General features: G+C 32.2%; 1 long non-coding RNA gene across 1 annotated transcript; it reads left to right on the top strand.

Moving 5' to 3' along the window:
• The first annotated feature begins 24,418 nt into the window (after positions 1-24,418).
• On the top strand, positions 24,419-29,152 carry LOC142318058 (uncharacterized). The gene is made up of 3 exons (XR_012754800.1): positions 24,419-24,503; positions 28,391-28,570; positions 29,067-29,152. It is a non-coding gene; the product is annotated as an uncharacterized LOC142318058 (long non-coding RNA).
• The last annotated feature ends 31,796 nt before the right edge of the window (positions 29,153-60,948 follow it).

Raw genomic sequence — 60,948 nt, 5'->3', positions numbered from 1 at the left:
TTCCAGTTTTCTACAAAAACTATTAACTTTATCAATTGCGTCCAACATACGTGTATTTGCTCCTTGGAATTGAACATTCAAGGTATTTAATTTCTCGAATATAATCGACCGAGTAGCTCAATTATTAGGTTTCATGATGACTGCTGCCAAAACTTTAGAGCAAATAACACACACGGCTTTTCTTTTTCATTTAATTCAGTACGGTAAATCCAAAATTTAACATTTCTTCAGAATATTTTCTTGATTTTATTTTCGGAACCGCCCTTCTCTGTGCACTTGACGCTTCACTATCGTCTAATGCTTGCTTACACCCGCTCGAAAGATTATCCATGATTTTGTATAAATCTACTGCCGTGAATATTTAATACCGTGAATCGCAATTAATACGCAAATTACAACAATCGCGTTAGATTAGAAAAGAGATAGAAGGGATCGACTCGACTGAGATTCGCTAGAATCGAACGAGGTACAGCATTTATACACGTTTGCGCAGACATTCCACAATGTTCGATACAAATCGGAACTTCTCGCAAAGCCGCGAGAATGTCCGATATAGTGGCCGTAATGATCTGGTTTTGTCAATGCAGCGGCGGATCGACCGTATTGCCAAATATGAATAAATTTACTTATTATTGGTAATTTGTAAGGTTTTTAATTAAGGTCGTGTGTACCTTTAGCGTCAAAATATTCAAAATACATTATTAGTGTATACATTGTTATTGTATGAGGGGCGCGATGAAAATTATGACTGAAAATTGGGTCGCAAATACTGAAAGGTTAAGAAACGCTGTTTTAATGAAGCCAATATTTTAATAATAAACCGATAACGCAAAGAGAATATTATTGCTTATATTAGATCATCTCATAGTCCTAACAAAATAATACAGTAATTGTGTATCACGTACAAACTACTGACGCAATCGTTATTTGTAATATACTGTGTTTACGCTTGAAATGCCGACACCATCAAACAAGTCTATACAACAAAAACATTAATAAAAAAAAATATTTTTCGTTCAAGATTTATTATAAATTATATAATAATTAATAAGCGAACTACTTTAAGATCTGTAAATAATTCAACTCGACTACATATAACAATTTAATTTATGCGTACAATCGTTTCGTTGAAAATTATTTTTAAAAACAAAAATTAAGTATTCCTTTACAATTGATCTTTGTCTATTATTGTCAGGCATCGAGCAAATCTTTACCTATTTCGATTTTGATTTATATATTTGCTAAAATAACTTATTACTCTAATTAAGTAAATTTTGATTTTAATACTTTTAAACTGAAGCAGAATATTTCCTGAAGATGGTCGAATGACCGACAGCACTTCAAAAATTGTTAGTAAGGTTGAATTTTGACTTATTTTATTTATACATAAATAATCTTATATACCAACGGTGCCACGATTGAAAAATTAAACTTGCATATTCGCGTCTCTGTCCCTCTTAACAATACTTTTATTTTTGTTACTGAATTGTAAAAATGACCGTGGAAAAAACCATTAAAATATTAACCAACCTTAAACAAAAGGCTTTTTTTCTGTTTTTAAAAATCAGTTCCACGACCCTTACAGAAATACAATAAAAAACAATAAAGTTGTTTTCATTAAAAATTATTTACTAGAATACTTTCGAAAATAATACACGCGAAAGAGAACCTCGTCGTAATCCATGCACCAGGAGGCGATGCTTGGGCGCGCGGATGTGCGTTAACGGAGCAGTGGGAGTACGAGTTTTGGTAATAATAATAATCGTATATAATTACATACGTAATGTAATTATATACATTTGGATGTTTTTTGCGATGATCATTTACAATTTGTAGTATATATTGCAATTGACTTTCATCTCTAGTGAATTTACATCTAAATTCTTTCAACAACTTAACCATTCTTTCTGAGCAGTCATTGACGACCTTTAGATTTTTAACACAATTCAAAGCAGCCAAATAATCTTCGTTTTCGCTCCACTTACATAGATCAATTTCTAGAAAGCTAGTCGCAAGTTCGAATCGTTTAAAAAAATTCAAGGACTCCGTGTTGACAAAAAAGTCGATTTCTTTGTTTAACAATTCGTTAACATTTTTAGTTTCGTAGCGTTTCGTGTGAGCAGGTTCGTTATCATAATCACAATCATCATCTGTCGCAGATAATAAATTTTCGTAAGTTTCACCCGAAATTGCTAGTTTTTCAACCATTTTTAGTTTTAATTCAGTTGAGATGTCTTCATCAAAAAGAGCTAGCGTAGCTAGCCAAAATGAGATTTTTACTTCAAATTCGTGTTCTCCAACCCCAAAAACCCTAATTAACGTTGTTTGTAATGTCTAACATTGATTTTCCTTCATAAGAACGCTAGTTGTCAATTAATTGACAGCGATTTTGACAGTTACAATGTGTCAAAATAAGTTTCAAATTCGTGTTCTCCGACCCCAAAAACCCTTATATACGTTATTTTTGAAGTTTTGTGATGTAACATGCTAGCGCTATATCGTCACGACTTGAAAATAACCTAAAACCCATGTTGAATCCCCTTTAAAATTAAAGTGGAATGGGGGATGACTTTTTTCGAACGGAAAGGGTTCATCAACGCGTCAAAAATTTTGTTTTTGAGAGTACTTTTAAATCAGGGGGTGCACGTTTTTCGACAAAAATTTTGCCCTATTTGTGCCACTCTAACATGCACACTAGTCAGACTGCGTGCAAATACCGTACCAAATTTAATAAAATAAACTATATAAAGCCTAGAAATACTGAAGGTGGACAATGTCTGTTTTTAAAAACATAGAAAGCCTACAATCACTAAATCGGAACAATAGCTATTTATCTTACGGTTACGATCCCACAACACCCATGAGATAGCAACCATGACTCGTTGAGATTTTTTTATTAACGAGTAAAATCTCTCCCCAGTAGGCATACTATAAAAGACTCGATGTAAATAATTTTATTATTGCAGGTATTTTGCACTCTCCTCAGAAATTTCACAAAATTCCTGATAAATTTCGTTTCCACAAATAACTCTGCAGGAGTATGGACTGTCCCATAGCAATTCATATTTGTTTTCGGGTACCATCCCTTTCAGTTTTATCTCTTTTCCAATAATCAATTCGTAAGATCGCAAGTATTTCGGGTAACCCGCAACAGCAATAGTCGAATTTTTCAAAATCAATTGACATTCATCAGAGCGAACAGAATGGGCGACAAGCATCAGTGTTTGCACACACGCTTAGCGATCGATCTCAATTCGTTAATAAATTCGGTAAAGTTTTTTCAGATCACCATTTCAATTTTAATAATTTTTTGCACATAAATAACACGTCCTTGTAATCGTTCAACATGAATTTAATCTTGATTTTATCGTTTAATTTTTCAATTTTTTCTTTAAAAATATACAAATATCGTACTCAACAACAATCCAACTGATTATTCCCGATAACTCGTCTTCGATATCTTGTATGTTTGTCTGTTGCGGTATATTCAACAGCAGTATATCGGGTAAAGTGTCAGTTTATCGATTATTGAAGTCGGAAACACTGTGGTTAGAATATTCTTCAGGTGACTAAACGTGTGATTGTTCCAGTCGGTCCTCTACCGCTTCACCTAGAATGATGGTCTACTAGCTTACCATCTTTATTATACCTTACTTCCATCACTATAATAATACAACGCTAATTTTCAAACACCTATCTTATGCGATAGACTTTCCTTACCTTAGCTGATGATTATAAGGCTGTTTGAATTCGATCCCTTCTGCTACTTTAAAATGATTTACACGTCGTAGGCATCTGCGTTTAGTTTGCTGTATTGAATAGATCAGCACATGCACACTGAATCTCCTCTGAATCGAAATTATTATTACGTAGAATACTCAGACGAAAAATAACCATATCCTCGACTGCAGCCATAAACACTTGGACGTCATGTGATGCTCCCTCCATGACTTGGGTAACTAATGAATTTTAAAAGTGTCCCGCACCACCATTAAAACTAATAAAACGTCTACACAAATTATTTACAATATCGATCTTTAAACTATCTAGTTATTCTTGCAATCGACTGTGAATTTCAGTGTAGGTGGCATCATAATTGAAAATTATTCTAACCGTATTAAAACGATTAATATCCACATGTTTTTATACTTATAGCGTGTTGAAATGCTGTGGTTACAAGTTTCATCATATGTTGCAGTGTCCTTACACGATGACGGAGAAAAATCTAACCAACAACACCGATACGCTACATCCATCTTCAAACTGTGACTACAATTAAAAATCAGGTCCTTTTTATATTTGATCGGTTACGTTTTCACAACACATAGGAGGTAGCAATCATGACGCATTGAGATTTTCTTTAAACGAGTGAAATCTCTTCCAAAGAGGCATAATATAAAACGCTCAAATTATTTTTTTTACTTTTTTAATTTTTCTATTTTTTTTTTTTTTTTAATGCTTTACTTTTCCATCTACCGCTATAGCATTAGAAGGGAAATTATTGTAAACGATCCAAATTAGGCATACGTGATTTTCACAGAATCGTGTTGACACCTAAAACCCCAAAAAACCGGATGTTTGTGCGCGCGCGTTCAGTCTTTCATTCCTTATGTCTCTATAACTACTGGAGCAATTTTGACCAAACTTTGTCAGATTACTTCTATATATGGGGCATTGATTCCATTAAATTTTCAATTTAAAAGGTCACGAGGATGAGACTGTTCAGCAAGGTAATCCTTAGTATATAAAGATGTCGCTTAATTAAGGTCTTATTTTTCTTAAGTGCATTTGTTAACGATTAAAAAATAATAATACTTTAAAAAAACATTTTTTCAAAATCGCACCCCTACTCCAAAAAATAATTTAAATTAGCTAGGTGGGTATTATGCCTCAATAGTACCTTCTCTCACCACAAGGAGCGCTAGTGTGGCACTGATGTACAGCGTTGTAGTCGTCTGTGTGTTGTGATGTCACAGGTGAGCCGTAGAATTAAATAAATGAATATTTAAAACGTAGAAACTATTTAAAGTGGCCGTTAGTACCGTCACATCGGCGCGTATGAAATACAGTAAGCGCGCGCTTTAGTTAGAACAATTGAATTAAATAAACAAAAAATACTGTATTCAAATAAAATTATAACTATTTTAAATTGTGTTTTGTGTATACGTGTAAGCCGTGCATCAGAAAAAAGCCGCGCGACGGAAAAGTCCTGCAACTTTTTTAATTAAAAGGAAATGTTTTAGGTTTTTTATTTTCTTTTGTTTTTTAAATTTTTTTCTTTAAAATATTTTTCGAGGAACAATGCACTCAAATGAAAGATAACATTTGATTACGATTTTATTTTGTAAATTTCTTTGGCCTAATCTACCGTTTTAAATATATGTGTGATTAATTGTAAACTATTATGAAAGACAACATTCATAATTCTGGTTTGTAAGTTGACTCTAAGATTTAGTGTTGAGGTTTTAAATTTATAATCTAATTAAAGCTAGGAAGATTGAGAACTGCAGCTGTTATTAGGTTGTTGACTTATGTTTCTTTGCATTGTTACATTTTTTCTTATCGTTCATGTTTATTAAATAAATAAATGTTAGAACATACATAGTTTCTCTCAGTGCACTGTAACATGAGAACACAACTGTATTCTATATATGGTTATAAAGCTAAAAAATAAAATTCGAATTTTGTAGGTACTTCGTTACTGTTTTAGTTGTAGACTACAGAGTTGATTACAGACAAATAAGCATTCATACCAGACAATTAAGCATTCATAAGTGCAGTAAATTATGGTATCTATCCCGTTAAATGAATTTTCCAATGAAAATTGAATTTGTGATCGATTACTTAAGTTTCTCTATATACTTCGTATATACGTAAGAAAGATACATATATCGGTATATATCATATATTTCAGCTGAATGATCTGGTAGAAGAAAGTATCATGGAAACGATAAGAAAGTTATATCTGTGTAAAAAAAAAGTATATCATTTAACTCTTTAATTTTTTCTCAAGTTCCGTGCAACATTTTTCTACTATATTTCGATAACGGGTTCTCGTAACTACCTATTCAGGAAATTAGAATCAGATATTAGTTAAATTATCAAAATATCTTTCTTTATAAGATAGACGAAAATTATAAAACAATTCTTAGAGAAATTTTGTCAATTATTTAGGATTTTACATCCATTTTCTAGTGTATTTTCAATTACTGGAATCATTATTTCCCGTCCGTGAAATTTTCATGGAATTTAAAAATCTTAAAGAAAGTGATTTTTATTACTGCTATCTCATCGGTAAATTAACCAAAATAGCGAAATAAGTATAAAAAGTATACAATTTTTTTTTTAATTTCTAAAATTTTACTTCGGGTTCTTATCGATTATCAAAACTAGAATTTGTTACTACTGAGAAACAACCCCTTATTAAGTCAGAAAGTTGGTCAAATTATACGTTAGCATGCGTATATGTAAGTATAAATTTATATATACGTATCATGTATATATAAACAATAATGTAAGTTTCTATTAACCTCTACACATCTATTTGCGTAGATATTTATTAAAATCTAATTATTATTGACTTATTGTTTGTTATTAATTATTTGATTAACATTTAATGTTATTAATGTACTCTCTCTCTCTCTCTCTTTTCCTGTTTAGCCTCCGGTAACTACCGTTTAGATAATTCTTCAGAGGGTGAATGAGGATATGTATGAGTGTGTAGTCTTGTACATTCTCAGTTCGACCATTCCTGAGATGTGTGGTTAATTGAAAACCCAACCCCACCAAAGAACACCGGTATTCACGATCTAGTATTCAAATCCGTGTAAAAATAACTGGCTTTACTAGGACTTGAACGCTGTAACTCTCGACTTTCCAAATCAGCTGATTTGGGAAGACGCGTTAACCGCTAGACCAACCCACGGGTTGTTATTAATGTACTCAGAAAAAGTAAATATACTCGTCAAAAGTACAGTACATTAACAATTTAGGTTGTTACACCTATTTAATAATTACATTATTTATATTATCATTATCTAATTAATTGCAAAATATCTTTAAAAAAAAAGTGACAACGAAGTTGTACTTACCTGGTATTGGTTATTTATTCTTATGTAGTGTAAAAATAATGATACGCGAAAAAAAAAATTAAATATAAAAAATCGATATCCTTTACTTTTTTCTGCTCTCCTACCCTCTGCAGAAGTATCTAGATGTTGCCCTTGATGAAAATCGTCGATTCAAGGAGCATCTTCAATTTGTTGCCAAAAAGGTTTGTAATCCTTTCTTCAGTGTTCGGAGAGCAGTTCACCCCAAACGGGGTCTTAATTTCAGAGCTAGGCGTGTTCTATATAAGGCTTTAAGGTTCTATATGCGAAGCTTTAATGCTGAATGCTCTACCTGTCTCGGCTGATCTAATGAGACGTAAATGTTATAAGAATATTTTTTTGAGAGCATTCAGTTTGCAGGTTGTTAGGTGGATTTCCCTCAATCGGCATATTATACAATTTCTTTCCGCACATGTGCTTTATTTTTTGAGATAGGTTGGCCAGATTTGGTTTCATCTTCTCGAGCATGAGGTGGGTCGCTTTGGTGCGGTGAGGCCGTGTACACTCCGCTTCCGGTGCCTGAGGGCGTTGCTCACGTTTTTAGTGATTATGACTGACGGTCGTGTAGATAAGTATTAAGTTGGTAAGTAGTTGAGTTGTGTGTGTGTTAGTGTACTCTGGGTGAGATTGTGGAAATTTAATTAACTGTTGCGTGTGCTTTGGTGGATAAGTTATGTCTTGTGGCCATGTGTCTTCATGATTGTTGTGCGCTTGTCTTGTGATGGCTTGATTGTATGAATGTATAAATGTGTGTGGTACGTCCTAGTATCTGTTAGTTGTGCTACGTTCCTGGATGTTTTCCTCCTTTAGGTATTTGTCGTGTGTGCATTGTGTGCGTGTAGTGGTTTGGTATCGATGATGCTTGCTTGTGGAAACCGAATATGTGTGTGGGCGCTTACCCCCTTCCTGAAATAATGCTTTGTTAGCGGTTTCCCAGGAGGTTGCGGGAAACGTTTTTAAGATATTTCCCAACAGCTTGCGGAACCTGTTAGTGAATTTGACACTGCTTCGGCGCCCGTAAATGGGGTTCCTCCACCTCTAAAAAAAACACAAGCATGAATTTTCATGCTTGTGTCTGGAGAATAGGTGGGAGGGGGGTGATTGATGACTTATATGTCTGCCCCAAGTACTAAGCTGAACGTATCAAAGTATTTAGAGAACTTGCAAGGGTCAATTCTAGTTCTGATTTACAAGTTAATTGGAAAACCAAAAGGGGATGGAACATAGTTGCTAGCTTCCTGAGATTCTTAGTTCTGCGGAGGATGGCCGAGGAAATCTGAGGCTGTTATTTATATATAGATAAGAGAGCAATGCGGGTGACAAGGGGCTCGCCTAGGTGCTTATTTCGCCAAGATAGGCGTTTTGTTATCGAGCGCCGAATAACTGAGATAATCGCTGTTAAGATAAGAATGGATGTGTGGAGAATTCTGTGATGGAGCTGGGAGGGTGTAGACATTGACCTTGCTCCTAAAAGAGGACCAGAGGAAAGAGAGATAGTGTACTTTTTCATTAGAAGCTTATTAAATTTGTGAATGTGTTTCATGATTTTTAGATAAATGAGGAGGACTTTGAGTAAATTGAATTGTAGGACAAACTTGGCGTTGTTACTCATCAACACTTGTTTGGTCGGTATGAGAATATAATTTTGATATTTAAAACACTCAATCTACAGATTTGAGTACACAGTACTTATAATGAAAATTAGATATCGGAATAATTTTTTTTTTTGTGAAATCTTCGGTTTTAGAGGAAGGCGCGAGGATCGCGCTTCCGCGACTCGATTAATTTGATAGTTGAGGGTTGTAAATTACGGTAGATGGTTGTGGTTGGAAGAAGCCATATGAAAGCGATAATAAGTTGTATAAATACTCTGATAGAAAAGTCTCCGAGGCATTTGCATCGGTGGCATCCAACAGAGACCCAAGTCTAGTAAAATAAGAAGCATTGAAAATATAATAAACTGCATGTTCATATTTCTATAGTCAAATTTTAAATCGTACGATTAAAACTACTACTTTTACTATAAAACGCTATTTTATAGAATGTAGCTTTTTTACAGCTACATTCTTTGTACAGCCGACTGTACTATCTTAATCGCATAAAGCGGGAATTATATGAACTCGATATCTATTAGTTTCTTCTAAACGTTCATCAAAGTGATACTTCCTTTCTGTTTTATGTAACCTAATTATTACGCATAAGAGTGGTTTTAGCATCGATGAAGTAAACGGAATGCGGTTCTTTTTAGCCTGTCAATCATGTCACTTTTTTGAGTTACAATTCGGAACTTTATCGGCTAATGAGTAATAATGTGAAGGATTAATTCCCAAATAATATATCAGTAAAAATTAAAATAATAATTTTTCAGATCTCCGTTTCATATAATTGTTTCTTGATTAAATCGTAAATATTATTAACGATTTCACGTGTCTGTTTGTGAATTTTTTTATTTTTAAATACGAATTTAAATTTTGCCATAACAAGCCAAAAACAAAAGAAATATTGCTAATAATAACAAAATACAAAACCAAGAATTTTTGAATACAGTTAGCGTTTAAACCAGAAAAAGATTTGAACCTTACAACCCACCAATTCGAAATCAGCTGATTTGCGATAACGAGTTCACCACTAGACCAACCCGATGGGTGACGCCCGATGAGTTAATAAATAAAAGAAGCCAATAAAACCGGGATCACAAAACTCGTAAAAGTTCATCGAATGTCCAAGAATGTATACAAGTGTCCCACGAAGGAACGAAAAGATTTTCAGGACATGTTTTACTGATAAAACTACAGTTCCAGTTCTAGGACCTGTTTTATCCTATTTCCCAGTTCAAATTACTTCAGAAACCACCAAATTTACTCTTTAATTTGGGTCCCAAAAATTACAGTAGGACTTCTTTTTATTATTAGAGCTGAAATCCGGGCGAAATCTTTCGCTAGTCATAACTCGAAAGCAAAGCGTTTCCGAGCTATGGTTATATGAACTAATTATATGATATTTAATATTAATAACATCTACAATTACAATCATCATAATTATAAGAAACGTATTTTTTATAACAGATATAAAAACTATTTTTTTAATTTAATAATTTTGTTTTAAAATAAAGTAAATGAACGTTTTTAATTATTTTCACCAGTAAAACATGTCCTGAAATTTTCTCCATTTTTCGTGGGACACCTGTTTATTATATATATATATAACACATATACCAAGTATATAAAACAAGTGTATGCAAAACAAGAAACGAATCTCAAAAATGGTGAAACTGAAGCATTACAAACTGGTAAGACCCGAGTTACTTGCGATCGAATGCATGAAAAAAGGAGAAATAAACAACCTTGAAAAACTATAGAAAGGAAAACAACGGGGTAAATACTAGGACCCAGAGAAGCAGAAGATGTTTGGAAAATACGAAAAAACTATGAACATTATCGGAAGGTATACAAACTATCAGACGCGATTAGGAAATGTAGACTTGTCTTCTACGAACATTTAAATGAGAGTGAACAAAAATAGACCGACAAAAGAAATCTTTGACCAAGAAAGCAACAGAAAGACGATTACCAAGTTGTTCGAACAGATCAAAAAAGATGTAAAGACGTAAAGATGGAAACACGTAAAATCGGAGACAGAGATATGTTTGGAAAAAAATTCAAAAGATGCGAAGGAACCTAGAAGAAAAAACAAGAACAAAGTGGACTCAGCAAAGACAAAAATGTTCGCACAAAATGAAAATGTACTGGGAACAAAAGAAAAGAAATGCCAGAAGTGATACTATTTACCGTGGTCCTACAGAGACGATTAAAAAATATTATTACTTTCCACCTTTATTTTATCACATAAGATAACTTATTAAATAAAAACATACATTAATTTTCTTAACAATTTAAAAAAAAAATCAAATTTAGCATTTACGATAAAATTCCGTTTTATAAAAAAAAAAAAAAAAAAATTAAAATTGCATAATATTGCAAAAGCGTGCCTAAAGAAACGAATGGAAGTACGGAAATGAGAAAGTAAATTTTCATTTAAATGAAAAAAGGTTCGTGCGAACAAAAGGACAGAGTTTTAGATTAAAAATTAACCCGTAAATGACAAGACTGGGGAGTCTCATGAAACCAGTTACACGATGATGACAAAGAAAAAAAATTTTGTTAAGGTTATGAATGTGTAAGTATCACTCATAAATAACAATTCACGAGTACATTCTGTAGTTTTTATATTTCACAACCAAATAAATAAATAAATAAATAAATTGACGATGATGAAATAAATACATAAAATATGACTTAATAAAAAAATTAGGTAGAAGATAAAATTAGTTAGACTCCTTTAACCTAATTCCCGATGGATGAAAATTTAACCCGTTAAAAAAAATCAATCTGGACACAACATAACTTCCTTGTACGCCAGTTATATTACATATACACATTTTTGAAAGTACATAAAATTCTATTACGCTGATAACTTCTGTTTTTTTTCATATATTTTTTTTTATTGCTACTATTGAATTAATATTTATTGTAAAAATCTTTTACAATCAGATGTTAATAATTATTAATAAATAAATATATTTAAATTAAAAAAAAGTTAAAAAAAAGAAATGAAGTCGGATTCGAATCGATGTGCCTTCCCCTTGTAAGATCCAAATATTTCATTAATTAAACTTTTATTTGACTATAGCTCTGAAACCAATAAAAATAAGTACCATTTATGATATATCGTTGATAAGGTCTCGACGAGAGCTTATTACTGCTATTAAGAAAAAGTCAAAAATGCAATTTTTTGGATTTTGGGCTTTTCTGGACACTTTTGGTTCAGCTGATTGCAATCCAAAGGAAAGATGCACAACTAGATGTTACAGCAGTCCTAAATCCAAAATTTGAACAATCTAGGTACGTACGTACAGACGTCACGCCGAAATTAGTCAAAATGGATTTAGGGATGGTCAAAATGGATATTTCCGTGAAATTTGAGAACCGATATTTTTCTCGATTACAATACTTAGTAAAAGGAAGTGAAAGATAAAAAACTAAATGTACATAATTTTCCAATGGGTACAACTTGAACGTTTTATAATTCCTTATATCTATAACTCCTATTATCGGATAAATTTCCTTGCACGTAAATAAAAAACTAAAAATCTAAACTGTTAAACGAAAAATAATTCTTTTCTGTACCTTAAAAATAAATAATGTGTAAAGCCAAATTAGTAGTTGAAAAAAAGGATTAGTTAAAAGGATGTACTTTTAGAAATTGTTTTGATGCGTTATGTTCACGACAGACGCACGTTAAGTTAGATGTTCAAGAAAAAAAAAATCAGTTTTTTAAGACGAATGTTTAATAATAAAATGAAATTATGAATGACATATCAAGGTGGATTTAGACCTTGAAAATGTTGTGCAGAGCAAATCTTTAATCTAAAAAAAATTTTACTGTACCAAAAAATCCAAAAGTAGTTACAATTTTTATTAATTTTCAGAAAGCCTACGACTCATCCATAGGTAATCTTTCCTTAAATTCCTTGAAGAATTTAGAGTAGATCCCAAGAAAATAAAAATGATAAAAGAAACATTAATAAACGGAAAATGAAAAGTGAAATTATTTGGGGAACTTTCAGAACCATTCGAAATTAAAACTGGAATAAGGCAAAGAGATAGACTGTCTCCAATCCTCTTTAATTGTAACCTGGAAAAACATATAAGAGAAGGAGAGAAAGAACTTAGAAAGTTAAACGTAGACGAAAACATAAAAATATGGAAACTAAAACTAAATTCATAATATACAAACATTCTGGCCTTCGCAGATGATATTGCAATTTTCGTAAGAGATATAAAAGAGGCTAAAATCAAAAGTAAAAAACTAAGCGATTGTGCAAAAATAAATTGTCTTCAAATTTCTTATGAAAAAACTAATTGGTTTTCCAATGACAAAGAGAACAGAACTCTAACCCTTAAAATTTTCGATAACAAAGAAATAAGTAGAATTAAAAAAATTTAATATTTGGGAGAAATTATAACAGCGAATATAATTAAAAAAAAAATCCCTTTCGGCACGCAGGAAGGCGGATGTAAATTTCACCGGTGCTAAGTATGGGATAAAAAAAGTTTCTACCTTAAAATTAAGAAAAACTTCAAATTTACTCATTACTACTATGGTTTCCAAAAACGTTTCAGATGTGTAGGATACGAAAAAGCCCCATCTTACAATTCGAGCAATATTTTGGACATCCCTTGCCGTAAGGGTTGGTCATATCAAAAATTGTTACAGGCAAAAGTTTTAGGTAATGTTTCTAGAACTAACGACCACTTTAAACCGATTCGATACTGTGCTTATTAAGGGAGGTATGATGTTTTTTTGTCTTCGAAACCCCATTTTTTCTACCCGCTGGGCCAATTGTTGGTGATATCAAAAACTTTACTTATATTAGGTCTTTATCCAACGAAGAGTAGAAACTTTAAAGAAATTCGATATTTTACTTAATAAGAAATTTATAGCAATATTTTGTTTTTTCGAAAAAGCCACTCCATTTTCATTTCCATGGTCCGATTTTGGCCGTTAACGAATTCGACCGAAATTTTGGTCGAGTTTTTTTAGGGAAAATTTGAAAGTGATTTGCACAAAATTACTGCAGTTATCGTGTCCACAAGAAAATGAAATATAAAAAAAGGCATAAAAAAGAGAGAAGCGTTATTTACGACAGCTAGAATCTTTTATCGGTCAAAAAAAAAATTAAGATATGTGTAACATATTCAACGGAAGAGCTATTCTACGTGTAGCGGTTTGTAGTAATGAGATTTTATTGCAGCGTGTGCGATTGTGTTAGTGGAGTAATGTGACAATATACCGACAGACAGTTTGTTAGCCCTTACCAGTGTTTATAGAAAAAAATGGTATGGTAACAATTCAAAGCAAAGAAGGAACGTTTACAATTATATTCTTTAGTTTTCAAGGACAAATTATAAAGATTAAAATAAACATTTAGCAACCCCAGTGTAAGTCTATTACTGATATTCGTATGTGTTTGGAAGTACATATGTATTGTCATACATAGTTTTTTTTTTGTTTACATGTACACCGGGGTGCTATCTGGTGAGACAAATTACAACTGTATTAGTTTATTACAAGGCTTAATAAAAGTAACAGCATAACTCATAGTGGTGTTTTTTGTTTGTTTTTTTTGTGTTATTTGTTAATGAAAGCAAACGTAATTTCCGTAGATCAACTAAATTTATGTTTTAAATAACGTTATTCAATTAAAATGAAAGTAATAAGTGTATCTGTGTGTGTGTGTGTATTTACACACACTGTGTGTTATTGAATGTTTTAGTGAATTTAAATTATTTTCAGTAGTTTGTTCTATATTGTAGTGAAACGTTTTGTGTTCTCAATATTCTACTTCAAAACTTTTGTTAACGGATAACAAAGGAAAAAACAAATTAGTTCAACAATAAAAAAGTAAGTACAAAGAAACTGTAGTAAGTTTTACGAAGAAACTGAAAATAGTTCAATACACATTCTACAAGAGAAAAAAAATCATTATATATAAACACTGATTCCGAATTGCTCTTTTTCGAGTCATACTTGCAAAAAACTTTCCTTAATTTCTGTTACAAGGGTAAAATAAATTCATACTGAAATTCTTGGAACTTAAATTTGATAATTTTATGTGGTTTTGATCTGAAGAATTGAAGTAAAACAGGCCCTGGATTGAATAAAACAATGTCTAAGTACCTCTTATTTTCCCGGTGAATATAGATACATTAGTTATATTAAAGGGGAAAGTACGGCGATCATGTTAAAAATGGGGTATCGGGGTTTTTGAAAATTATTACGTTTTAGGGACTAACTACTTTTATATAAAAAAAATTATGTGTGGTTAAGACCGCACGGCCGAAGTGATAACTTGTATGGGATCTCAATCGTTTCGAATTAATATTTATTACAAGTAGCATATAATGTTTACATTGAATAGCCACTTTAATCTTTGACCCCTAGAACCAATTTGAACGTTAGTTTTAGACGATTATCCCCTGTTTTTAATTAAATTTTCACGCTGAAAGATTTGATTTACTGCAAAATACGTAGTAGTAAAACACGGGTTTGAGATGCCTCCAAAATTACAACAAAGAACCAACAAAGAAATTGGCTATTGAACCTCTACGTCTCTTTTCACGGGTTTATTCGAATACATTAAAGAACGGCTACTTTCAATCATGAATGTGTGTTCACATGTTGAAACAGTTTACTCTGAAAAATTCATAGTAAAACATATGTTTTAACTGCAAACAGCATGATTAAATTTATTATGACGATGTAGGTAATCATTACTTTCAGCGATATGTGTGTATATCATTGATCACTATTTAATATATGCAGTGATCATTATTTACGATTCAAACTTCAAAATTATTGTTGGTTTTTATAATCTTTTTTCTTTCTTTTCCTGTTTAGCCTCCGGTAACTACAGTTTAGATAATTCTTCAGAGGATGATATGTATCATCCTCAAATGAAGTGCAGTCTTGTACATTCTCAGTTCGACCATTCCTGAGATGTGTGGTTAATTGAAACCCAACTAACCAAAGAACACCGGTATCCACGATCTACTATTCAAATCCGTGTAAAAATAACAGGATTTACTAGGACTTGAACGCTGGAACTCTCGACTTCCAAATCAGCTGATTTGGGAAGACGCGTTCACCACTAGACCAACCCGGTGGGTGGTTTTTATAATCTAACAGCTACTCAGTTAACGCTGTAAATTTATAAGGATGTTCTGCATCAATCAGTCATTACTTTTAGAGAAAGCGGGCGGTATGGATTTTTACTTTTTTATAGTTGTGATAGCTAATTATTGACAGCTGATGTTATTTTTATTTATATTTTACATAAGAAACGGGATTTCTCAGACATATTTTTCGTTAAATAAACAAAGGGCGTATCTCAAAAACAGTGCGTCCTAGGGAATTTTTAACGCGATTTTGAAAGGCTAAATATATATTCTATTATTTTTTGGTTCTATCTCTTAACTTTTATTAACCAATTTCTTTTTAAATTTTTGTCACTTAAAGCGCTATTAATATTTAAATCAGCTTTTGGACCCAAATTATATTTTTATAAAAAATTTAACAATTTTTTTCATTACTTCTATAAAAGTTATACATTTTTCAATATTTTTAAACGATCCTTTTTTAAATTATTAAATTTTTAAAAGTCAGAACCTTAATTGTAACTTTTTGCAGATTTTGCAGTGAAAAGTGCAACGTATTGTATGACTTGATCGGCGTAGCCGGGAAAGTCATACAATACGTATGACGTATATGAAGGTGTTTTTTTTTTTTAAATCGGGTAGTTTTAATTTTATAAAGTTTCAAACTTTAATATATGTTATTTCTGCGTTGATAGTAGATTCCTATGTTTAGTTGTACGGCGTAGCCAAGAAAGTCATGCAATATTTTACCAGTTTTTTAGAGAATCACATTAATGAAAAAATTTTTGCCGCAAAATACAATTTATAAAGGGTCATATCCACTTTAAAAAGAATATGTTGTAAAATATTGAAGATTACTATATCTTAAACCGTTTAGAGCGGTTTCTCAATATGTAAAACCTTATAAATTTTATCTTCTTTCATAGATAGCGAGCCGAGGAAAAAGTGGCCTCAGCATTTTATTTCACCCTTACACACTAAAAACAAAAAAAAAAAAAAAAAAAAATTATTTTTCTATACGTAAAAAAAATCTCTAAACTTATTTAGGTTAGAAAAAACTTTTATAAATATATGCATTTATTAATTTAAAATAACAACGAAAATAAAGAACCTTTATAAGTGTTCTAGGTCGAATAGAAATAAAGATAAAATTATTTTACATACTGCATAACGAATCTTAAATTATTAAAGATATAGATCTTTAATCAGAGGGGTGATAAGAAAATGAAATAGGCTAGCTTGTGTAAAAAATTCATTGAGATCTGTGAAGAATTTTTTTAATGGCAAACAACAAATTCAAAATATGTGACAGAGGGTGCGGAAAATGTTGTCTTTTCCGTTCTTACCACAACATACTTTAAAAATGTAATAAAAAATTACCATTTAAAATCATTAAATTCAGAATAAAATTATATAAATGATGATGTGATTTATTTTTTAAATTAGACGGGTAGTTTTTATTTTATAAAGCTTCAAACTTTATAATGCTTTAAAACTTATATAACTTAAACTGCTTTAAAACTTTATAATATATGTTATTTATGCGTTAACAGTAGATTTGTATCTTCAGTAGGTTAATGTAGAGGCATCATAACCAAGGTAACGATTTATTTAAAAAAAAAAAAAAAAAAATGGAAAGTTAATAATTTTTTGATCAACTTCGATAGTTGCCGGTCTCCGTGGCCCGAGTGGTAGCGGTTCGGCCTTTCATCCGAAGGTCCCGGGTTTGAATCCCGGTCAGGTATGGCATTTTCATACACGCTACAAATCATGCATCTTATCATCTGAAGCAATGCTTAACCCGGCGGTTAAAATTATAATTAACTCGATAGTTAATTATGTTTTTATTCGATTAAAGGAGATTTTTTAAAAGGTATTTTGAATGTTGTTCTTTATGCGATATAAAGTATTTATATTTTAGCTTCCTATTACACTGCCTGTAAAATAACTTAAGTCGTTTATGTGCTTATAAATGTGATAGTAGAATTTTAAAAATGCAGGCATCCTCTATAAAAACCCACCGGGTTGGTCTAGTGGTGAACGCGTCTTCCCAAATCAGCTGATTTGGAAGTCGAGAGTTCCAGCGTTCAAGTCCTAGTAAAGTCAGTTATTTTTACACGGATTTGAATAATAGATCGTGGATACCGGTGTTCTTTGGTGGTTGGGTTTCAATTAACCACACATCTCAGGGATGGTAGAACTGAGAATGTACAAGACTACACTTCATTTACACTCATATACATATCATCCTCATTCATCCTCTGAAGAATTATCTAAACGGTAGTTACGGGAGGCTAAACAGGAAAATGAAAGAAAAGGCATCCTCTATAAAAGACTTCCAAAATTACTCCAGTTACATTAGAAAAAACTCTGAGTTGTAATACATTCGTGGAAAAAATTACCTTTTTTTTTTAAATAAAAGAGAAGTTAACAAGATTTCTTTTTTGGAGGTGGGGGTGAATTATGACGAAATTTTATTTTAATATTATTACTAAAAGTTTATTATTTATAAAGATTAAATAAACTACAAGTTTAAAAATTCAAAAAAGTATATATTTTTAAATTTCTATCGGCTCCCCTACCCATAATATTGCCCTCAAAGTATTTTTTGGGGTCGCTTGCACTATTATTATGACTAGGAAGACATTAAAAATGATTCAATTAAAAAATATGCAATAAAGAAAAAGAAACATTTTTTAGATTTTAGGGGATGGGGGAATTTTGAGGAAGATTTTTGAAAATAAAATGGCAAGATAAGAATGTACGCATGTGTAGAGCCTAATACAAAGTGGGGATATATTTGTAAAATTTTGAGAAAATTTGCTCCGAAAAAAAATATTCACCCCAACCTTTAGATATACTGACCCCAAAATTTTACACACATTGCTTCATATACACGAGTCTCTGTACAAAATTTCATCAAAATCGGTTTATTCAGTTATTAAGCTTCAAAAACGCCACCGCACGTATACATATGTATGTACAAATATTATCCCCATTTTTTTCTGTTTTTTTTTTTTGGGGTCCCTGAATCATGGAACATCAAAAAAATCAAAAAATCCCATACCTAACTTTTTGGCTAATTACCATTACTTTCCTTCTTGCAGCAGAGCTCTAGAGCTATGATACCAGGAAAGAAAAAAGCTGACAACACAGTTATAGGACTTTTTCGTCACACGGCTATTTTCTGATGCACGGCTTACACACACAATTTAAAATATTTATCACATTATTTAAATAAAATATTTTTTCGTTTATTTAATTCCACGAGTCTTACTAAAACGTGTGCGTACAGCGTATTTAATTCGCGCGGGTGTGGTGATATTAGTGGCGATGGTCGGCACTAACTAAATTAATGTAATTTCACAACTTACAGAGAACAAATTTTACAATTTTTAAGCCGCGAGGGTTAACGCATCGGATACCTGGGTTCGAGACTCAGCCTGAAATTTCCATCCTGCTTCTTTTTTTTTTTGTTTTTCTGGGTATTTTAGGTGTCACAACATCAATATCCGGTAAAAACTTCATATGCTCAAATTGGACCGATTACAATACTTTCCCTTATAAATCTATAGCTCTGCTATAGCGCTATCTAAACGGGAAACTAAAAATAAACATCCCAATACTAATAAATTTTAATTCCTCCCAATTGAAAAAATAAGACAAAAAATAACATTAAAAATATAATTAATAAAAAAAGTATAATTTAAACGTAATAACTGCATTAGGAAAATAATTAAATATTATTTAAATTATTTAACATTTATAATTTAGTTATATGAAAAATAAAAACGGCAGAGTTGCCAACGAGAATCTTTCCAACCCGTTCAAAAAATATTTTAAATAATAAATTTATTGAAATCGACATTTTATAAGTTGATAAGTACTATTATTTTTTTTTTATGTTAATGAAGTTCAAAGTACGAGAAATAATGAAATTTGTTACCCTCTCCACTTTTGAAATATTCATCGAATTAGGACTTTAACATTCATAAAATAATATTTTACACAAAGATTAAGTGTTAAATTACAATCCAATTAGTGAAAATTAACTCAGATTAAAACTTGTGTATTTAAAAGATTGGATAATTTCATGAAAACAAACTGTTTTCGCAAATATTGCTTTAAATTTAACCTTAGATTTTTTTTTTATCAAGACGAATACCCATAACCTTTTTACATCCTGACTCTATATGCCGTATGTCCAGATACGGCATCAATTCGACCTTTGACCCCATCACCAGAAAGCTGAAAAATTCAAGGGACACCATCTCTCCACAATTACTTTCTGTTTTTAGTTATATTTTCACGCTGAAAGAGTGCATACACTGCAAAATACATAATAAATACATAACATTAATATATAATAAAACGGGTTTGAGATGACCCCAGAAATTACAACAAAGTAACATAAATTTTGTCAAGGGGTCAAAGATCAAAGTGATGCCGTATGTGGACTTTTGTTCACGGGTTTTTCGTTACATTAAATAATGACTCCTCATCAAAAAAATCAGCATTGGTTTTATATTCCGTTGAATCCACTCGTGAAATTTAACTGCAAACACATCAATTTAAACACACTACTACACATTCTTCTCTTTCTTTTTTCCTGTTTAGCCTCCGGTAACTACCGTTTAGATAATACTTCAGAGGATGAATGAGGATGATATGTATGAGTGTAAATGAAGTGTAGTCTTGTACATTCTCAGTTCGACCATTCCTGAGATGTGTGGTTAATTGAAACCCAACCACCAAAGAACACCGGTATCCACGATCAAGTATTCAAATCCGTGTAAAAATAACTGTCTTTACTAGGACTTGAACTCTGGACTTCCAAATCAGCTGATTTGGGAAGACGCGTTCACCACTAAACCAACCCGGTGGGTTACTACTACACACTTAAATGACGCTCTAATCCACTCGGCTACAGCAGAAAAATCGGCTACAGTATTGAAAATCATCTTACATAAGTTGCATGTTATTTTCTGTATGTAACTATATATACTGTTAAAGTCAATAACATCAGAATTAGATAATTTTGCGGGCGCCTTTCTATTTGACGAGATACAATATACAATAAACGGGAAAGAGGTGGCCAGAACGGTAAATGTAGGTGTGACCTCTATTATGAAAAACGCGATTTCAATGAAAAATTCTTTAATTTCATTATCTGAATTAACCGGATGGGTTAAGGGTACAAATAAAATTGATACGGATGATGATTGTAATTTTAGTTTACGTATACCGTTATGTATTTTGCAGTGAATGCACTCTTTCAGCGTGAAAATTTAACTAAAAACAGGAAGTAATTATGGAGGGGTGGTCTCCCTTGAATTTTCCAGATTTCTGATAATGGTGTCAAGGTCGAATTAATGACGTATGTGGACATATTATACTAATGCTACAGTCTTCGCGGATGCCGCTTTAAACCCCCGGGTCAAAGAAATATTTTAATTTTCTGGTAAGAATTTAATCCTTCACCCTTTCGTTTATTTACACCTCAGGCAGAAATCGATTACATAAATATTCAACTGATTTTTTTTTTTAAACAAAGAAGTTTTTTATACGTAGCGCTGATAGAAAGACCTATGCCCTATATAATTTTTGTGATTACGCACATTCATTAAATCAGCCATTTTACAACGCGCAGCACTTGATTCTACTTATCAGGTTGATCTGAGGTAGCATTAAAATTTCTGTAGTAATTATTAGAAGCAAAAATAAGCTTTTATTCACTTGATTTAAGTATTTACAGATACTAAAAAATATTTATATTTTACTCAAAATACTCTTCAGGACGATAAATACTCTAAACGTTGTAAACTCCAAAAATATTTTAATTTCTTTTTCACACGAAGCGAAGTTTTTATTAAAGATCGGACAGGAAAAAGTAAATATTTTTTTTTATTCACTTCACCCATTAAGTGTAATAAATTCCAACATACACTCTTAAGTAAGCGATTTTCCCGGAATCGACAGTCTATTGAGTCAGAAAAAATAATGTGTCTAAATGGGTCATTTTTAGAAGGATGTAATACTTTTCCAGTATTATTATGGTTTTCATCGCAATTTTCATCTCAACCACTTCTTTTGCAACAAAATTAACTAAAATTCAAGATCACAACTACATAACCCACCAACCAGGGTTATCTTTTTTATTTAAATTTGATACAGGCTTCACTTTTCTCAGAAATTACGTTTTTATCACGAATATTAAAAGCATGGAGCACCCTTCATTGTATTACATAGCAAATTATGAATGAAATGATTGTAAAGTATAATGTAATATAATAAAGGGCACCCTATGCGCCCTTTTATTATTTGTGATGTAAAACGTAAAGAAATTTTGGGTCTCATGGGTTAAACGACCACCACTATAAATATCCAATATATATATAATCAATAGATCTAAAAGTATAAATATAATCTAACCAAACTTATCCTACGCTCGCTTCGCTCGCTAGTCAAGGTTAGCGAAAGAAGCAAGCGTTGGTTAAGTTTGCTGGGTTTTATAATATATATATATATATTTATTTGGTTATATGATAACCAAACTTGGACAAATATTTATGAACAGATATTTATTAGATATTTATAGTGGTGCTCGTATATCTTATGAGACCCGAAATTTTGTTAATAAATTCCTTCCATATGCATTATTATAAATAAATGTTCACATAAAAGTAGAATCACTACCGTCAGTAGAAAACAGATTTAAAGATCATCTTTATCAATATAAAATGCTTTGAATTTATTCAAAGAGTTTATTATAAATATTTATTCTTGATTTAATATGAAAGTAAAATTATTTTTCTTTTTTTCATACATCTTTAAATAAAAGCGTATTTAAAATTTAAAAAAAATATTTTTTTTATTTTTTGAGAACACAATTTGAGATTTACTGTAGATATATTATATCTAATTGTTGAAATATTAAAAGCCACCATTTTTATAGGGTTGTTGTAGCCCGAAATTTTTTACCCCAAAATTATTGTTTTTTTTTTTTAGAGCATGAATAACGGTAATCGAATACCGAAATATAAATCGTTTTGAGGTTGGAGCATTTACTAAATTTTATTTTATATATTTATATTTTAGTTCTGATTGTTGAACAGTTATGTAAGAGGTATTGCAGATCATTTCTGTAATTAGCTCTAAAAAAAGCATTAAATGACCGCCATTTTAATTAGACTTCACGTAGATTGCTTGACATCAAAACTTTTGTTTTTTAATCCCCTTCAAAATGTGTCATAATCCTACCCTTTCCATTTAAAATTTTTGAGTAGCTCTCCAATGGGGGTCCTCTATCGACTTAGGGTGAAGTGGTCTCATACCAAAAAATTTATCATTTTAAGATACTAGAATTTGCTAACATTTGTATGAAACAAACTTTCTATGTTTACTGTTGAAAAGTTATTTCAGGATTGACAAATTTTGTTAAGATTATATATAATATAACCCAAAAAATAAACAGTAATTTTTGTGGAAACGTTACTTTTATACAAATGTGACTGCTGCAGCGATTTTTTAATTTCTTAAACGAGTAAAGATTTTAAATTTTATAATTAATCAATTTCATATAATTCGTGTTATAAAAACGCAAAGGTTAAAGATAGACTCGATAGAAGCATGCTCGGCTATTAAACCGAACGGTCTCTGGTTTGATTGCCGACTACGTTTTAAAGAAAATTGTAAATAAATCAACTTCAACATAGTCAATAATATAATGTTGACGATTAAAAAAAAAGTTGTCTGTTTAAACAAGATATGTAATTCTATTTATTAACTAACCGTGCGAAGACGAGTAAAAATTCTTTTTTATGAATAATCAGTAAAATTTATCAATACATAAAGACTTGTACATGTAAACAAAAAATAAATCTTTATTTTGATCGAAATATATTATGTAGATCACGTCAGTATAAGTAACAAATATAAAAAGAAATCAACAGTAATATTGTTCCTGTAAAAGAAATATAACAAAGTTAATGAACAGAGCCCGTGCGAAGCCGGGTAGAAATTTTAATACATATTTTTTGTTAACATTTAGTACAATATATTACTTACATTTCATTACTGTTTTTATGTTATCTATTTCTATAAAACAACATACAGTAAAACTGAAAATAAAACTGTTAAAAACGTACGTGAACGCAGGCTAACCTTTCAATCTTAAAATTTAATAATAATTTGGTTAAATTGGTAACAAAAAAACATTAACAAAGATTTTCTTAAAATATTGCTACAATCACTTACTTTTTAAACGTTCTATCAATTTTTTTTACTCACTACGACTGATTTTAATTTCACCTAACCTATCTTTGCCCAAACATATGATCAAATCAAATACACCGCTCCATCGATCACAATTTTTTTTATCGATGACCATTTTTATAAAAATAGAGATTACATTATTTTTATAATTTATAATAGATATTAAGTTATATTTATAAATAAATAAAAATTATTCACTGATTATTATTGAGCAAAAAACTGATTAAAATTAAAGCTTATAAATCCAATTAAGAAAAAGAAGTAAGTTAAAGAGATGATAAAGGAAATCGTGTTTTCGACGTCAGTCGGTTAACGTATCTTTTCGTCGTCGCAGTTACGGAACAGTTAACTTCAAATTCGTCGTTACTTTAAAATGAAATGTAAAACTGATCAGGATTTTAAGGTAAAATTAGGATAAGCTTATTGAATACAACATATTTATGAGAGGAATAATGTTATTTTATAGTTTTATGTATTTTAAATTGAATTATTTAACTAAACTTTAACATAAATGGTTATTGCGTTTTAATAGACAACCTGGTTCATGCCTTGTTCAAAATTATAAAATGCAATGATGTACAATTCATTTAATATTTTATTTATTTTTAATATAAATATGCATCGATAGAGTTATATGATGATATATTTATTATTATATTTTAAATTAATATGGTATGTTTGATAAACTATAGTTTTTTCTAGACTATCCCGTGCTTTCATGGTGACATATTGTTTCTTTTTTTTTATTATAGCAATGTAATTAAACATTTTTATGTATCAACATTTTCAGTTTTTTGCTATATTTGTACTATTTAATTCTATAACTTTATTGTTTTCTATATTTTGATTGAATTTAAAAAAAGATGATGCAGTTAAATGGCTGCTACCTTACATAATGTAAGATTATTCATTGTAGGCTGTTGAAATTTTTCCTGTAATTTTATTTGATGTGAAACTGAATGTTTCATATCATATTTACTGAATTGTTAAAATGGCTGCGGAAGAATGAAATTGGCTGCTACCTTAAATAATCCAAGATTATTCATTGTAGGCAGTTGACATTTTCCCTACAATCTTGTTTGATATGAAACTGAATGTTTTAAATTGTTATATTTACAGTTGAATTGTTAAACTAGTTACAGCAATATGAAATTACACCTTATTTATATTAGACTTATTTTACCAATTATTGAGGAAGACTGGAAGAATTTATGCTGATTTAAAGCAGTAATTTAAATGACTTTACTTGGGATTACATGATCACTTGTCATTTTAAATAAACAAAATAAATGAAAATTATTTATTGTTATTTCAGTACTTTTTATTTGGGCATATCATAAATAATTTCTGTTATTTCTTCTGTTTAATATGAGTATTTATTAATTTTATTTCACGAGTACTTTTTTAATAATTTAAAAAACACCTTTATAAACACAATAATAATGTTATTTACAAGTTTCTATAGTTTACCTAATTTTTTTTCAAAATTTCTCTAACGTTTAATTAATGGAAACCTGAATACAATATAAGTTTCAGAGTAGATCATTTAAAGAAGATTTTGTCAAATACAATGTCCTAACAATTTATAAAATTCTATATTAAACAGACGGGATGTAATTTTAGACAAAGATAAAAATCAAAAGATGTAACTGTTTCTTCATTGCAAGTAAGAACAAATCGTTCATTATTCTATTTCTACTTTTTTAAAGCTTATAGAAATTATATACTTGAATATAACATAATTCATAACAAAAGATTTAAATCATTTAAGAGATTTAAACATTAGTTACACCGCATTGAATTGGTAAAATTTTTGTTCTACTATTGGAACTATTTGGTGGCGTTGGGATCGTGATATTTCGAAAAATTGTATTTATGGTCCGATTTGGCTTATATTCAGAATATATATATATATATATATATTTTTTTTTTTTTTTGAGGTTTTTAGGGGCATTGACTGCATTAGTTATTAGCCCCATCCCAGTTCAAAAAAATAAAAATAAAAAAAAAGTTTCAGTAATTCATTTTCATGAATCAAAAATGTTCAAAATTTTGCATTCTTCAATAACTACAAATTCAGAAAATTACTTCTTAGGCTTTCCTTTCGGCCATCCATTCTTGCACCGTTTTTCCATCCTGCGAACGGCCTCAACCTCTGACGAGAGAGTGTCTGAGGCCTCGGACATGGCATCATCCTCTCTATCTGATGCCAATTACGCTCACAGACTTACATCAGGTGATGAAAGTTTCGTCGGTGCTGTTAGCATCGTTGCTAAGGAATCTAAACTAGCAAGCGATGCACTTTCCGCGGCTGATGAGCTGGATTCTATCTCTACTGCAGTGCTGGGTCGAGCTGAAATAGATGCTCTCACCGAAGCTGTTCTTTGCGCTTTAGGAGGCTCTATTGGTACATGTTTTATATCCTCTACGTCTGGTGCTTTCTCAATAATAACTTGCACCTCCATTTCCGTAGATTCAGAATTTCTTGTCACAATTTCTTTAGGCTTGTGACTAGACGACGGAGTGATCTGTTTTTCTTTGCTAGATAAGTCAAGATTTTTTATTTTTACTTCAGTTGGTGGCTTTATAATCACAGGTTTGGCTGGTTTTTTAAACTGCGCTGGTGCGTCTCTCATGTCAACGGCGTCAGACGGAGGGTAAGCCTTCTCATCTTTACTTTGTTCCATCCGATGAGTCGACTCAAACTTTGAATCAATGATTCTTTCAATCATCGTCGCAAGACTTGGTGCCATCGTGTTAAGCAACTACTCCACGTTAATTTTAGATGTGGAAGGGGCAGCCGCTGCTTCTGCATAAGAAGTCGATGGTCGAGGTTACGCTGATTAACAATTTTCTTCGCTTCAGGATAACTGACCTTTTGAAGCGTTTAAACTTCCTGAATTGCCGTTTCTAATTTATATATAGGGCAGTTCCTTGAACGCCAGTTGTGGTGCCATTTACAGTTAACGCAGATTGGAGGGTCCCCTCATGTGTTTTCACTCCACATATACATATTTCCTGCGCTTCACATCACATCTAGCTGCTGTGTATCCAAATCGTTGACACTTAAAACATCTCATCGGTTGCGGAACGAATGCCCGAACATCAAGACGATGGATGCCAGCTCGCACCTTTTCAGGAAGGTTCGGCCTATTAAATGTTAAAACATGCGAGGCCGAAGGTAGAACTTCACCACTTCTTCGCATGGTTAGTCTGCGACACTGAGTCACTCCCTGACTCGACATTTCTTGTACAATTTAGAAGATCGCGACAAACAACTTCTCTGGATGAGTTAAGTGTGCTATGCGGTTGGACAGAAACCGCAAATTCACCGATCTTCTTCAACGCCTGAACTTTCTGGCTTTGCATGTCGTTGATGGTTTCGACATGCAACCCATTAAAAGTTTTACGAATTTCCTAAACAGGACCACCAGCACAATTTGTTATTTCTCTTGCAATTAAAAAACATGGCAAAGTTGTAACTTATTTTTTGGTGCACCTCCTTAATCATGTACATTAGTGATTAAAAAGTTGTAATGTACAGTTATTAGCATCATCATATATTCCAACTATTATGCTTGTTACATGATTATTAGATTTTATTGGATAATAGCCTTGTAGTTTAATTAACATATAATTGTAATTTTTGTTTTAGACGATTAATTTATTTTTTTGAGATATATGCGTTATCATTAATACAATCTACATTTGTAAAATAATCTCTCTAAAAACGTCTGAACTATAGTTAATGTATCATGTATATTATTAATTTCATAATCCTAACATACAATTTTTAACAGCATCATCTGATTATCTAACAGTTTATAGGTGGTTACTATATTTTATTGGATAATAGACCTATAATTAAATTTAGTTGAAGAAATTAAAAAAAAATATAAAGGAATGGAGAATAATTAAATAACAAAAAACCTCTAGTAAATACTACATTTATGGCAATATAAAAAGTGGCATAAGTAGCCCATTTTGTTAGGAAACGTGTTATATTTGCAGTTATATTAGATAGTATATTTTAAAGTATAGTTTTCATTCGTAGGTATTGAACAGTAGTGTATAATTTTTCCTTATGTATCCAATATTTATGGAAAATATATTTGTTTTAAATAGTAATATTTTTTTTATTTGATTATTAAATAGGTTTTTTCTTTTTACTCATGATTATAATCTGTTGTAATTGATTATACCATTATTTTGTGAATGGTATTAATTACCTGTTATATTTATTAAACTATTAAAAATATTACAAAATATATATTTGTTCTTTTGTTACAGATACGATACTGGTAATTCACTACACAAGGTAAAGATTGTAGATCATATGAACAGCATTAACTTGACTGAAATATTTATTTTTCCAGTATGTTGTTTACAGTTTCATCAGCAAATTTTGTTATATATCTTTTTGTTAAGTAATGTAAGAAAAATATCGCGTTCGCCACAGGAAGTCTCTCTGTAAGTTGTGATTTTTTTTACTCATGTGTGTGCCTTTTCAGGTATTTTAAGTATTTCATTCATATTGTTAGGTTTTAGTTTTAAGTTGCTTTCGCATGCCTTGCAATACACATTAATAAAAGTTATTAGAAAAGTGGATTATTATTTTTATATGCATTGTTAAATCATAGAAATAGCTGTACAAAAGGGATGTAAAATATGATGATATCTTGAAAAGTAGTGTAAAAAAAATCATTTTCATGCATGTTTTTTGAAAAATTTGAATTCCGGATCATACAAAGTACTTTTCGTAGTAAATAGTTTTTAGGGGGATTTTATTAGATGTGATATTTTTGTAATATAACGTTTTCTATTTTAACTGTTCATAGAACTCTATCAATTAATATCTGTTTATCTACTCCACTGCCTTGGTTTTATTTTTGGTTAGCTTCTCGTAGAGTGATATGTGGTGTTGTTTGGTTTTACATATTTTTTAACATGTTCTGTTTGTGTATAGTTGAAATGTGTAGAAAAGTCAGGGTTTTTATGAAAAAAAAGTATCTTGTATACAAATATACGCCCAGCGATTAAAATATAGGGCCGATTTCGGATGCTGAACATAAAATTGAAGAATTGTTTGTGATGAATATGCACTAGCATCGCTATGTTTCCAAACAGGTAATATTTGTTTTATGATTATTATTAGACAATACAACTAGTGTTTCATTAATATCATCAAGATAATTTTCAGAAGATAAGATTTGTTTTGTTTTCTGATGCGTGCCTTATGTATAAAAAATTTTGCTTAATTTTACCCTCATCCTAACTCGAAGACTTATTTGTGTTATGACTAAAATATTATGGTCAGTATTAATTCTATAACTGTAATGTACAGTTTTCTCAGTATTTATCTATTTTTTATTGGTTTATAAGTCTTGTTTTATAATTAACAGATTTTATTGCAAAACATAGAACCTGTTAATTAATATTATCATTGATTATCATTTAAAGTTATAAAAGTATGTTTATTTTTGTTTCAGATGCTCCTGTTATCATTTAAGACATGTACTTATTTTAAAATTATACTTTTTTCAAGACTTCTGATCTGATGAATATATAATATTCCATTAAATATACGTAGTGGTAACGTACAATTTTTGTTATCATCATCATATTTTATAACAGTTTTTACTTATTATATGAATATTTGATTTCATTTGTTTATAGGCATATAGATTAATTAATATAATCATATATTATTGTTTAAGACTATTAAAATACAGTTAACATTAATTTTTTTTGTTTGTTTCAGATGTAAGTGTTTGCATCTCAACTCTCTAATTATTTTAAAAATGTATGCTTTCAAGATTTCTTTTGAAAGAGTAAAATAGAGGGACGATCTGAAGGTAAGTTACATCTGCTTTATGAAACAAACATATATTCATAAGTAACTTCTTTTTTGTTGAACAAATGTCTATATAGTATTATATATTTTTTGAAAAAATCGTCAATAATTTCCAATCATTTATCATCTCACCGTGTCAAGTTTTCAATTTCAACCTCTCACCCTCATCCTGTATGCTTTTTTCTTTCCAAACCTTTGGACGAGTCATGGAATAATGTTGAAGAATAAAAAAAAAAGAATGCAAACCTTTGACGTTTGTTGATATTGGCCAACAGATTTGTGACACCATTTGTGCATACATGTTGGTGTTTACAACCTGATCGTGTATGAAACCGCATACATATTACATTCACTGATGTTACGTTAACTTACAATTTCTCCAAGTTTAATGCACCGGTTACTCATGATCATTTCATCCACGATATCCGGTTTACCCACCGTGTTTTCAGCTAATTGAGGCCCAAAAAGTGACATTGGCATGAAACTTGGAACCGTGTCATTCAAGGGAGGTACACACACACTATTTCTATTTTTTCTGACCGCCCACACGCAAAAGTAGGGAATCGGGGCATTTTGACGGCGGCATACGTGACTCTTGTGGTATGAAGAACTTGTCCTAGTAGATGGAAGGACATGAGCTAAGCCAGTCTGGATCTGATAGGCTTGCGGTGGGAAGGTTTAACATAAGAGATTAATGCGCCTGCAAATTGGAAATGGTGGTCGGTGTATTTCAATGAAGTTGGAGGTACCCGACGGATAGGCTCCTGGAATAGTGGTCTGATAGGGTGGGAAAAGACTTCTATCATGGCACTTCAAGGTGATAGTGTTATGCTAAACAGCGATAAACACGTGCCTTGGGGGTGCTAAATATATTCACGGAGGTTGTGGATGGTTATGAAGGGTGTGAGGAGGCCATCTATAAAAAAAAAAAAAATTTTGTGTATGCCAATCATGCACCTCGTTACTCGCTTTTGTCTCCCCTTTCTGAATAATTTGCACGTTTTTCTGATATTGCATTCTTATCGTAAGTGTCAACAATTGGCCGAATTAATTTATTTTTTATTGTTTTAAGATATATATGTTTTCATTTATACTATCTACTTAAATTAAAAAAAAATATAAAGCAATGGAGAATACAATGAAACGAATTAAATAACAAAAAAAGCTCTTGTAATTACTACATTTATGGCAGTATAAAAAGCGGAAGTAGTAGCTCATTTTATTAGGGAACGTTATATTAGATAGTATTTTTTAAAGTATAGTTTTCATTCGTAGGTATTGAACAGTAGTGTATAATTTTTGCTTATGTATCCACTATTTATGGAAAATATATTTGTTTTAAATAGTAGCATTTTTTTTTATTTGATTATTAAATAGGTTTTTTCTTTTTACTCATGATTATAATATGTTGTAATTGATAATACCATTATTTTGGGAATGGTATTAATTACCTGTTATTTTTATTAAACTATTAAAAATATTACAAAATATATATTTGTTCTTTTGTTACAGATACGATACTGGTAATTCACTACACAAGGAAAAGATTCTAGATCATATAAACAGCATTACCTTGACTTAAATATTTATTTTTCCTGTATGTTGTTTACAGTTATATATCTTTTTGTTATATGTGAATTTATCTATGATAAGTAATGTAAGAAAAATATCGCGTTCGCCACAGTAAGTCTCTCTGTAAGTTGTGATTTTTTTTACTTATGTGTGTGCCTTTTCAGGTATTTTAAGTATTTCATTCATATTGTTAGGTTTTAGTTTTAAGTTGCTTTCGCATGCCTTGCAATACACATTAATAAAAGTTATAAGAAAAGTGGATTATTATTTTTATATGCATTGTTAAATTATAGAAATAGCTGTACATAAGGGATGTAAAATATGATGATATCTTTAAAAGTAGTGTAAAAAAAAAATCATTTTCATGCATGTTTTTTGAAAAATTTGAATTCCGGATCATACAAAGTACTTTTCGTAGTAAATAGTTTTTAGGGGGATTTTCTTAAATCTGATATTTTTGTAATATAACGTTTTCTATTTTAACTGTTCATAGAACTCTATCTATTAATATCTGTTTATCTACTCCACTGCCTTGGTTTTATTTTTGGTTAGCTTCTCGTAGAGTGATACGTAGTGTTGTTTGGTTTTACATATTTTTTAACATGTTCTGTTTGTGTATAGTTGAAATGTGTAGAAAAGTCAGGGTTTTTATAAAAAATAAGTATCTTGTATACAAATATACGCCCAGCCATTAAAAAATAAGGCCGATTTCGGATGCTGAACATAAAATTGAAGAATTGTTTGTGACGAATATGCACTAGCATTGCTATGTTTCCAAACAGGTAATATTTGTTTTATGATTATTATTAGACAATACAACTAGTGTTTCATTAATATCATCAAGATAATTTTCAGAAGATAAGATTTGTTTTGTTTTCTGATGCATGCCTTATGTATAAAAAATTTTGCTTAATTTTACACTTATCCTAACTCGAAGACTTATTTGTCGGCGTGACTAAAATATTATGGTCAGTATTAATTCTATAACTGTAATGTACAGTTGTCTCAGTATTTATATATTTTTATTGGTTTATAAGTCTTGTTTTATAATTAACAGATTTTATTGCAAAACATAGAACCTGTTAATTAATATTATCATTGATTATCATTTAAGGTTATAAAAGTATGTTTATTTTTGTTTCAGATGCTCCTGTTATCATTTAAGACATCTACTTATTTTAAAATTATACTTTTTTCAAGACTTCTGATCTGATGAATATGTAATATTCCATTAAATATACATAGTGGTAACGTACAATTTTTGTTATCATCATCATATTTTATAACAGTTTTTACTTATTATATGAATATTTGATTTAATTTGTTTATAGGCATATAGATTAATTAATATAATCATATATTATTGTTTAAGACTATTAAAATACAGTTAACATTAATTTTTTTTTTGTTTCAGATATAAGTGTTTGCAACTCAACTCTCTAATTATTTTAAAAATGTATGCTTTCAAGATTTCTTTTGAAAGAGTAAAATCGAAGGACGATCTGAAGGTAAGTTACATCTGCTTTATGAAACAAACATATATTCATAAGTAACTTCTTTTTTGTTGAACAAATGTGTATATAGTATTATATATTTTTTGAAAAAATCATCATAAATTTCCAATCATTTATCATCTCACCGTGTCAAGTTTTCAATTTCAACCTCTCACCCTCATCCTGTATGCTTTTTTCTTTCCAAACCTTTGGACGAGTCATGGAATAATGTTGAAGAAAAAAAAAAAAAGAATGCAAACCTTTGACGTTTGTTGATATTGGCCAACAGATTTGTGACACCATTTGTGCATACATGTTGGTGTTTACAACCTGATCGTGTATGAAACCGCATACATATTACATTCACTGATGTTACGTTAACTTACAATTTCTCCAAGTTTAATGCACCGGTTACTCATGATCATTTCATCCACGATATCCGGTTTACCCACCGTGTTTTCAGCTAATTGAGGCCCAAAAAGTGACATTGGCATGAAACTTGGAACCGTGTCATTCAAGGGAGGTACACACACACTATTTCTATTTTTTCTGACCGCCCACACGCAAAAGTAGGGAATCGGGGCATTTTGACGGCGGCATACGTGACTCTTGTGGTATGAAGAACTTGTCCTAGTAGATGGAAGGACATGAGCTAAGCCAGTCTGGATCTGATAGGCTTGCGGTGGGAAGGTTTAACATAAGAGATTAATGCGCCTGCAAATTGGAAATGGTGGTCGGTGTATTTCAATGAAGTTGGAGGTACCCGACGGATAGGCTCCTGGAATAGTGGTCTGATAGGGTGGGAAAAGACTTCTATCATGGCACTTCAAGGTGATAGTGTTATGCTAAACAGCGATAAACACGTGCCTTGGGGGTGATAAATATATTCACAGAGGTTGTGGATGGTTATGAGGGGTGTGAAGAGGCCATCTTTAAAAAAAAAAAATATTGTGTTTGCCAATCATGCACCTTGTTACTCGCTTTTGTCTCCCCTTTCTGAATAATTTGCACGTTTTTCAGATATTGCATTCTTATCGTAAGTGTCAACAATTGGCCGAAATAATTTATTTTTCTTTTTTTTGAGATATATGTGTTATCATTTATACTATCTACTTAAATTAAAAAAAAATATAAAGCAATGGAGAATACAATAGAACGAATTAAATAACAAAAAAAAGCTCTCGTAAATACTACATTTATGGCAGTATAAAAAGCGGAAGTAGTAGCTCATTTTATTAGGGAACGTGTTATATTTGCAGTTATATTAGATAGTATTTTTTAAAGTATATTTTTCATTCGTAGGTATTGAACAGTAGTGTATAATTTTTACTTATGTATCCACTATTTATGGAAAATATATTTGTTTTAAATAGTAACATTTTTTTTATTTGATTATTAAATAGGTTTTTCTTTTTACTCATGATTATAATCTGTTGTTATTGATTATACCATTATTTAGTGAATGGTATTAATTACCTGTTATTTTTATTAAACTATTAAAAATATTACAAAATATATATTTGTTCTTTTGTTACAGATACGATACTGGTAATTCACTACACAAGGTAAAGATTGTACATCATATGAACAGCATTAACTTGACTTAAATATTTATTTTTCCAGTATGTTGTTTACAGTTTCATCAGCAAATTTTTTTATATATCATTTTGTTATATGTGAATTTATCTATGATAAGTAATGTAAGAAAAATATCGCTTTCGCCACATTAGGTCTCTCTGTAAGTTGTGATTTTTTTTACTTATGTTTGTGCCTTTTCAGGTATTTTAAGTATTTCATTCATATTGTTAGGTTTTAGTTTTAAGTTGCTTTCTCATGCCTTGCAATACACATTAATAAAAGTTATTAGAAAAGTGGATTATTATTTTTATATGCATTGGTAATTATAGAAATAGCTCTACAAAAGGGATGTAAAATGTGATGATCTTGAAAAGTAGTGTAAAAAAAAAATCATTTTCATGCATGTTTTTTGAAAAATTTGAATTCCGGATCATACAAAGTACTTTTCGTAGTAAATAGTTTTTAGGGGGATTTTCTTCAATCTGATATTTTTGTAATATAACGTTTTCTATTTTAACTGTTCATAGAACGCTATCAATTACTATCTGTTTAGCTACTCCACTGCCTTGGTTTTATTTTTGGTTAGCTTCTCGTAGAGTGATATGTGATGTTGTTTCGTTTTATGTAATTTTTAACATGTTCTGTTTGTGTATAGTTGAAATGTGTAGAAAGTCAGGGTTTTTATAAAAAAAAAAGTATCTTGTATACAAATATACGCCCAGCCATTAAAAAATAGGGCCGATTTCTGATGCTGAACATAAAATTGAAGAAATGTTTGTGATGAATATGCACTAGCATCGCTATGTTTCCAAACAGGTAATATTTGTTTTATGATTATTATTAGACAATACAACTAGTGTTTCATTAATATCATCAAGATAATTTTCAGAAGATAAGATTTGTTTTGTTTTCTGATGCATGCCTTATGTATAAAAAATTTTGCTTAATTTTACCCTCATCCTAACTCGAAGACTTATTTGTCGGCGTGACTAAAATATTATGGTCAGTATCAATTCTATAACTGTAATGTACAGTTGTCTCAGTATTTATATATTTTTTATTGATTTATAAGTCTTGTGTTATAATTAACAGATTTTATTCCAAAACATAGAACCTGTTAATTAATATTATCATTGATTATCATTTAAGGTTATAAAAATGTTTGATCATCCCTTGCCGTAAAGGTTGGTCATATGAAAACGTTTTACGTAATGTTTAGAAAACTAACGACCACTTTAAACCGATTCGATACTGTGCCTATTACGGAAGGAATGATTTTTTTTTGTCTTCGAACTCAATTTCTTCCACCCCCTGGGTCAATGGTTGGTGGTATCAAAAAACTTTGCTTAAATAAGTTTTATACCCTTATCCAAAGAATAGTAGAAACTTCAAACGAATTCGATGTCTTACTTAATAAGAAAATTATTGCGAAATTTTATTTTTTCGAAAAAGCCACCCCGTGGTTCGATTTTGTCCATTAGCGAATTCGACCGAGATTTTGGGTCGTTGTATCAATTTGAACGTGATTGGCGAAAAATTACGGCAGTTATTGTATCCGTAAGAAACTGAAACATATATAAATGAATAACTGACAGCGGTTTTTAGGCCTCGAGGATGTGAAACGGGAAGATATGTCGAAAATTTCCGTTAGTCGAATCTTGGTACCCGTTATAATATGTAGCTTTTTATGAAGCCTACCTTACAGTACATAAACGAGTCTGATTGATGAAAAATAAAACTTAAATTTAATTAATTATGAAAATTGTGAATGGGAAAAAATTACATTAAAAAATTGTCAAAACTGGGATTGAGTCCTGGACAGTGCTACCAACCTTTGAAAAATTAACTAATTTAGTAAAATAAAAAAAAAATTAATATTTAAACTGTAAAAAATAATTAGGGTGGACACCGACCGAGGGAAAAGAAAATTCTCAAGTTTTCAGTTGACCAAGATCCGGCAACGAGATTGGCCATCGATTCTGTATTCCTATCTACGTACTCTTTTTACTGTGTATCTATCGAAATACGGAAAACTTTGGTCTAGATCAGTAAGCACAATTGAAATTATCAATTACTTCATGTGGATACCAGTAAAAACTGTACTCAGTATATAAAAATAATAATTCAAAGTAAATAAAATTAAAGTAACAATAAAATTATTATAAATACTGTTTCATAGCAACAGTTCAAAAAGTGTGACTAAAATAAAATTCATTTAAGCAGAAGAAAAGTAAATATGTACAGTACGTCCTCGAGGCTTGTCACTGGGTGGTTTGTGCCATGGAACCATAGCACGCCAATGGGTGGCTGCCAGCCACCAGTTGAGAGACTGGTGCTCATTGAGCCTTGTCTTGCTGAGAAGATTTTAATTCTCATTGCAAAATGATAAATATTTAAAATAAATATGTTATCCCTTGCCATATTCCTGCTATTAATATTCATTACCACTTGTTTCAAAAATTTAAGTAATATTGTTTACCACTTGTCTTTGCATTTATTGTACACTGAATGGAAACTGAACTGTAAATCGCTGGTCCTTGGCAGTATATATACCTTTGAGCCTAACGCATGACCTCTAGTATCAACATACAACCTACCCTTTTGTTTATTCAAATGTAATGATTTCTATTGTCTGCACCTTCTATGCTTTTCAATAAATTCTTTCTAGAAAGAATAAATTTTTTATTTCTTCTGGACTTTTTGTTCTTTATTTTTACTTTTACTTCTTCTGGCAAGTTACCCATTACAATACTACCGCAAGACCTATGGAATAGAGTTGCTGTCTAAATTTGGTAAGAGATGAAGGGGGAACGAGGTATATGTAGTTATTTTTTCTCAAATATCTTTAAAAAATATCAGTTTTAGCAGAAATTGTCATTTGAACTTTTTGACTTAACAATATTCCCTGGTATTTGTTTTTTCTATTTCTATTACATTAAAAAAATTATGATGTTTTTTAAAAATTTTTACATTATTTTGACCCCTCCTGGAAAAAAGGTGTCATCCTTGTTTCTACTGATTAATTTGAAAATATAAATTAAAAAAAATAATTGAAATAAAATTTTCAGAGAAATTATTTCCCCTTACAGTTTTATACTTTCTTTACTGTACCTTCAAGATTGACTGTTACAGGCAAATTATGATATATACATTAAATTAAATTATACATTTAATTAATTATACATTAAATTATTATTTACATTAAATTTAATTGTGAATTGAAATTTAAATTTATATCAATAATTTGCTTACAGTGAATTTAGCAAAACTAATCCAATAATGTTTCTTACAGTTGTTGGATAAGGTATCAAGTTTGGTCAATATTTAAAAATTTTAATTTCACAAGATAAAAAAGAAATCTTTCCATAACTTCCTCCATTTTTTCCCTGAATACACAAGATGTCATTATTAGCACCTGTATATAAAATTACAATAGTGAATAAATTAAATATTATAATTTACCTTAAAAATTAAATAGATCTAAAACGCCTATGAGGTATGCTAAATGCAATATAAAACCAAAATAAAGTCAATATTAATATGCACATAAACTTCATAAGGGTGACACATTTAATATGGATAGTAAAGTATGTGAATTATAGATGCACAGCCTTTAAAAGTACAAGACATTGGATAACATCGATGTATTTCCCCTAAAATATTACATATGTTAGTTCTGGAATGTTATTTCCATTACAAATTTAAATTTCCAACCCAATACCGCATAACAAATACAATACACAAGTGCGGTGTACCACTAGATGCCGATGGCAGCGTACACAAACAGGGGGATTGGTCCAGGTCATGAGATGTCCATGAACAAATAATAACCTCATCTCAACAGCAACTCCTGGTTGAAGATTCCCACGATGAAATAGAATTCTTCACTAGACGAAGTTTATTGATGATGGTAGCATTCCATTCGCTTTGCCATTTATCACAAACCACCCTCTTCAAAAAACAGACAAGATCATCAGAAACAATCCAATTAGTGAAAAGAGACTGTAAACAAGCCTCTTTTGCCGCACTATCAGTTTGCTCATTGCCTGAAATTCCAGTCTGGCTGGGGATCCAGCAGAAACTCACACTTGTAATACATAGAGTCATTTCAGAAATAATGGACTGTATTTTACAAACAACAGGGTGTTTATAGTAATTTCTCTAATCCCCAGTAAGGTACTTATGAAATCTAAACAAACAAGTATGTTTTGATATGCTGGACTAATTATAGTTAAAGCCTTATTAGTAGCTTACAGCTCTGTAAAGAAAACACTGGTAATGGTGGGAAGGCAAAACATCTGTTTTATTGCTGACCACAAAAGCACAACCAACAGAGTTTGTGTTTAGAACCATTGGTGTTAACTACATCAGGACTTAAGCTACTTACAATATTATAAAATTCTTTTTGTAAGATAACCAGATTTCTGTACTTTTTACAGTATCTACAAAGATTAAAGCAGTAATTTACTAGAGAAGACCACCAAGGTGAGTAATAACATTAAGTAATAGTAAGAACTGGAGGTAATTGTATGTTAAAAGATAAGACAAGATGCTGAGCTCTAATGACTAGCAGAGCAGTAGATCTCAGCTATTCCTGATATCGATTATAATTTGGGTTAGAGAGCACTGCATCAAAGGTTGGATGAGTTGATTGCACTTAAATGCAAGCCATGTAGGAGGGTATTATTTGCTTCCATTTGCTACAAAGAAATGGCTCACCACTGTCCACCAGCATACTTACCACGGAGCTTGAGCAAAAAACACATGTAGCAAGACGGATGAATTTGATGATAAAAATGATTGATGAACAGCATCAAGCATTTTTAGTGTGGTGGCCTGCGCTGATGAATAAGCCATGCAGCCATTGTCTAATCGGGAATGGACTACAGTTTGGTAGCAAGTGCAACATGCATATTTAATCAGCTTCCCAACAAATATTAGATAGAACCCTCACCATGTCTAACAATTTTAGATATTTTACCTGCAGCTTCTTCAAATGTGTTACCACATAATCGTTGATCTAACCACATTCCTAGAAATCTAACCCTGTGCATGCCTCAACTGGTTCACCATGTAAATACAGTTGAGGGTCAACATATCCTCTCAACCGGGTAAAGCATATATACTTCATTTTTTACGGAAAAAATGTGAATCCAGTAGATTACACCACGATTCTAGGTGGGTTATTGTGTTTTTAAGCAGCCTCTCACCAATAGCTTATCTTTTACATATTACATTAATAGAAAACCAATCTACAAAAGAACACAGATGATTTTTCGCACGCAGTTTGTTATATTATTTATGGCTACAGCAAACAAAGTTACACTTAGAACACTTAGTATGGTACGGTACTAACAAGTACAGTACTGCATATGTGGCTGGCCACATGAAATATATTATTTTAGTTTTTTGACTACATATTTTTATAATATGCTTTATTTTTAATGTGTTTGAGTTTAATGTGCAATTTAAAAAGTTTTATTAACTGATGATGAGGGAAAGTTTTGAAAGTGCTATTAAATTAAATAACAATAAGCATAAGGTAAGAGACATTACTGAATTCTGTACTTTTGGTGGAAAATTTGTGTTATATTTTTGTCTTTGACATATGAGGTCTGTAAATAAAGTAATAAGACTGGTTCAGAAAAACTTTTTATTTACAATTCATTTGTACATGGACTCTTATCACCATCGAAATAGTTCCCTTGGGAAGCCACGCAATGCTTCAAACGGTTTTCCAAATCCAAGGTTCATCATCACCAATAAATTTTTTTAGAAAATCTTGATCAGTTTATTTCGCCCTAGAAGATTGCGGCACACTTCCACCCTGTTGTTTTTCTGTTCAACAGTGAAGTTTTTTGGAACCAATTTTGCACAAACTTTTTTCATGTCCAATTTGTTTGTTAAAATTTGATGGACTGTGGTATGGTTCTAATTCAATCACTCTGCAATCATTCTGACAATTATTCACCGGTCATATGGTGTCAAGTCTCTGATTTGCTCAACATTGTTGTCACTTTTTATGTTAACGGTCTTCCAGAGCGTGGATCGTCCACAATGACTCCCAGCCATCTGAAAATGTCTAAACCTACCTAAAAACTTGGGCTTGTGACAGAGCATCATCTCCATATGCCCTTTTCAATTTTGAAAAAGTTTCAGTAGCATTCTCACAGAGTTTAACACAAAACTTTAATGCACAATGTTGCTCACATGTAGTATCACTCATTTTTGTAACGCACAACAAAAACTTCTTTCAATAAAAGTTTGTTTACATCTCACATGGCAATAATAGACTACAAATACTAATACCTAATAAAAATCAGCTGTTCATATAACCATATGTTTACTAGTAACTTTACAGTGTTGCCACTTTGGCTGCCAAAAAAAAAAAATAGTTTCATTAATTTATTTACAGACCTTGTAATCAGTAGAGAGGAATATGGACAAATATAAAACAAAAAACAGATTGATTTTGCTAAATTAATATATATATATATATATATATATATATAATAATATAAATATATAAAATAATGAGTAAATGTTAACAGTTCCAAAATTGTTTTTTTATTATTTTTTAAAGATGTTTGAAAAATAATTGTAAAATATCAATGAAATAAAACCTTGAATCTGACATTATATATTTAATATTTCTCTGAATGAATTTCTAATGGGATCAATTTAAATACTGCAGCATTGTGTTGAATCCGAGAACAATGTTATTTAAAAAAAAAAAAATTATAATTTTAAGTAATAAAGGAAAAATAGATGTAAAAAAATACATTGCGTTTTACCACCAAACAGTAGTTTAATTTTGAAATTATCAACTTTCCCATGTATTTTATAAATAAATACAATTATTTATGCAATATAATAGCCACAGTTAAAAATTTTAAAAGAAGGAGAAATTAATAATTATTATAGAATTCATAAAATACCATATTTTTTAAATATATCATAAAATTAAATAACTATTTACTTAAAAAAAATGGTGTATGTCATGAAATAATCATATTAGTTATCACTTATGATAATAATTAGAGTGATATGATGACCTATTATAATGTTGATAATGATCATCACGACGGCGATAATCATAACGTGAATGATAGTTATCACAACCATATCTATTACTTATCCAGCCGTCACGATAACCACTTCGATCACCTCTAAATTCTCTATCCCTTTCTCTTTCTCTATCCCGATATCTTCCACGATCACGATAAGGATTCGAATTCCATGGATCTTCAATCGGTGGTAATGATCTAACTCTATCACGGACCTCTACATATTCAGCATCAGAATCTGTAAACCTGTTGGCAAAATCTTCTTCACACTTTTAAAAAAATTCTCTATGTTCTTCTGTAAGATTTGAACAACTACTATTACCTTCTGAATATGATTCAGACATATTAATTATTTATGTATTAAAAACAAAATCTAAAGTTCTTGATGCTTACGTAGATGAAAAGAGTATGTTGGAGTTGCCAGTAATGAATCTGAATCTGAAAAAAATTGATGAATTGTAATTAATTAATATTTAATATTAGTTTTCAGAATATGCTGAGGATTATTAAATTAATTAAAACATTTTTAATGACTTAAGTGTAGATTTTATCTTAAAAAGATTAATTAGAAAAAATTCTATGAGAATATTTTTACATAAAGTTCAAAATTAACTATTTATTACAGGTTAAATTATTCTGATGTTTTTAAAAAAAGAAGACAGTACTTGCTTAAAAAATAATAGATTAGCACACAAGAGAATTAAACTAGGCAAATTGAGAACCATTATTTTTTTAAGTTACCTTGGCTATAGTTATTAGCCACTAGTAAACAGCCAATATTTAATAAAAGTTTTATTTTTTTGATATCAATAACATATGTTTCCTTTTCAATTACCATTTCATATAAGGAAAGTCCACGTAATATGAGATCAAGTGAATAGAAAACATGAGGGAAATTAATGATGTCAGAAAATTAATGAGGGAAATTAATGATGTCAAACCTAAATGTAAAATTTCAGAGCGAATGGATAAGCATCAGTGCTTCAAAATTCAACTGAAAGGTTCCGTATCATGAATCTCGCATACATAGTTCAAGAGCAAGTTAAGAAAAGAGTGGTAATAATAATAATTTAAAAAAAAATATGTTGTATATTTACTGTAAACTTTATTATACTGTGTATATACTGTCTTCCACAAGCAGCATATTATAGCACTGCACTAGCTAGACAACCATCACCTAGATCAGATCTGTGCCAATTTGGCTTGGACAAGTTATACCAAGATTTTCTATACTTCAATTTTTGTCTGCGAATGTAAAAGTGCAGTTAACCTAAAAAGAGAAGGTTTTTAAATCATTCCATGAATGATTTTTGCACAAAATGCAAGTTCATTCTGTTCTAGGTTTGTTTTTGACCTATATCTTAAGTTTAAAAACAGTAAAACCTGGATTGAACTGCCTGGTGCAGTTTTCTTCAAACTACAATTTAAGGAGATTCAACCTTAATTTAAGGTAGGGTGGTTTATCTTGTAGAATTTAAACCATCAAGCTTATTACATAGCCATCAGAAAGGAAACTGAGTCCCTGAGTCAATCCATAGGCTCCTTTATCAGAAACCATTAGCTGCATTACCTCTTTAGGTGCTGGCATCCATAGAATAAAGGGTTATGTCTATACTCGCAGAAACAATAATGAAAAAGAACGTATTAAGAAAGGAAAGAAAAGATCGGTGAAAAAATTTACCATTTTGTCTAGGACCAAATTGCTCAATAAATTAATTTCTCTTCTGGTTTTCATTGGAATTGATCTCTAACATATCTTAATTTTGATTAATGTTACTTATGAAGATAGAATAAATTTATAATTTATTTTTATATTATTTACTCAGTACATTATACATTACTGGTTATTTGAGTAACTGAGAGCTAATTATTAATTACTATTAAAAAGGGAAAAATATAAATATTTTGAACTGAAGAAATTTTCTAAAAAAAAAAGACCGAATAAACAAGTATGTTGAAAGTCTACTCGGTTATTTTCTATCACATTTTCTTTGATGTACCAGAATATTATTATTTAATTATCATGAGTGTTTTTTGAACTTCAGTAAATGTTAAAGTGGTCAGAAAACAACTTTTATATTCAATTTCTTTCTTCTAGAAATGGCTGTGCTAACTCATATACTATTAGCTACTTATATACTATAGCTAGTTTGTACTTCTATGTATTAATTTTTCTATAAAACATCATTAGTATCCTTGCTAAGCGATTTGTCTTGTTGGGATCAATGGTTAAACTGGTGAATCATTTTCCATTTAATGTTTCAATAAACAGCTTTCTGTGAATTAATAATGTTTCAATAACAATTTGACCTATTACACAATAATTAAACTTCATTTAAAATATATATATATAATATATATATATATATATATATATATATATCTTTTTAAATTCAAACAATACTGTAAATTTTTTTAAAATGATTTGTTGGTTTTACCAATATAAATATAAATATTATTACATTCACTGTATATAATTTTATACATTTCTAATTTATCCTCTCTATCATTTTTATTATGGTTACTTTTCAAATGTTTTATTATGGGTTATTTGGTTTATATATTTTTTATATTTATTTTTATCATATGCATTAGTAATTTTTTTCTTCATTTTATTTGTGTAATTGTATTTTAGGTAAAAACTATTGATCTATAGAAGATTACACGTCTTACAAAAACAAAAGAGGCGATATATCTAATGTAGCTGACCATTTGTTAAGAGTGCAAACATAGTATTACTGATTGCAAATATATTGAAAAATGTAATAAAATACAATCCAACATTTGGCACTTATGACATCAAAACAAAGGAGAATACGTTTTAAATATTATATACAGCAGAATTTGTTCATATTCATAGTTCATATTCATTCATTATAATTTTGAATTTTATAAAATAGTTAACATTTTTGACAAATTCAAAATTCACAAATTATAAAAACAAATTATTTTAATGTAATTATAGAATTAAATACCAACCAAAAATGGTGGTATTAAACTTTAGTAATTATAATAGAAAAATAGCTTGCCTTTGAAGAGTTATATCCTACAGAAAAAGTTTAATTTTATTGAAATTGCAACAAACTGCAGGTGCAAAGTATCTGCAAACTGCAAGTACAGTTTGTTGCAGTTTCCTGTTGTTTCCAGTACATATTTCAATAATTCATTTTATATCAATTTCAATAATATATATATATATATATATAATGATATTAATATATTGATATAAATATATATTGGAAAAGAAACAGGATATTTTGCTTGTGCAATCTGATGTAATTTTGATAAAATCAAACTTTTTCAATAAGATATAATTCTTCAAAGACAACCTTTTTTCCATGATAATTACTAAAGTGTTATTTCAGTGCTTTAAAATGTGAATTGGTTAGTAAGAGGAATCATATATAAGAAAGGAATGTAGAAGATTCGTTCAGTAGTAATATTTCATAAATGCAGCAGTAAACTTAGGAAAATATTAATTTATTGTTGTATTAACATAACAGTACATTATACAATGAACCTATAATGATAGCCATTAATGCATGAGTGTTACAACATAAATATTAAGTTACAACATGAGTCTTGGTGAGTGTCATAATCTTCACAACAATGCATTAATGGTTATTACAGAAAATTGCATTCTGTATTTTTTCTACAGGTGAGAAAATATTGGGATAATTGATTTATATCAATGATAGAATACACAGCTAATAGAATTTTTTTTTTTTCAAAAACGCATTATACAAAGAATTTATGTGGCAGTAGATTATTAGTCATAAGTTTTGCCTTTGATATTGATCAGTGACATTTCTTCCTCAGAATCTGACATAATTAACAAAAAGATAAACAGTGTAATATAGAAACCTGCTGGTGTACTTTCAAATTAACCTCTTCTTGCTAACTACTAAATTGGATAAAATCAAAGTAAAAAAAACAACTGATACATTAAACAATACCTATTTTTGACTGGTCACTGGTTGAAAAGAGTAGGTTTTTGATTAATTGAACACCTGTATCATAATGAAAATCTGTTTCATAATGACCTTCATTAAGGTAGAGGTTCCAGTCGCATAATCCAAATGTTATAATACAGCCCTAAAAAAATTTTATTATATAATTTCTAGTAATGATTTGGGAGTAAATGTCACACTGCAAATTACAAATGAATAAATGAATCAATATATCACCTGAAAATTGTTACTATATCATCAGCAAATATTAGCATTTTTATCTTTTCACCTTGCACTGTTACTCTGGATCTAAATTGTTCTTTTACATCATTAACAGCTAGTTTTATGAAAAGATTAGAAATTAGTGAGGGTAGGGAACATCTTTGTCAGACTCCCTTTTTTATTACTGTTCTTTCTTATGCTCTTTGATTATTACTGTTGCATTTTGGTTCCTGTAAGTGTTAACATTTGTTCTATTCGCTATACTTGAACCCTAAATTTTTTAAAATGCTAACATTTTATTCCAGTCTACATTGTCAAATGCTTTTTCTAAGTCTGTACGTGCCATGTATGTCGGTTTGTTTTTCTTTAATCGTACTTTTACTATTAATCTGAGCACTAAAATTGCTTCTTTCTCCCTATACTTTTCCTGAAACTAAATTGGTCTTCTCCTAACAGTTCATCCACTCTCCTCTTAATTATTCTGTACCGAATTTTAATTAGATTTTTGATGTGTGAGTAGTTAAGATAATTTTTCTGTATTCTTCACACTTTTCTGCTCCTGCTTTCTTTGGTATCATGACAATAACACTCTTTTTGGGTCTGATGGAATTTCCTTCTTCGAAAATATTTCACACCAGTTTGAATGACTATAATATACTTATCGCTTCCTCACCTACATTGTGCAGTAATTCTGCAGTATACAGTTTAGCCTTTCTTCCATACAAATGTTTTAATGCTCTATTAAATTCATATCTCAGTACTGCAACTCTCTTTACATCCTCTTCAACTTCCTCTTCTTCCTCAATAACAGCATTTGTAATTCATTTCCTATTAACGTTTCCTTTCGTATTATAAATCGATTTACTATATTTAACACATTAGATTTTAACTTATGTACCAAAAAATTCAACGTTATTTACCGTTTATTTTAACAATGATCATTTCTTTTTCCGCTTCTGAACACTTTTATTCATTCCACTCTTTCGCTAATTTGCACGTTCTGTTTATAATATTTCTTAACTGTCGATAGTTCCTTTTACCATCATCACTAGCATTCTCATACTTTCTACGTTAATCATCAGCTGCAATCATCCGCCTATGTTTGTTTTTGATGATTTAAGAATTTCCTTTTTAACATTCTCCCATTCTTTATACTTTCTACTTCATCTTTTTTACTCAGACCTCTTGTGATGTCCTCCTCAAAAATTTTTTTACCTCCTCTTCCTCAAGCGTCTCTAAATTTCAGTGATTCATCTGAAATCTTTTCTTTAGGATTTTAAACCCCAATCTACATTTCATTATCACTAAATTATGGTTGCTATCAATGTCTGCTCCTGGATATGCTTTGTAGTGAATGAGTTTCTTTCCAAATGTTTGCTTAACCATGATTTAATCTGCCTCATACCTTGTAGTATCGCCCGGCTTTTTCCAAGAGTGGTTACTCTTCTATCATGATTTTTAAACTGGGTGTTGGCAATTAATAAATCATACTTCGTGGAAATCTGATTGAGTCGGTCCCCTCATTTATTCCTTTTGCCCAGCCCATATTCACCCACAAATTTTCATTCTTTGCCTTTTCCAATGCTTGTATTCCAATCTCCAAGTATTATTAAATTTTCATTTCCTTCTATGTGTTCCTTCTATGTCAATTTCTTCATATACACACTACTCATCATTATGGGCATTTTTGTAGGCATGTAGATGTTAATCATTGTCGGCTTAGGTTTTGATTTTATCCTGATTACAATGATTCTACTGCTAAGCTTTTTGAAATAATCTGCTCTCTTCACTAACATTTTGTTCATTACAAAACCTACTCCTGCCAGCCCTTTATTTGACGCTGAGTTAATAAATAACCTAACGAAAAGTCTTTCCTATTCGGAATGAAAATCGATAATATATATAAAAGTTGATATAGAAATATTACATCAATATAAATATGAATAACAATATATTTATAAAAGTTGTAAAGGGAAAATATTACACCAAAACACTACTGACATTACAATTGTTTGTTAGCATTTGAATACTCAAAACTTGAAAACAAAGTTTTGATATTTCATAAAAAAAAAATTGTTAAGTATTACACAATTACATCAATTTTTAATAAAAGGAATATTTTAAGTCTTATTTTTATAACAATATTATATTAATTGAATTTTCTGATAAAAAAATTTATTTTGATGTAAGTGATCATTTTCTTAATTCTATTTCTTTTAGTTATAAACTAGATATGATGATACTGAATATATGATATAGAAGTAATTTTTCACACCCGATGTGAAATTATTATTTACACATGTAGATGAAGATACATAACAATATCAAAAATGGAAACTGTAAATCGTTTAAACATATAACTTTTCATTTAAATTTTTTCTTTTGTAACATGTTCATGAAAAATGGTACATTAGTATCATTAAGTTTTCAAAAATCACTTGTTATAGTTTTTCGAGCACTAATGATATTCTGTGTGATAAGCATAAATTAATGGACTGATTTCACTTTAAATTTATTTTAAAGTATATATTTTAAAAAGCAAATCTGTCTTAACTGATGAAAATCAGAAAGGTTTGCCAAATATTTATTTATTTTTTTTTTTTTTGCAAGTACTTAAGTACTTGCAAAAAAAAAAAATTTTAGTATGTGGATTATCTGTCATAAATGACAGATAATCCACATACTAACGATTATTATTATTATTATTATACATTACAGCATACTACTTTTTACAGCTATTAGGCATTTTCCATCATTTACCAATTCACACATATATAGAGTACCATTAGCTCCTAAAAAAATTAAAAGAAGTGATTTTGGTAAAATTAAGAATCATGTAGCCAGGTTTCGAAGTTCTACCACCATATTTAATAGAAATAATTTTTTAAGAGATGAAACTGAAAGATATATTCAATATTAAAGGTAATTAGGAAGTCTAGATGTAATATATAAGTGTAATATATACATTCATTGCAAATAAGTGTTACTTACGATGAATTTTGAGATCCTCGTAGGCTGAGTATGGTGACCTTGACTAGACAGTTTCGGCTCCAATCTGCATCCAGACCAATACCCCACCTAACGCGCCCCAACCGATACCACATTTAACGCCCTTCCACCCAGCGGATCTCCTGGCGCTCGTCGGATGTGGACATCCCTCATCCCAATGAATCTCTACCCCTTTAGGCAGCGTTCCCCATCCCTCCCACACATCTAGTACACTTTGGATGAGCCACTTCCCCCACCCAACGCGCCCCTACCGATACCACACCCAACGCCCTTCCTCACAGCGGCCCTCCTGGCGCCCGTCGGATGTGTACATTCCCCATCCCAAAGAACCTCTAAACCCGTTGGGCTGCATACCCGTCTCCCTACCGCACATCTAGCACGCATTGGATGAGCCGATTCCCCCACCCAACGCGCCCCGACCGATAACACACCCAACGCCCTTCCTCCCAGCGGCCCTCCTGGCGTCCGTCGGATGTGTACATCCCTCTTCCCAACGAACCTCTATCCCGTTCGGCAGCATCCCCGTCTCCCTACCGCACATCAGGCACACTTTGGATGAGCCGCTTCCCCCACCCAACGCGCCCCGACCGATACCACACCCAACGCCCTTCCTCCCAGCGGCCCTCCTGGCGCCCGTCGGATGTGTACATCCCTCTTCCCAACGAACCTCTATCCCGTTCGGCAGCATCCCCGTCTCCCAACCGCACATCAAGCACACTTTGGATGAGCCGCTTCCCCCACCCAACGCGCCCCGACCGATACCACACCCAACGCCCTTCCTCCCAGCGACCCTCCTGGCGCCCGTCGGATGTGTACATCCCCCATCCCAACGTACCTCTATCCCGTTCGACAGGATCCCCGCCTCACTACCGCACATCTAGCACACTTTGGATGAGCCGCTTCCCCCACCCAACGCGCCTCGACTGATACGACACCCAACGCCCTTCCTCCCAGCGGCCCTCCTGGCGCCCGTCGGATGTGTACATCCCCCATCCCAACGTACCTCTATCCCGTTCGACAGGATCCCCGCCTCACTACCGCACATCTAGCACACTTTGGATGAGCCGCTTCCCCCACCCAACGCGCCTCGACCAATACGACACCCAACGCCCTTCCTCCCAGCGGCCCTCCTGGCGCCCGTCGGATGTGTACATCCCCCATCCCAACGTACCTCTATCCCGTTCGACAGGATCCCCGCCTCACTACCGCACATCTAGCACACTTTGGATGAGCCGCTTCCCCCACCCAACGCGCCTCGACTGATACGACACCCAACGCCCTTCCTCCCAGCGGCCCTCCTGGCGCCCGTCGGATGTGTACATCCCCCATCCCAACGTACCTCTATCCCGTTCGACAGGATCCCCGCCTCACTACCGCACATCTAGCACACTTTGGATGAGCCGCTTCCCCCACCCAACGCGCCTCGACCAATACGACACCCAACGCCCTTCCTCCCAGCGGCCCTCCTGGCGCCCGTCGGATGTGTACATCCCCCATCCCAACGTACCTCTATCCCGTTCGACAGGATCCCCGCCTCACTACCGCACATCTAGCACACTTTGGATGAGCCGCTTCCCCCACCCAACGCGCTCCGACCGATACCACACCCAACGCCCTTCCTCCCAGCGGCCCTCCTGGCGCCCGTCGGATGTGTACATCCCTCTTCCCAACGAACCTCTATCCCGTTCGGCAGCATCCCCGTCTCCCAACCGCACATCAAGCACACTTTGGATGAGCCGCTTCCCCCACCCAACGCGCCCCGACCGATACCACACCCAACGCCCTTCCTCCCAGCGGCCCTCCTGGCGCCCGTCGGATGTGTACATCCCTCATCCCAACGAACCTCTATCCCGTTTGGCAGCATCCCCGTCTCCCTACCGCACATCAAGCACACTTTGGATGAGCCGCTTCCCCCACCCAACGCGCCCCGACCGATACCACACCCAACGCCCTTCCTCCCAGCGGCCCTCCTGGCGCCCGTCGGATGTGTACATCCCTCTTCCCAACCAACCTCTATCCCGTTCGGCAGCATCCCCGTCACCCTACCGCACATCAAGCACACTTTGGATGAGCCGCTTCCCCCACCCAACGCGCCCCGACCGATACCACACCCAACGCCCTTCCTCCCAGCGGCCCTCCTGGCGCCGCGTACATCCCTCTTCCCAACGAACCTCTATCCCGTTCAGCAGCATCCCCGTCTCCCTACCGCACATCAAGCACACTTTGGATCACCCGCTTACTCCACCCAACGCGCCACGACCGATATTTTACTCAAGGCCTCCCACCCATCTACCCTCCTGGCTCCCTTCGGATGTGTAATATCTCCATACCGACGACTCTCCACCCCGTTCGCGTCGTTTCATCTCCGCTGACAAAACCCGCGGATCACCACCCCATTCTGCGACGTTTCCTCTCCGCTGATCTCAACTTCTTCTGTGGTGTTTCCTATTCACTGACACAACCCGCTGATCACCACCTGTTCTGCGGCTTTTCATCTCCGCTGATAGAATTTACTTTTAAAACTGATTGTGAGCTGTCTGTGGAGCAGCGACTGTGGTACAGGTTCTGTGTGTGACCTCTCAGCTGTGGCGTAGCATCATTTCGACGAGGGCATTTTAAACGACCAAACATCACTGTCGCCGTGATGGGTGAACTTTACCTTACAGATGCCGCGAGGGATATCTGCATCGGTGGCATCTCTGCGGGGCCTGAACTGAAAGCTGTGGTGCGCAATCAGTTTGAGGGCGAGAAGATGTCCTCCGTTAAAGCCACTACTGGCTACGAACGGAGTGGGTGGTGTAGCGACTGGACACGCTACGAGGTGGGATCTTCTCCCCTCGGGGGGGAATCGAAATGTCGGCATGATGGCTCCCGTTAAAGCCCATCAGGCCTATGAACAGGGTGGGGGGTGGTGTCGATCGGATGCGTCACAAGGCGGGTGTCTTCCCCTACGGTGTGGGGATGTCGGCGGGATGGCGACTGTGCTATCGGGGGCATGGATCCATGCGGCCGTTAATGTTGCGACATCTCGATAGTTTGAAGTGAAGTAAATGTCTCGCGGGACTCTTGGATGGAGCTGAGTGTGAGTAGGCGGTCTGTCCGCCTCTCCCTTGTAGACCAGACAGGAGGCCAACTATTCCAATATCTGGGGTATGAACTAAAAATGAGTTCATTAAGAAAGCTAGGAGTAAATTGTTAAAGAACAATTTAGATTCGGAGTAACAGTAAAAGGTGAAAAGATAAAGATGCTACGATTTGCTGATGATATAGTAATTCTTGGACAATGGGAGTATCTGTAAAGAAAAGATTAGAAGCTTTTGAAATGTGGTGCTATAGGAGAATGTTAAAAATCAGATGGGTGGATAAAGTGACAAATGAAGAGGTACTGCGGCAAATAGATGAAGAAAGAAGCATTTGGAAAAATATAGTTAAAAGAAGAAACAGACTTATAGGCCACATACTAAGGCATCCTGGAATAGTCGCTTTAATATTGGAAGGACAGGTAGAAGGAAAAAATTGTATAGGCAGGCCACATTTGGAATATGTGAAACAAATTGTTAGGGATGTAGGATGTACTGATGTAGGATGTAGGGTATACTGAAATGAAACGACTAGCACTAGATAGGGACTCTTGGAGAGCTGCATCAAACCAGTCAAATGACTGAAGACAAAAAAAAAAGGAGTAAAATCCGTTGTTGCGAACAACATTCCTGGTGGCATGTTATTAATACTACTGTCTCAATCTAAGCGACTTTTACATATTGGCTCTGTAAAATGTAGAACTAGCCGCGGGGTTTGTGCTTCCACGAACTCGGTCAGCTAAATTAGAGCGCAACGATGTAGGACATTCAAGATATCCGTATGGGCCTGCAGCGAAGGCAAAAGCAGAGTTAAAAAATCACCGATGTAAATGTCTACCGAGGCATTTAAATCGGTGGCATCCGAACCGAGGCCTGCCTTATTACTATGAGGTGTAATCAGTTGATGGTCTATATGACGACTCCCGTGTTAAAGCCCATCATGGCTAGGAACGGGAGTGGTGGCGACCGGAATCGTCTCAAGGTAGGCGTCTTCCCCTACGGGGGTTGGGATGATAGAACTCGCTGCATTCTCTTCTCCAGCGTTTTTTCTCTGTTGATATAACTCCCTGAAAATAAAACAAAAATACATTAAAACTTAATATTACGTTATCATAGGTACAACAATTTTATCATATATTTTATTTCAGTTTTATCTTACTTTTAGGATATAAAAGATTCGATGGTATTTAAATATTCATACTGCATCTTAGTTAGATGTTATTACACATATGTATACAATTATCGTTTGAAATAGTTACGAAAATTAGGTTTAACAAAATGATTATTTTATAAAATAAAAAAATAAATATTCCTGTAAATGTAATTATTATTGTTTTTAAAAATATATTGTGAATATCAATTAATTTATTACACTAAAAAATTAAATAAATAAATAATACTTTTCAATATATCACGAGATATCAAGTTTTACGAATTCAAACGCTAACAACCAATTGTTATATGTCAAGGTTTTGGTGTAATATTTTATCATTTCATCTATTATTAATATTACACACACAGACACACATATATATATATATATATATATATATATATATATATATATTAAAAAATGAGAAAGAATATATAATAAATAATATGGTTTTACAAATATAACATGACCAATGAAGTCAAACTGAATGAATTTTACGGCGTTGTATAAGAATAAAGTTGATAGGTTTTATGTTTTTTAAATAAAACAGCATGTCCAACAACTGTCTGTATTTCGTGTACTTTTCACATCCAACGTAAAACGAAACATTCGGTGGCGAAACACACTTTTTTTAGGTTTAATTGCAGCTTTGTTAAATAAGTAATAAATGAGTCAATTTTGTTATCAAAACTTGTAGAGAAATTCTGAGAAAACTGTTTTAATAAAACCTGTGAAAAACAAAAAAAAATTCACTTTTATTATTAAAAACAACTTAGCAGAAAAATGTTAGCAAATGTTTAACAAATGTTAGCAGAAAAATGAATCTAAAAATAAAAAACAGACGTTTTTGTACAATAAATTTAGACCTTCGAAAAATTAAACGTGGTTTATACTGCATTAATTAACAATAAATTTTCGAAGATTCCAGCACTTTTCGATGCACTTTTCAACGCGTATCCTTACATTCTCTATCGCCAACTAGTAATTGATGAGGGCGCCCTCAACCGCCTTCTTGATGAGGGCAGCGGCACGGAGAATGCGAGCGGTCAGTTCATTGCGTGTGTCTACCTTTTGCCTCCATACCTAACATATAATCAGCCCCATAAACAATAACCTAAGAGAGTAAGGTCCAGTGGTCTAGGTGGCCAATTTACTGGCCCTCTACGTCCAATTCATTTAACAGTAAATTTTTCATCTAACAATTGTCTTACTTCATTCGTGAAATGTTTTGTCGGTGATGAAGTCGATAGTACATTTCAATTCCTTTCACCGATGGAAAATTTTCAAGCTCTATACGAAATTCTTTAAAAATTCTGGATAATTTCTCTTCTGGTTTTAGTATAGAAGGGTCTATTAATTGGTTTTCGATCGTGCCACACCAAACGTTCACCGAAAATATGTTTTGGAAATTTAATTCGATTACAGCATGTGGGTTTTCTTCAGACCAACGGTAAGTATTCCGTGTGTTGTATATGTCATTACGAGTAAAAGTACCTTTGTCCAAAAATAGAATGAATGGAATTAACCGGTAATTATTGTTAATCCGATGACAAAACTGCATTCGTCTGGTACGGTCACCAAGAGGAGATGTTGAACTTTCTGAACATATGGATGCAATCCGTTATAGTGTAATGCCCTTCATACGGTATTTTGTGGAATATTGAATCGTGTTTCTACATGTGCTTTTAGTAGGATTAAGTTGTTAGTTAGCCGGTTCTAGCACCTGAAGAATGTTTTTTCTTGCCATCAAAGTTTATTCAGATGAAACATGTGCACTGGAAACTTATTTTCACAAAAAAAATTAAAAAGTATTCATTAAAAATTATTTTAAAATTCATTTTAAAATTATTATACATTATTAAAAATTCTACAAAAATACTTTACGGTTTGGAAATATTCGTCCAGGATTCCTACGTTAGTATTCTTAAACCACAGCTGCAGTGTTTCCATCGCAAAAGCGGTACGCAAAAATAATATCGGTGTATTCTGTATGAGTGGAGAGACGCGGTATTTTTTCAAAACAAAGAAACAGAATATCACTTTTTTAAATTCAGTTTCAATTGGAGAAATGTAGGTACAGTTTATAGTGCAACAATCACAAAACTACTGAAGTCAAATTTTTGTGAAAAACAACTAAACCGCTAACGTTTAATATTAAGTAATCATAATTTTTAACAATGAATAATTTTCACATTAATTTCAAAGCATACAATTATGCATAAAGTATATTTTAGCAAATGCAAGCATTATTACTGGTGTTTTCCTGGACTAGTAGTAATTCTAAGAAATAATACGTTGAAGTACATTATTTTATTCAGTTATTTAAAACGTACTCTGTGATCTTGTACACCTAACATAGTTCATTAGAGTCTTGTATTTGGAAGGTATATCCACAATATATCATAGAAAGAATATCTGTATGTGAAATAATTATTTTATATATTAATAAATTTTTTTTTTTCAATATTCATTGCTAAGAAACAACTTAACTGACGCAGTCGGTACGACGTCTTCAAGGAGTTAATGAACATAATTCTTCATCGGTTTCCACAGTTCGTGAAGACGACGAACACAACGAGAATAAAAGCATATTATTCTAAGGAGTGTAATGAATTAGTGTATATTATTCAAAATAATCTAATTTTTTGTATGTGTTATATTTTTTATAAATTAAATTTATTAAAAGGTGTAGAAAAAAATTAAATCGGTGTGAATGAATAAAAATTAAAGTAGTAAAAAATAGTCCACGATCACAAAATAATTTTATGATAAGTAGAAAAGTACTAATAATATTAAATTTAAATTCTATTATTAGTCGCTTTTAATTTGCGTAATTTTTGTGTGAAAGAAATCTTATTTGGACAAAATGACGAGAACAGTGTCGAGAAAGCCTATGTTTTGACGTGATCTCTGAATTCTAAGGTAATCTAAGGGTCAATGTTAGAGAAAAATTATATTGAATGGTTATTTAGGTAAACGTGATTGTTTCAGATTCATTTTAGAAATGGCAAAATTAAAACAAAACGAACAAAACACATTTTAATTTTTATGAAAAAATCTAAAAATGATTAAATTTTCAAACAGAAGACCTCTAATAGCAAATGTTTTATGGGAATATGTTAAGAAAGTTAGCTTTAAGAATCTTTATTAAGAGGTTTTCAGAACCGGTAGGTTCACTTTATACGTATTAAAAATCGCAATTCACTTGAAGATGCTTTAAGCATGTTAACGAATGATTTTCAATTTAAAATAAGTAAATGTAATTCTAATAGCAATAATAATAATTATTTTTTAAGAAAACGTACTCAAAACAAAAACCAAGATAATTTGAGATTTAACCGATACCAAATTCCGCAACATTTTATTCAAATAAAATTACCTTTCGAAAAATTCAATACCCAGAAATTACCTTACAGAAATCCCAATTCCTTTGTAAGATCGCAGTTTAAAAAAATACAACAAAATTTCAACGGACGACTACTCTTTCAAAACACAATCCGAACCGGAGAACTCAGTTTAAAAGAACTCAAGTAATAGTCATGAGTATTACAAAAAAATTCAGTAGAACCTCCAAACAAATAATCTAAATTATATCTATGCCAGGAAATAATATTAGTAACGCACGAACGACGAATCTGCATCAGACAGCGGAACAATATGATGACCTTTCACGAGAAATAGATAATCTCAATATATAAAATAAAATTAGTTTAAAAAATAATAAAACAGTCGAAGAATTTGAAACCGACCATTTTTTTAGAGTAAATGAACTCAGGAACCGTTTGTCAATTATGAATTTACATTCGGAAATTAATGACTGTCATAACATCGGTGCACGAAGTAGATATAGGATATTAATCGATACCGGAGGTATCAGATCTTTTGTAAGAAATTTATTGGCTTCAGAGTGTCTAGGTAAAGATCCTTTCGAAGTAACCACGGCCATGGTATGTCGAAAGAAGAATTTTTTACTCTAATATCATTATTAAGAAGTTACCAATAATATAGATTTATAATTATTATAAATATAACTTTATAAATAAGTAATTAATAAATATTATTTTTATTTGATTTTCATAAAAAAATTGATTTGCTATTAGGACTAGATGATTTGAAGGAAATGAAAATCGGTTTAGATTTTGTAAATAATAAATTAACGTGTAGAAGTATAGTAGCGCCTATATATTATTTTAATACAATTGAAGAAATGCAAACAGAGCACATCTGTTAAAAAAATAAGTTCCACAGTGCAGGTACGCACGAAGCGTAATATTAGGCTTCATGTAGGAAACATAAAAAACAGTGAAGTCGTATTGTCTTATAGAAATATCAATGGAATTGAAATACCACAACGTATAATTACGATCAAGGACCACGTAGGTTACTGTACAATAATAAATTCCACTTAGTAAACAAAAAATTAATATATATTAAACCGATAAGTAACCACAATTGTGTACCAATAATAAATAAAAATTATAAATATTATGCTAATAATAAAATGAGTAGTAATTTTAATAACATTAGTCGCGGAACGAAAAAAATAAATTTATCGACGTTTAGAATAGATCGTATGAATTCTAAAGAGAAAAAAGCAATATTAATTTTATAAAAAAATTTTCGGATATATTTCACGTTCAAGGAAACAATTGGCAACGTTTACGAGGCAAATAAAACAAAATTCGTTCAACAGATGAGATACCAGTTTACACGTGAAATTACCGCTATCCCGAAAAATAAAGAAATTAAGTCGAAAACCAAATTCAAGATATATCAAAAAATTATTCGATTCTCATATTCGTCTAGGAACTCTCCAGTCTGGATAGTACTGAATAAACCTGACGTCTTATGAAAACAAAAAATTAGATTAGCGACTGATTTTATAGAATTAAATTCATAAACAATAGGTAAATTTCCGCTTCCGAATATAACAAACATTTTAGACGAGCTAGGTGGAAATACCCAATATTTTAGTACGTTGAATCTCGCCACAGGATTTCATCAGGTGCAGGTGGATATCAGTAGCATAGAGAAAACAGAGTTCTCCACAAAAACAGGACACTATGAATTTTTAAGGATGCCATTTGGATTAAAAAATAGCTCACCGACCTTCCAACAAATTATGAATAATGTACTACGCGGAATTAAAAACGAAATTTGCCATGTTTATCTTGATATTATTTATTCAACTAGTTCAAAGGAACAAAAAAAGGTTTTCTTTAGATTTAGATAGGCTAATTTCAAAATTCGATTACATAAAAATAGAATTTTTACGAAAAGAGGTGTCATTTAGGACATCCTGTGACAGCAGATGGTGTTAAATCAAATCTGAGCATTATTACTAGTATGTATTACATGAATAGCAGTTATTCAAAGAAATATTTTGTTGAAGCCTTTGTTTTTTATATAATTTTACTTTAGTCATGGATTCACTTCGTTAGAATGAAAATCTAACATTGTATTAACGTTTTTAAGTCACTCTGTTAGAATGCACATCTAACATTACTTACAACAAAGTCTTGAACTTGGTTAGTTGGAAGGTCTTGTATTGGACCCATCATATTTAACACCAGATACCAGTGTTCTTTGGTTGTAGGGTTTCAATTAACCACACACCTCAGGAATGGTCGGTCTGAGGTTGTTCAAGATTACACATTTACTGGAACAGTTACACTGATAAGTTGCTGACCGCTAATTGTTGATGAGACTACAAATAAAAGTATTAAAAAAAATCTATTTAACATGAAAATATTATCTGAAAAACAACTTAAAATATCTAAAGAAAACTTTATAAACTAAAATTAAGGGAATTCTAATAAAATTTTAATATATATATATATATATAAATATTATATTTAATAAATTTAAATAAAGACAATTCTGTCAAAGATAGAATTCTTTTGTAAATTTATAAAGACAATTATATTTTCAAATTTACCTTATTATACGTCCCGTATCCAAAATATAAAATAATTATAAACCTCTATCCACTGTTAACTAATTGTGTTTATTTTCAATATTTCTCCAAATTATGTCCTCATGTATTCTACTTTCAAAATTGTATAATGAATATGAATGTTTATTTTTTAATCTTACTTTTTGAATGGTTGCTATGAAACAGAATTTGTTGTAAATAGTTTTTATTTTTAACTATATATACTTTTAATTTAACGGTGGCCTGGGGCCAGGAAGTGGCCTCCATTGTCTGTCGTTCGGATCCCCGAGTTATGAAGGATGGTCACAGTAAGGCGGTGTGCTTCTCAGGACTTTCGGAATAGTCGACCAACCTTTACGTCCTTCAGTCGAGTACTTCGGTCGACGGGTTAGGGAGAGTTATCTTGTGCACCTGTTGGGGTCAACGCCAAATGATATCGTCAGGGAACGACCGGTAGGCCCACCGACGACGACAGTGGTGGTTAAACTAGAGAGGAAACCTTCGCCGATCTCCTCCGCTCAGTGAAAGGAGCTGTGTCGCCAGGTGAAGTTGTGGTCCTCTCCGCACGTAAGTGGCAGGGAGAGGACCTTCATATGCGGTTCCGGGCCGATAGTGGTGTGGCTGAACGAATTAGTAAGGATATTTCCGCAAAGGTCGAGGCCACCACTACGGTCCTGACAGGGAGGGACGGCAGGAGGGTTCACGTCCTTGTCAAGGACATGGATATTTTAACTACTCAGGATGAGTTCATGACGGAACTTCGAATGTTTACGGGGGAGTCGGTGTCGATAGACGTTCTGTCCATGCGACTGGCTTATGGTGAAACGCAGCTGGTCGCTGTGACCGTGACAACTATCCTGGCAGACAAATTATTGGCCGATTGACGTGTGCTTGCAGAGTGACGACCTTCTTTCCACTGCTGAAAGGCGGGCCATAGAATCAATTCTTGTACTGGGCCAGACCGTAGTGGCCATTGTCTTTCCTGCGGCGAGGCCGGTCACCTGCGGAAGGACTTTCCTGCAGTTTGCATGAGCATATACTCGGGGTCCGGGATGCACGACTTCACCTGGACCATAATGTGCGGCGTCTGCTTAGCGCTGTTGGGTGTCTGTGGGGCACAACCCCGTCCAGGAGGAGTTTGAAGCTCCGGGGCTCCACCATCAATGATTGGCGGGGACTCCTTCGCAGCACCTTTGGGGAGAGAATGTGACCGTAGTCCCGGTAGGGGATCCTTTTGGGGGTTCCTCATTAGAGGCAGAGCGTAAAGACCGGAATCCCGGTGAGCGGTCCCATTGAGGTAGCTTGAGGCGATGGCATCCCCCGGAGCTGAGTTTATGCGTGGCTGTGGATCCGGCTCCGGGGGGAGGGGAAAATACAGAAAAAAATAATAAAAATGCATGCTATTAACAAATATACACGAACCTTTTGCAACGTTTTGGTCGAAAAATCGAGCAGGATGAATTCACAACTTATTTAACCTAAAAAAAAACTTTTTTTTAAAATTTGTTATATAGAGTTCCTTCAGCGATTTATATGTAAACTATTACAAATACACTTAAATATGAATTAATTTCCTGTAAAATGAGACGTCTTGCCTTAATTTGTATTTATTGAAAAATATTTTACAGCAATTTTAATACAAGTTAAGCACACATCATAAGTAACTTTCTAAAATAATTGCAAAAAAATCAGTAATAATTTATTATGCTTGAAAATGTGTAAAATTAGAGTTTTGCTCTATATATGGATGGTACTTACTTCTGAAATTTGAGATATACAAAAATTAAAAGAAAACCAATTTTTGAAGTACGCTATATCCCAGACTTATGCTTTGATTTTGTATGCTAGATTATGTATTTTTCTCCACCGTAGTGGGTGAACTTACGCTCCTGGATTTCCTTCTTCGGAAGAGGGAGGAGATGTACAGGGGAGCGG

Source organism: Lycorma delicatula, chromosome 1 (genome assembly GCF_047948215.1).
Source record: "Lycorma delicatula isolate Av1 chromosome 1, ASM4794821v1, whole genome shotgun sequence".
Taxonomy (NCBI): domain Eukaryota; kingdom Metazoa; phylum Arthropoda; class Insecta; order Hemiptera; family Fulgoridae; genus Lycorma; species Lycorma delicatula.
The sequence above is the reverse complement of the archived record's forward strand: the minus strand, read 5'-3'. Positions and strand labels throughout refer to the sequence as shown.